We start from the raw sequence: 72,089 nt of genomic DNA, 5'->3' as shown, positions 1-72,089 counted from the left end.
AACATAGTAAAAGCCATATACAGCAAACCAGTTGCTAACATTAAACTAAATGGAGAGAAACTTGAAGCAATCCCACTAAAATCAGGGACTACACAAGGCTGCCCACTCTCTCCCTACTTATTCAACATAGTTCTTGAAGTTCTAACCAGAGAAATCATACAACAAAAGGAGGTCAAGGGGATACAGATCGGAAAAGAAGAAGTCAAAATATCACTATTTGCAGATGATATGATAGTATATTTAAGTGATCCCAAAAGTTTCACCAGAGAACTACTAAAGCTGATAAACAAAGTCAGCAAAGTGGCTGGGTATAAAATTAACTCAAATAAATCAGTAGCCTTCCTCTACACAAAAGAGAAACAAGCCGAGAAAGAAATTAGGGAAACGACACCCTTCATAATAGACCCAAATAATATAAAGTACCTTGGTGTGACTTTAACCAAGCAAGTAAAAGATCTGTACAATAAGAACTTCAAGCCTCTGAAGAAAGAAATTGAAGAAGACCTCAGAAGATGAAAAGATCTCCCATGCTCATGGATTGGCAGGATTAATATAGTAAAAATGGCCATTTTACCAAAAGCGATCTACAGATTCAATGCAATCCCCATCAAAATACCAATCCAATTCTTCAAAGAGTTAGACAGAACAATTTGCAAATTCATCTGGAATAACAAAAAACCCAGGATAACTAAAACTATTCTCAACAATAAAAGGACTTCAGGGGGAATCACTATCCCTGAACTCAAGCCATATTACAGAGCAATAGTGATAAAAACTGCATGGTATTGGTACAGAGACAGACAGATAGAACAATAGAACAGAATTGAAGACCCAGAAATGAACCCACACACCTTGGGCACTTGATTTTTGACAAAGGAGCCAAAACCATCCAATGGAAAAAAGATAGCATTTTTAGCAAATGGTGCTGGTTCAACTGGAGGGCAACATGTAGAAGAATGCAGATTGATCCATGCTTATCACCCTGTACAAAGCTTAAGTCCAAGTGGATCAAGGACCTCCACATCAAACCAGATACACTCAAACTAATAGAAGAAAAACTAGGGAAGCATCTGGAACACATGGGCACTGGAAAAAAATTCCTGAACAAAACACCAATGGCTTATGCTCTAAGATCAAGAATCGACAAATGGGATCTCATAAAACTGCAAAGCTTCTGTAAGGCAAAGGACACTGTGGTTAGGACAAAACGGCAACCAACAGATTGGGAAAAGATCTTTACCAATCCTACAACAGGTAGAGGGGCTTATATCCAAAATATACAAAGAACTCAAGAAGTTAGACTGCAGGGAGACAAATAACCCTATTAAAAAATGGGGTTCAGAGCTAAACAAAGAATTCACAGCTGAGGAATGCCGAATGGCTGAGAAACACCTAAAGAAATGTTCAACATCTTTAGTCATAAGGGAAATGCAAATCAAAACAACCCTGAGATTTCACCTCACACCAGTGAGAATGGCTAAGATCAAAAACTCAGGTGACAGCAGATGCTGGTGAGGATGTGGAGAAAGAGGAACACTCCTCCATTGTTGCTGGGATTACAGACTGGTACAACCATTCTGGAAATCAGTCTGGAGGTCCCTCAGAAAATTGGACATTGAACTACCTGAGGATCCAGCTATACCTCTCTTGGGCATATACCCAAAAGATGCCCAAACATATAAAAAAGACACATGATCCACTATGTTCATAGCATCTTTATTTATAATAGCCAGAAGCTGGAAAGAACCCAGATGCCCTTCAATAGAGGAATGGATATAGAAAATGTGGTACATCTACACAATGGAATATTACTCAGCTATAAAAAACAATGCCTTTATGCAATTCATAGGCAAATGGTTGGAACTGCAAAATATCATCCTGAGTGAGGTAAACCAATCACAGAAAAACACACATGGTATGCACTCATTGATAAGTGGCTATTAGCCCAAATGCTTGAATTACCCTAGATGCATAGAACAAATGAAACTCAAGACGGATGATCAAAATGTGAATGCTTCACTCCTTCTTTAAAAGGGGAACAAGAATACCCTTGGTAGGGAATAGAGAGGCAAAGATTAAAACAGAGACAGAAGGAAAACCCATTCAGAGCCTGCACCACATGTGGCCCATACATATACAGCCACCCAATTAGACAAGATGGATGAAGCAAAGAAGTGCAGGCCCACAGGAGCCGGATGTAGATCTCTCCTGAGAGACTCAGCCAGAATACAGCAAATACAGAGGCAAATGCCAGCAGCAAACCACTGAACTGAGAACAGGACCCCTGTTGAAGGAATCAGAGAAAGAACTGGAAGAGCTTGAAGGGGCTCGAGACGCCATATGAGCAACAATGCCAAGCAACCAGAGCTTCCAGGGACTAAGCCACTACCTAAAGACTATACATGGACTGACCCTGGACTCTGACCTCATAGGTAGCAATGAATATCCTAGTAAGATCACCAGTGGAAGGGGAAGCCCTGGGTCCTGCTAAGACTGAACCCCCAGTGAACTAGATTGTTGGGGGGAGGGCGGCAATGGGGGGAGGATGGGGAGGGGAACACCCATAAAGAAGGGGAGGGGGGGTTAGGGGGATGTTGGCCTGGAAACAGGGAAAGGGAATAACACTCGAAATGTAAATAAATACTCGAGTTAATAAAAAAATTAATTTAAAAAATGAGATACATTTACACAATGGAGTACTACTCAGCTACCAAAAACAATGACTTCATGAAATTCATAGGCAAATGGAATGAACTAGAAAATATCATCCTGAGTGAGGTAACCCAATCACAGAAAAACACACTTGGTATGCACTCATTGATAAGTGGATATTAGCCAAAAATCTCAAACTACCCAAGATGCAATCTACAGACCACAGGAAGCTCAAGAAGAAGGAGGACCAAAATTCAGCTACTCCCACTCCTTCTTAAAAGGGGGAAAATATTCATAGAAGGGAATCTGGAAGCAAAGTTTAGAGCAACAACTCAAGGAATGGCCATTCAGAGCCTGACACACATGTGGCCCATGTATATACAGCATGAAAACTAGATAAGATTGATGAAGCTAAAAAATGCATGCAGAAAGGGACTGGATATAGATCTCTACTGAGAGACACATCCAGAGCATGTCCAATACAGAGGTCAATGCTAGCAGCAAACCACTGAACTGAGAACAGGACTCCTTGGGGGGAATTAGAGGAAGAATTGAAAGAGTGGAAGGAGCTTGCAACCCCGTATGAACAACAATGCCAACCAACCAGAACTTCTGGTGTCTCAACCACTACCGAAAGACTATACATGGACTGACCCAGGGCTCCAACTGCATATGTAGCAGAGAATAGCCTTGTTCGGGCACCAGTGGAAGGGAATGCCCTTGGTCTTGCCAAGGTTGGACCCCCAGTGCAGAGGAATATGGGGGAGGGCAATAAGGGGGATGTATAAGGGGAATACCCATGTAGGGGATGGGGAGGGGAGGGAATGGAGGCTTATGGACAGGAAACCGGGAAGGGGAATAACCTTTCAAATGTAAGTAAAGGAATGTATAATAAAAAAATTTAAAAAGTTAATGTAAATAAAAAATATCCAATAAAAGGGAAAAAAGTGGACATGGGGGCTGGAGAGATGGCTCAGCAGTTAAGAGTGCCTACTGTTCTTCCAGAGGTCCTGAATTCAATTCCCAGCAATCACATGGTGGCTCACAACCATCTATAATGGGATCCGATGCCCTCTTCTGGTGTGTCTGAAGACAGCTACAGTATACTCATATATATAAAATAAATAAATCTTTTAAATAGTGGACATGGTTGTGACTAAGTTGATTTTATTTTCTTTGAGACAGGGTCCCACTATGTAGTCCTCCCTGTCTGGTCTGAAATTTGCTATGTTTAACAGGATGTTTTTCAACTCACATATATTCACCTGCTTCTCTCTCTAGAGTGCTGGGACTGAAGTCGTGCATCACCATGTCTGGCTTGTAACCATTGAGTTAACAGTAATGTGTGCAATTTCTAGCAAATCATATAAAAATCATGCAACTCTTTTTAATGGACAAGTATTTGCATCTGTTTATAAAATTTGGTCTATTAGATAAACTTCGCCTTCACTTTGGGAGACAGGGGACTATGGTTCCCTCTAGCGGCCACTGCCCAGGCTGCAGCTGAGATTCAGAAAACTTGAACGGGTGCCTTCTCCCAGTCGCCCAGCAGAGGACGCATGGTGGCCTGAGTTCTAGCCGACTGCTTTCATCTTGCAGAAAGCAGGAGACTTTGCTTCTTACTTGCTGTCACCGGGCACGCATTTTGAAAGTGAAAAGATATTTTAAAAATTCAAATGTTCGAGGTGAACAACGCCCCAACTGTTATCCTACTTCATACAACCCCAGTGCCAATTAAGCAGGAGACTGGTGAGGACCATCATACCAAGCTAAGAGCTCAGAGCCCTCTGTGTCCAACCAGGACATTAGCAGGTCAGGTGGGCGATGCCTCTGCCTGGTCAGGGTCCATTCCGTGCCTGGACTCTTCTCCTAGTTTCTTACTCTAGACTTGACATCTCTGGCTTTGTGGTAAATCTTGCATGACCATCCAGGATGTAGCTCTGAGGAGACAGGTGCTGGGCCTGGCCCCTGAGGATCTGAGGAGAACTCAAGTCCATTTCTTGAAGTTCCCCCACGCCAGCGACTTCATAAGGTGTGCACACTCTTGCTGTGATGGTATATCCATGAGGAACGGGGCTCCTGCTTCATCCACAGAGATGCCAGGGCGATCCTGGGCTCACAGCTGGACAACACCATTGTATCCTAGCTTAAGGCCTGTCCTCTGTAGGCAGCATAACGTCCTGTCGTCATGTCTTGTGAGTGGCTGCCTGAAGTGTTTTGGGGTAAGTACTGTGGCCTGAGCCACGGGGGCTACCCTGCATTCCTAAGAATAATTAGGTCCCCTTTCCTGGGAGAAACTGGAGGGTGTAACCCCCTGGTACCTGAATTCACATTTTCAGAGTCGATAGGATTGGACGATCCAATGACAATGTTTTATTTTTGCCTCTTGTGGATGGAAAGGATGCGCAGCAGCATAAACAATAAAAACAATTTAGTGACTAACAAGGATTCCAGCTGCAGGCCGAGTCCCGCTGAAGAGTCCCAAAGCCGGGTATTCCCTACCCACCCCACCCCCACCCCCTGTTAGTATATGCAACTTAGAGGTCCTCACAAGTATTCCGAAGTTGGTTTGCTACAATGTGAACTTTGTCCAACTAAAAAGGGGGAAGGGATTGTTAGGTCCCGGTCATGGCTGCTGGAAGCCAGCCCCAATCCCCAGCAGGGTTTGAGGCCACTCTGCAGTCCTAAATTGTGTTTAAGATGAAGAGGGGGCTTTTAGCTTTTGCCGGAAGTTTAGCTCTAACACATACCTGCGTTTGGAACTGAAACACAAGTTTTATGCGTTTTAATTCTTTTTTTTTTTTTAAAGCATGAGGCAGGCTTACTACCTGGATGTGCAACAGTGAACCTTGAAGCTTTACAAAGTTGAAAACACAGAGATCACAAGCCCAATACTGTGTTCCTAGGGTTTATCCCAAAGAAGTGAGTGAGTATACGGGGTCATACAAAGACCCTCGCGCGCGCGCACACACACACACACACACACACACACACACACTTTGTAGACAACATATTTATAAATGTTACAAAGGAGAAGGAATTGGAATAAACAAGTCAAAGTGTGTCCATCGCCTCTGTTCCACATAGCGGACATGGATGGGCCTGGAGTACATTCTATCCCTCGCAGAGAATTAATCGAATCAAAGGGGTGGGGGTGGGGGAGGCAAGCAAATAATATTAACATGATTCCCAGCGGGAGGCAAGCATACGGCCCTGAATCCTGTTGCAGGATGCTCAGCTTCCTTTATAAAATGAGAAATACTAATTAAAATTGCCACTTGTCAAATTAAAAACATCTGAAATTCTGATTGCTCGCTCTTGAATCTCAGAAGCAGGCGATCTTCTGCACTGCTGGTGGCAACTTGGGGTCCATGGAGGTTTGGCTGTAGGAAGATGCCAGGGCCTTGCAAGGAAGAACTGAAAAAACTTACACAAAGAGAAGCACCCAGAGAAGTGGAAAGAGCGGGATTCATTTGCAAGGATCCTTACATCAGAACAGCAAAATAGTAGAATACAAAGGAAGCCTAGACCGTGTCTTGTGGGTGATGGACAGAGGGAAGAACACTAATTTGGGCTTAAATGAACATCAATCTCATATCATTTTGCTCTTGGATGCAGGTACATGTAATTATGTAATCACAAACGAAGATGGAGACTGGAAAGATAGCTTCGTGGCTAAGAGTGGTCACTGCTCTTGCAGAAGACAAACGTGTGGTTTCCCAGCACCCACAATGAGCAGCTTACAACCTCCTGTAACTCCAGCTCCAGGGAGATGAGAAGGGAGACAGGAGAAGTCCCAGAGGTTGGCAGGCTAGCTGGCCCAGAGTACCCAGGGACGAAGTAAGAGCTCTTGTGTTTAACGCGATGAGATTGTCTTCCAACCTCCACATACGCTGTGGTACACGTGAACCCAGAGTCACAAATAGGTATATACACAGACCAATTAAAACGGCTCTAAAGGGCTGGGGATTTAGCTCAGTGGTAGAGCGCTTACCTAGGAAGTGCAAGGCCCTGGGTTCGGTCCCCAGCTTCGAAAAAAAGAACCAAAAAAAAAAAAAAGGCTCTAAAAACATAATATTAAATTAAGGGGGGAGGACAATTTCTGAAAATGGAAAACAGAAGGAAAGAATTGTAGGAGTCCATGAAGGACAGCATCGCCTTGAGACGAAGGCCGTCGGGCTAACTATCCTGTCAGCACAGCTATGACTGGACATTCTAACAAGGAGTGTTCTAAGGAACTGAAAAGCAGTGTGTGTGTGTGTGTGTGTGTGTGTGTGTGTGTGTGTGTGTGTGTGTGTGTGTGTGTGTGTGTGTGTCTGTGCTGTTTGGGGTCAGAGGACAACTTGACTTCTTCTATTCCCGGGTTCCAGGGGTCAAACTCAGGTCATTAGCCTTGGTGCCAAACACTGTTATCCACTGAGCCCTCTCAGTGGCCCTACAGGTAAGCTTCTTTATAGACTGAACTAAAGAAAATCCTGTTAACTCTTTGTCTTTATCTTCTATTTTAAAATACGTATGTGTATGAGTGTTTTGCCTGTGTCCAGCACGTACATGCAGTTCCTGTAGAGACCAGCAGAGGGCACCAGATCCCCTAAAATTGGAGTTAGGCTGACGGTTGTGTTTTCTACTAAAAGAGGCTTCCAAGACTACAGAGCGCCAAACACACTCCTTATGTATCATAATTCAATGGTTCTAAAGAGTGACAGATAAAAACAAAACAACATGGAAGTGGAGGCCAGTGAGGGCTCAACGCTGCCGATCTGGTTGGATTCCCAGGCCACGTGGTGAGAAGAGAGGATTGACTCCCACAAGTCATCCTCTGACATGTGTACCATGGCAAATGTGCACCCCAAATACAGTAGTGAATCAATAAACAAGTGCAAAACCTTTATCTGGGCTTTCTCTCATGAGTTAAAATTCAGATTAAGTGAAAGAACCAACATCAGAGAGAGACTAGCTAAAAAAGACAGATTCGTATAAACCACCCGTTGAACCCCTAATAAAATAATAGGTTCAGGCAAGCACGTCCATGAATGGCTAAGAAAGTATCGTGTTGGTTCGCTGAAACCGACATTGTGGAGTGACCATGGAGGTCAGCCTCTGGAATCAGCACAGTGTGGGAAATACAGAGCAGATGCTCTGCCTGGAGTTCAGAAAGTAACATCCAGGGAGCTTAGACCCAAGAGCCTTCACCTCTTCAGCCAGCTAGACTTCTGCTTCAACAGCTCTAGATGCAGGTCTTTAGTCTTGACTACTCAGGAGATTGACACAGAGAGGGGAGGGGGAGGGGGACGGGGAAAGGAGGGGGAGGGGAGGGAGGAGGGGAGGAGAGAGGTGAGAGGAGGGGAGAGGTGAGGGGAGGACAGGGCAGGGCAGGGCTCAGCAGGCTGGAAAGATGACTCAGCAGTTAAGAGCACTGTCTGCTCTTTCAGAGGTCCTGAGTTCAATTCCCAGCAACCACATGGTGGCTCACAACTATCTGTAATGGGATCCCGTGTCCTCTTCTGGTGTGTCTGAAGACAGTGTACTCACATATGTAAAATAAATAAATCTTTTTTTTTTTTTTAAAGAGGGCTGGGCATATACGGAAACATGACTAAGTGGTAGAGCACTTGCCTAGCCTGCAAAAGCCCCCCCCAACCCCACCCCACCCCCGTTGCCTTCACTGTAGCATAAAACAGAACAGCCAACCAAGGGAGAGAAAACACCACCCAAACGGGAAGGGAACATTTAACTTATAGCACAAAGAGGCAATCAAGCAGTCCTAGAAAGGAGTGGTCCTCACAGTTGGCAAGTCTGTCCATGTTCAGGAACCAGGGGTAAGGCATGGGTTCCCAGGCAACAGGAAAAGCAGGCACCAATGGAGCACAAAAATGGCCGCATAGAAATGCCAACAAGCGGGGTTGGGGATTTAGCTCAGTGGTAGAGCGCTTGCCAACAAGAAATGCCAACAAGCCTGACCTTGCTAGGAGCAGAGCCTTAGGACGGGTCACTGATGAGACACCAGGGTGGCTGGTAAAATAGCCAAGGGGAAGAAGCCATTCTCTGAGGTGAGCCTTCGAGGTAGGTACTGTTACACACAGCTGGGGTGGGGTGCAGTGGGATAGGAGGATATACTATGAATTGAACATCCTTAAAGAAAAAAAATGGCCTATGTGTTTATTCTTGAACCTGGCAATCCTATTTATTCTAAAGATTAATGGGTCAAAAAACAACAAAAAAACAAACAAAAAACAAAAAAAAAAACAAATAGGGGTCATGAGGTTATAAGGTTAATCCCTTGAGGGTGGTTTTTGTTGTTGTTTGGGGGAGTGTGTGTGTGTGTGTGTGTGTGTGTGTGTGTGTGTGTGTGTTGTTGTTGTTGTTGTTGTTATGGCCTGAATGTCTATGTCTCTTCCAGGTTTATATATTAAAACTCTTTACTCAAAGGGGTGGGGCTTGGGAGGGGAGCTTTGGGATATGATGAGGTCATAGAGACCCCAGGAGACCTCATGTGTTTTCTACAAGAGAAGACACAGAGTACAGAGCAGGAGCCAGGGCCACCCCAGACACATCTGCCAGTGCGTGTTCCTGGACTCCCAATCTTCACACCACCTGTATGTGAGCCACCTGGTCAGAAAGAGAAAAGGGACCAGAGCTCAAAGGACAGGGATAAAAGCTAGTCTTCCCTCAGTACCTCGAGTTCATGGATGTGACTTTGAACCATGCAAATAGTTTACATAATTATGTGAAATTATTTATAATTGTATAAAATTAGCAATTGATAAGTAGTAATAAATTAGATAATTAAGTATTTAAATTATATAATTATATGTAAATTTTTAAAAAGCAACCTCTTATAATGACACTCAAATTGACGTAAGTGAGCCTCGGTGCATATCATGGTGGCTGAACATGGTGTCTAAAGGGCTCTGCTGGTTCCAAAACTCAGTCCTTTGAGTCTCTGTAGCTACCACTTTATACAAAGAGAAAACCAAACACCGTGAAGCTGGAGAGATGCTTCAGAAGTTCAGCATGCACTGCTCTTGCAGAGAACCAACCTCAGGTCCCAGCAGCCAAGAAGGCAACTCACAACCCTTCTATAACCCCAGCTGTAAGGGAATCTGGTGCCCTTCTTCTGGAGTCTACGGATGTGTGCACACACACATAATTAAAAAGTAAAAAGCAGGAGGCCAGAGAGGTGGCTCAGGGGTTAAGAAAGAACACTTTGCAGAGGACCTGCTTTTGATTCCCAGCATCCTTGTGCTGGTTCACATTGGTCACAATGTACTTCCCCTCCCAGGGGATAGGACCTTCTCTTTTGGTTTCCACAGGCACCAGGCATGATCATCATGAGCACTCTGCACGAGCACACACGCAAGCAAAATACTCCGACGCCTAAAAGGAAACAAAATCTTTAAGCAATTAAATAAAAAATAAATCCAGGACTGGAGAGATGGCTCTTCCACAGGTCCTGAGTTCAAATCCCAGCAACCACATGGTGGCTCACGACCACCTGTAATGGGATCTGATGCCCTCTTCTGGCGTGTCTGAAGGCAGCTACAGTGTACATAAGATAAATAAATAAATAATTCTTAAAAAAAAAAAACCTAAAAACAACAACCAAAAAATACACACACTGAGCTTCCGGACCACTCTCCGCTCTTCCTCACACGTCTGACTTCACTTTTGCAGGCAGATGACCACACTCTCCTCTACCCTTGACTCCATGTTGTGCAGAGGACTCCACTCCTCCTCTGAATTGGTCATAGATGAGGCCTTTACCGTTTCTGCCTTGGTCACTCTGATACCTTTGGGGATCCTATAACAGGTTTTTGGCTTCTTAAACCTTTTCTACTGGTGATCCCTTTAACTCAAGACAACTGCCAGTCACAAAGAGGGGCCGCATGTCTTTCTGGTGGATTTCATATGGGGCAGGCCACGTTTTCCAAGTTCCTTACCTGTCACCCCTAATAGAAGACTTAGTCTCTAGGCTGCAGAGAGGGCTTAGCAGTTAAGAGTGAGCACTGGCTGCTCTTCCAGAGGACCTGGGTTCAATTCCCACCACCCACATGGCAGCTCATGACCGGCTGTAACTCCTATTCCAGGGGGATATGACACTCTCATTCAGACACACACACACACACACACACACACACACACATATATATATATATATATATATATATACATATATGTGTGTGTATATATATATATGTATATATATGTGTGTGTGTGTATGTGTGTGTGTGTATATATATATAGGCAAAATACACAGATGCACACGCACACACATACATAAAATAAAAATAAAGTTTAAAAAATAGAAAAAAAAGGGTTGGGGATTTAGCTCAGTGGTAGAGCACTTGACTAGCAAGCGCAGGGCCCTGGGTTCGGTCCCCACCTCCGAAAAAAAGAAAAAAAAATAGAAAAAAAGAAGACTTAGTCTCAAGGCTCTTATGACCAAAAGATCTGTGTGTTGCTTGAGTGTTTGAATTGTTTATTCCATCTTGCTAAATTCGTGGAAAAACCACAATTTCCTTTCTCTACCCCTAATCCTGCTGATGAGCCATGGGAGGTAGATGTCTTTGTTATAGCCAACTCTATTGTATGTCACCTCCTGATCTACCCGCAGCCCTGCCCTCCTTTTCTACTCAAGTACCATTGTGAGCCCCCTAGACCATCTAGACAGAGATGGATGAGTACACAGCCCTTCCTGTCTGAATCAGTCAAACCCCCACTGTGCCATTGTATGCCAGGAACTCTGTGGGCACTTCACACTCTCTCCATCTCCATCCTGCAAAGAACTCAATTGAGGATACTGTGGCCAGAAAATTCAATTAATTTACAAGTGTTACACTGTGCATACATAACAACACCCACATCGTGGACCCAGCATCATTCTGACCCCAGGTTACACTTTATTTGGAGCAGAGCTTTAGGTCAGTACAGATGCACATCCCGCCTGACAACCCTAAGCCCACTGTTTCCCCATCCCCCAAGCCCTAGGAACAACTGGATTAACAGACTTTCCTAACATCTGAGACTTCTCCTGGGAAGAAATAAACAGATATCTACTCAGTCCAGATAGGGATCCAAAAAAAAAAAAAAAATTAAGGAAACCACTGAAGTCAATCTTGGCAAAAAGTGAGTTTCCTTGGGTGACTTACAAGGTCATGGACAGCTCAAATGCACCCGCTGTAAAAGTAAGAGTTTTCTATGCCCATCCCAGTTTCCGAGTAATGACATGGAAACTAATACTTAATAGCTTTTGGCCTTAAACTAGGCTTGTTCCCAACTAGCTTGTAACTCAATTATCCCTTTTATACTAATCTAAGGTATGTCACGTAGTTGCTCCTATATGTCCGATTTTCTCCGTGTCTCCGTGGTGAATCTTGGCCTTTCTCTTTCCCAGAGTTCCCCTCTCTGCTGGATGTCCCTCCCACCCTTACTACCTGTTTTGCTATAGGCCATGGGCTTTTTATTTTAACCAATCAAAAGGTACCGTAGGCAGGCAAGGACCGATAGAAACATCTTCACCCAGTGTATATCAGCTTTATTTCAACAACCTGTGTCATCCATAAGCCCACCCAAGCATAGGTGACAACTCAAAAAAAGCTGCATTCGAGATCCGGGTCGCCTCCAGGAAGCCCCCAGCAAAGTTCTGTCCCCAAGCAATTATCTGCTGCTTCCATAACCTTGGGGTGGGCCTTCTAAGTCCCATGCAGTTCAGCTCTCCCAACTTGAAGATTTTATTTTACTTCTGGAATCTCATGTGCCTCCCTCCAGGAGGGGATGTTCCACTTCTGAGGGAATAGCCAAGTAGACCCTCTCAACTGAAGGGGCTTGGCTCCCTCTGGTCAGTGTTAACTCCTCACAAGAAACAGTAAACCTAGCCATACTCCTTAGCACCACCGTTCATGGACCCCTGACGTAGACTTGTTTCAGTGTCCTAACTGAAATATTACCCACAGCCCCAACCTGAAGACACCGGTATGGCTGGAGGCTCTTGAGTAACGAAGACTATCCCATTGAACACAGGAAGGCGGGGAAAATGGCGGACTTTTTGACTACTGAAATAAACAGAAGTTGACATCTCTTGACTCCTACCTTTTTCTTCTGTCTCCATAGTGATGTTTTTATTAAGAACTTGTAGTGGAGGACTCTTCCTTGAAAACTTGAATTATGTTCCCCCTCCTCCGCAATGTACTGTTGAGGTTTCACAGAGCCCCAGATCTTGAAACATTGCCTTATTTGGAAATAGGGTCAGTGGTCAATGTAATCAGTTAAGATGAGGTCACGCCAGGGAAGGGGGAGGTCCTAGTTCAACATGACTATGGTCCTTGTTCCAAGAGAGAGGACGAACACAGACACACACAGAGAGGATGGACCGACATCGCAGGACAGGGAGATGGCTTCCTTACCCATTGTTTTCCCAGCCCAGAAAACACAGCCTGCCTTAAGGGATGCCCAAGTGTGTCCTAGCGTCTTCCAAAAAGAGACCATTTGTCCCCAGGAGTCCCAGTCTCCTGTGATGCTCAAGACAGAGTGACCCAGCAAGATGTTTGCTTTGTGCTTTATTCAGGGAAGGGAGACACTGCTCATCTGGAGTAGGTGTGAGGTTCTGAATGAGTGACTTCTCCTATTGTAGTGGTAGATAAGAGACACCTACCAGAGGAAAGGTTCATCCATCCTCATGGGTGGGGCATGGTAGGAGTTGCTCACGGCTGTGGCAGCAGGAGTGAGTGGCTGCCTGACTGCATCTTGGTGGAACAGGAAACAGAGAAGTAACAGGCAGAGGAGCTGAGCTATAAACCTTAAGGACAACGTCCTAGTGACTCACTTCCTCTATCACTTCCTCTAGCTAGCCTCAACCTCCTAAAGATTCCACAAGCCCCCCCCACCAAAAAAAAAAACACCATCAAGCTGGGACTCTATGTATTCAAACATACAAGCCTGTGAGGGACATTCCACACTGAAACCCCAGCACCATCTCAGTAGTTCCTTTCCCAACATTGGTCTCTGGCCCTGTCCCTCTATACCTGTCATAACCATGTGGAAATTGCATTCCGGCATTCAGTCTCCCCCTGCCCCCTTGAGTGGGGATTGTGGGTGTGGGACCATCAGTATTGTTTGTAGATCCACCCACCTGAGGCTAGTCAGTGGCAACTGAGGAACCAGCAGGCAGCAGCCTCCATTGGTGCAGGAAAGGATGTATTCTTGGAACCGTGCAAGCCAGAGGGGAGAGAGGGAGAGCAAGGGGTCTGGTGGGGGCAGCATCCAGGTGATTTGAGAACAGGAGGAAGAGAATTTAGGAAGTAGAGGAGAAGGAAGGGGTGAAGAGGAAGGAAGAGTGTCTTAGTCAGGGTTCCTATTGCTGCAACGAAACACCACAACCAAGAAGCAAGTTGGGGAGGAAAAGGGTTTATTCAGCTTACACTTCCACATCGCTGTTTATCACTGAAGGAAGTCAAGATGGGAACTCACACAGGGCAGGAAACTGGAGTCAGGAGCTGATGCAGAGGCCATGGAGGGGTGCTGCTGACTGGTTTGCTTCCCCTGGCTTGCTTTCTTATGAAACCCAAGACTACCATATCAGGGATGGCACTACCCACCATGGGCTGGGCCCTTCCTCATCAATCACTAACTGAGAAAATACCTTTATGTCTGGGTCTTGTGGAGAGATTTCCTTACCTAAGGGTCCTTCCTCTCTGATGGCTCTAGCTTGTTTCAAGTTGACACACAAAACCAGGCAGTACCAAGATGGAGGAGAAAGGTGGAGAAACAGGAAGGTGAAGGTGCAAGGTAGGAGGAGAAGGGAGGTAAAAGAGGAGGAGACGATAGATGACGGAGATGGGGGGGGGGAGGAGAGGAGGAGAAGGGGAGGAAGGAAAAGATGGACAGGGAAGAAGAGAGGGAGATAAAGAGAAGGAAGAGGGCAATGATGGGGGGAGGGAGGGACATGGAGGAAATACACCAGCAGTAATGTCAAAGCACACACAGGAGAGCCACGCCATAGGTAACTGTTCTGTTACACATAAGCAGTGCACTGTGGACCATGGAAGGCCTTATGTTCCTAAGCCCAGTCTCAGTAATACCAAGGGTGAGCTTCTCTCATCAAGATCCTCCTGTGAGAACATATAGAGTCAGCCCGGTCCCCTGAGGGCTTCGCAATGATAGGAGAAAAGCACTCAGGGTCCCTCGTAGTTCTCCCCGCAAACTTAGGAATTAATGGAAATTTCATGACTTTCTCCCTAACACGGTCTTATTACTCCGCGAATAAAATAATGGTGTTTTCTGCTTTTTACAGTTTCAAGATTTGAAGATGTGCCAGGCTTGATAGCACCCGAGCCTGCGGCATTCAAGTGAGCCAAGGATTGATAGCTTTTGCCTTGGACACACGAACGTGTGCTGTGGCCCACCTGCCTTCAGGGGAACCAGGTTACAGGGGATAGAAAGGTAGAAAGGTAGGGTTCCAGTCTCCTCCAGGGTTACCTGTGTTCATGGTTCTTTACTCGGGTTGCCTGTTCCCTAACTCTCATTGCCCCTTCTTTCCAGGTCACATTCATAGTGATCCCTGCACAAACTGAATCGGAGAGAGAGGATAACTCCACACAGTGGACGTAATTTGTTAAAGAGTGGGGTTTCTGGGCTGCAAAGATGGCTCAGTGGTTAGAGCACTGGCAGCTCTTCCAGAGAGCCTGGGTTCAGTTCCAAGCACCTACATGCAGCTTGTAACCTTCTGTAATTACTATCCCAGGGGATCCAATACCCTCTTCTGGCCTCCTTGGGCCCAAATATATATATTCATACATGTATACATATATGCAGATAAAATATCCATGGATATATAATAAACATGTTTTAAAAAAGAATATATGAAATACCAAACAGACAGGTGTAAATTACACATGACCTTGATGTTGTTCACGGGGCAGAGTGATGAATGAAACCAGAATGAGTTAACACATTCATCAGAATTGTCATAGGTGAAAACCTTGGGCAACCGTGCATGAGGAAGGTTGTGCAGTGGCTACAAACCTCTCACCTTGTGTGAATGGCTACAGACACTCTAGAACTCTACTAAAGACCAAAGCTCCCATAACCCTGCCACCCAGCAGGGACAGCCCAAGCACACATGAGCCAGACCTGCTCACGACTGCTCACCACATGGTTGTCTGGATCACGGAACGTACAAACCGCTCCCACGTCCTTCGGCAGGAACAGAGACGAGTTTGTACGTTCTTACAGTGGAAATGCAGCGTGAATAATAAAATCGCTTCGAGGGAGGGGCCAAACTATGACCTGTGTTTGGAGAATCCCTTCCCTGGGGAGACCTAGTCCCTCCACATGCAATCCCAACAACAAAACAAAAGTATGAAGCCACCAAAGGTCACCTAGGGTGAGCTGTGGGTGTTCTTAACTTACAGTTGGGTGATGGACAGGAGTGTGTGGGTTGGCCTCAAAGCTGCCACACTGCAAAGTTCCTATTCACCAAAGAAGATGGCTTCCCATAACCAGGAAGATGAAGCCCCCTCCAGTTAACTTCTCCAAGTCCCTTCCAGACTCTAAGGTTGCCTGCAATAAGGACAACACAGCAGAGGGGTGACTGGAATCTCAGGTGAGGGTCTAATCCCCTCCCCTCGCCCTCCTGTGAGGGAACTACACAAACAATACTGGACACTCAACAAGCCCAGAGTAACAGAGGTTGACAAGCAGGTTCAGATGACTTAATAGCCTTGGTGGCTATTTTGTCAGAGGACAGAATTCTTCAACAACCAGACACCTGGCTTCATCTGATGTGCTGTGCGTGTTTTGAAAGGTTTCTAGAAGAAGCCCGCATTAGTGGTGACAGGGGGCCTTCCAAACATTTGCTTTCTGGACTTTTACAAAAAAAAAAAAAAAAAAAAAAAAAAAACCAACAACAACAAAACAAAAAAAGTCAAAAAAATAAAAAAACGGCTTGCCGGCCTCTGAACTGAAACCTGAGGCACACTTAAGGGTGAATCTCACAGTAGTCAAGAAAAAGTGGGATTCCACTAATTTATGTAAAGGTCAAATTAATCTTTAATCTTTAGCATAAACTAAGCAAGTGATTTAGGCAGGCTTTGGGCTTGGTGCTTCTGAAGCCTGGTTGTCCATCAAAATGACCTGAGAAAATTCCAACTTGCGTTTATTCATACCCCCCAATGTGTCCCCCACTCTAGTCGATTACTTATGCAGGTCTGGTGGGCAATTCTTAAGCCTCCGGTGTGCTATTAAACAGCTTAGGGCTATTTAAACCTTGGACCACTACCTTTGGTTTCCATGGAAACACTATAAATGTAAACATCCGCTTGATTGTTTCCCCTGAGAATTTAAATCTCCATATGAAAAGGTGGCAGGATGGGTAGCCTCTGTTCCTACCCACAAGGACGTGGGAGGGCTTATTATCCTTTAATGAGGTAATAAACTTTTCCTTCCCAGAAGCCACCTCTCAGGGTACACACCTGTAGCCCCTTCCATCGGACAGCACTGTGCAGCATCTGCCAAGTAGCCTTCCTGCTTTTCTGAGTTAGGACTCTGGATTGGTGATTTCTGCTGCCAACATGGTCCACTCGAGGTTCCTGGGGAGACAGGGTCACCAGTTCCTAGTGAGCAGGGGCTCACCTGAAGCAACTGTAGTCATCCCAGTTATCAAGAGGCTTTAAATACTCCTGTCTCCTTTATTTCCCTCGTACTGTATGTGAATGTCGGTTCAAATGTGTATGTGTGCTGTCAGTGTGCATGGTTAGTGTTATTTTTGGTAGCCGAATGGTTGGATAAGGATTGCTTTAATTAGTTACAGCTAGATTGCTCATAGGAAGGTTCCTCAGGACCCTCTCTGACACATCTGCGTTTGCCCTCTTCAGAGAGAAAAACGTCTCAGGCTAGTGGATGCTTAGAGGCCCAGTATGTGAGGCAGGTGTAGTATGTCTAGCTGACCCTGGTTTAAGTGTGTACCCCTTTCGGTCCCGAGAATGGATGAGCCTGCTGACACGATCCACCAGATTGGTTTGTTGGCCTTGGTCTGGTCTCATTAGTATCCTGTGGGACAAGCCAGGTGCTGTTAAGAAGTGGGTACAGCACCATGCCACCCAGAACTGCTTGGCATCCAGGAAGAGCATGAGTCACACATACTGGGCATCTGCTATTGATTGGTGATGTCTGAAAAGAGGTGGCAGTGATATGGGAGGGCCTCTGGTTTGCACACTTCCAGCTAGGGAGACTGATTCTCTTTGTTAGCTGCAGAAAACTTCTAAAACATGGTTTATTTTACTTGACGGAGTGTTTTGCTTACATGTAGATGACTGTACCACAAGAGTACCTGCAGAGGCCAAAAGAGAGAGTCCGATCCCTTGAAACATACGGAAAGCCAGGCAAAGTGGGACAGTTGTGCAAAGAATGCCAGGTGAAACCCTAGTTCCCTGGGCTTTTGCGTTGAAATTGCAGGAGAAAGGGTAGGGGTCATTTGATCAAGACACCAATGGCTGGACTGCCTTTGACCTTTAACCTCTGGTAGCTTCCTGCAGGTCCCCGGCTCAGGAGTTTATCTCCTCCCACTTCTGGAGCAGAGTGTCAATCAAGATTCTCTCTTCTGTACACTTCAGCAATCCTGACAATCTCCAACTCACAGCTGTGCACTCTCACCCTGAGTGTATGTCCCACCTCCGCACAAAGACACCACACATTAATGGATTTAGGGCCCACTTCGATACAGTTTGACCTCCTCTTCCTTGCATCATCAAAGGTGTTGCTTCCAATTAAGGTCACATTTACAGAGAGTGGGGTACTTCTGGAGGAGGGGGGCGATGGGGCAGAGTTCAACCCAGGGTGGGCTCCAATTGGCCTGAGTGACTGGATGCCTCCAGCAGAGTCTAAAGCCTGCTGCCAGCCCCTCTCCACTGCAGGTCATCTCAAGTGATTTAACTTTGCTTTAAAATTTCACGGGTCATTCACACATAGAGACTACACCTTCGTGCCTTCAGAAGGCATGTCTCCTAAGGGTTACAGGAATGGATTCCTCTTCTCTGCTGATTTAGAGACTAAAAGGGCAGGAAAAGCAAGATTTCTGCCTTAGAGAGGGAGGGAGGGAGGGAGGGAGGGAGGGAGAGAGAGAGGGAGGGAGGGACGGACAGACAGACAGAGAGACAGAGAGACAGAGTTGATGTGGAGTGTGTTAGGAGTGCCAGTGGGACTCATTGTTCAGGACTGCAGCATCCTCTTTCTCCCCGGAATTAGCAGCTTTGGGCTAAGGCAGAGGATTGGATGAGCTAAACAAAGACAAGGAAGCCGATTGGCTCCCACCACCAGAGCAACTGGTGGGAGATTTGAAAGGCGATAGCAACAGAGCCCTTTGTGATGGAGAGGCAGCCCGCTAAGTCTTTGTCTTAAGAAGGGGTAAGAACCACTTTTAGGTATTAAGTAACCACTTTCTCAAGTCCATCTGCCTGCCAGGGATTTGTCACTCTTTGTTCCTCCTCTCCTGTCTCTCTCTTCCTTCCCCTTCTTCCTTCCTCTCTTTATATATCTTCCAGTCTCTCCATCCCCTTCTCCCCTTCCTCCTCCCGCCTCCTGCCTTCCCCCTCCCTCTCTCTCCCTACCCACTTCTCTTTGTGCCCCTCGGGCCCCCCCCCCATACCATGGAGTTTAGGACCTATCTTGTAAGAGCTCCTACTGAGCCTCCCTCCACAGCCCTGAGATTGTGTATTTTTACACTTTCATTTTTAACATTCTAGTAAATTATATGACATTTTCATCCTGACCACTGCCAGGCATGTCAGTCCAGTAGAATTACATACGTTTTCGCAGCTGTGCTGCTACACACACTAGACTGACTTCCTTCCTTCCTTCCTTCTTTCCTTCCTTCCTTCCCTTTCTTCCTTCTTTCCTTCCTTCCTTCCATCTATATTTGTTTTATTTTACATGTATGATTATTTTGCCTACATGCGTGTCTGTGCTCCACCTGGATGCCTGGTACCCTCTGAGGTCAGAAGAGGATGTTGGATCTCCTGAAACTCGTTACCATTAATCCCACAGATGCAGGAGATAGACCATGGACCCAACTCATGGTCAAATTCATTAAAGAAAGAAATTAATTAAGTGAGGGTTTGGGTTTTTGTTGTTGTTGTTGTTGTTTTTTGTTTGTTTTGTTTTGTTTTTTCATGTACACAGGCTGCTTCTCCCTGAAGGTGGGGTTCAAGAGATCAACATTGGACATGGGTAAAATATGGGTTTTTATAGTTCAGGAGTAGGGGCTTGAGGGCTGGAGAGATGGCTCAGCAGTAAAGACTACTGGCTGCTCTTCCAGAGGTCCTGAGTTCAATTCCCAGCAACCACATGGTGTCTCCTGACCATCTGTAATGGGATCTGATGCCCTCCTCTGGCACACAGGTGTACAGGCAAGCAGAGAACCCAAATGAGGGACAAGTAGGTCGGGGTAGGCGGGGGTTAAGGAAGAGAACCTGAGCGCAACCTCTTGAAACAAAGACATGGTTACAAGGTGGTTACAACAAGGTGGTCAATGGTCATAACGACGTTTCAAAACAAAGACACAGTTGCCATTTCCTGAAACAGGCAGTATAGAAACATTTGTAGTTAGGGTACAGGTGGGACGTAACCCAATTTTTTTTTTATTTTTATAATCCCCCCCACCCCCCCACCCCCGAGCTGGGGACCGAACCCAGGGCCTTGCGCTTGCTAGGCAAGCGCTCTACCACTGAGCTAAATCCCCAACCCAACCCAATTCTTGAGAAACAGATTTAATCATAAGCAGGAAGGAGCCTAGTTTGTCTTTACTATGAGAGAGCCTCCTAGCCTAAGATAGAGGCAGGCTAGGTTATCATTACAGGTGGTTTGAGCCAACATGTGGGTGCTAGGAACTGGGTACTCTGCAATATCTTCTGCCCCATGAAAAACAATGTTTGGAAGGGGATCTGGGGATGGCTTGGTGGTTAAGAATACTTGTTGTTCTTGTAGAGAGGACCTGTGTAGGACGATGTCATTATGCAGGTGAAGGCAGGTGCAAGATTGGACGAGAAGGGAGGACGGGCAAGAGAAAAGTTTTAGAGAGAGGAGGAGACTGGAGGAGGCAGGAGAAGCATCAGAGGGAACATGGAGGTGGATGTTAAGATTCCTCTCTCCACATTTTCATGTTGTTATGAATGTTCTTAAGGGATGGATGTGTACAGGGCTTTGTATGTCTAGGTGGGCAATTCTATCTTATCAATTGGATCAGAGGTTATTGTGTTGTGTGTTCTTTCATGTGGTGATTTAAATTTAAGACAGTATGTGGTAGCTGGAGACACTGGGCCACCACAGAATTGGGATGTATATGTCTGGCATGGTGACAACCTGCCTTGGGAACTAGGTGGGTAGAAAGATTGTTGTCAGGCTCAGAGAAAAGTCATCAGCAGTGTGATATGGGATAGAGCAAAGTGGGTGAGACACTTTGCTGACTGAAATGAAGATATCTACCAGATATCTTGGGGCACTATGGTGACAGACCTAGCGCAGGGTAAAAGACAGCATTTTTTATACTTTTACAGCAACAAACATCAGATGTAGAAAGGATCAGGGCAGCTTACAACCATCCATAACTCCAGTTCCAGGCTATCTGACACACATTTCTGGCCTCCCATGGGCACCAGATACATAATGTGGTATACATATGTATAGGCAAAACACCATAATACATAAAAATTAAACACAATAAATCCTTAAAAAAAATTTCAGTGCTAGAAGTCAAACCTATTCTGTAACTTTTTCATTTGGCAAACTTAAGTTTGGTGCTTATTAAACTCTGACCTCTTCCCCAAGGCCCCTATCTGCACAGTCTTATGAATTCAATCCAAGGACCTCTGCCTGTAGGTGATTGTCATGTTTCCTGTAGTATGAAACCAGATTGCTTCTGGTTACATATACATGTGTTTGCTTCACGTTTTAATAGCTAATGGAAAGGTGACCTGAGCCCAGGAGCTTGTTACCTAGAACGGAGAATTGCAGCCTTGGAAAGAGTGGTCTGAAGGGACAGACCTTGAGGCCAGCATGTAGCCCTTTCTCTGGGCACAGATGCCAGCCCTATGGGACCATTGGTTTTTTGTTTTTGTTTTCACTGTCCAGCTTTAGGCAGCCTCAGATGACCAGTCAGTATCCGGGAAGCCCTCTTGAAAAGGGTGTCAATAGATACCCAACAGTTGAATTGATTCAATATATGGAGGGCTCTAAATATGTCTCCTGAGAGACCTCCCCACACTCTCTCCCTCCCATACCAATGCACAAGACCAAAGTTTATTATTCTCATTTGATAGAGGTCATCGTAGCTCAGAGAGGTTAATTAATTTCAGGAGGGTCATTGCACAGGGCTGAGATGAATCATCTCCCCACATTGGGGGTGGAGAGATGGAAACCCATTCAGGTATGGTGTAGATCACCCCTCCCCCAGATTATCAACTAGTTCTAGCAGTGTGGAGGCTGTGAAAAAGGCTGACACACATTGTATTCCAAATTTACATCATTAGATACACTCTGTCTACCTTGGAAGAGAAATTCCCTGAAGGTCCAAGTGGCCTGGTTTGGAGAAACAGGCTAACCCAGGGGCCATTCTGAATTTCAAGGTTGTGCTTGTCCACATTCCTGCCAGAGAACTGTGAAGAAGATATTTGGGGTCTCTGATGGCATCAATAAACACTATTGTCACCTGCTCCACCAATGTAAGGTGTCCTGTGGTTGATTCCTCAAAGTCCTGGAAGACAGAGGAGGCAGGAAGTTAAGGCAACTTACAAGGCTCAGAATGCTTATAGAAGTTGTAAGATTTACAAGTCTCCTCCCCAAGATTATTAAAAATGTCAAAGAACTCCTGGAGAGACCAGACTCTCTGGTGGAACTGCCTGAAAGGTTGAACATGGACTGGGCTGCAGGGGTGCAGCTTTGAAGGTGGTCACCCATGCTGAGATGGGCTTGTAGGTACATGGCTTCCTTTAGGTCACTATGCTCCTGTAAGTAGGCTCACTGTGCCGGACATGAGTGGGATCCCTTCTTTGGTCTGTCCTCAGTGCCCAATATGGGAAGCCAATATGTTTGCCTTTCCACAGGAAATGATCTAGTAGAAGACATGTACCAAACAGTCTGTGAGTGACAGGTTTACAGTCCCCTCTCAGAGTTTCCTACATCTTAACTTCAGTATCATTTACTGTTTTGTACAAAATCTATTATCAGCTTTCAAAACGTTATCACCAGCAAGAGAATCACATTATCCAACTATGAAGGAGTGTTTGATTGATATCCAATTCAGTAAAGAATCAGGGCTCCCCTCGTTGACAAACAATTATAGCTGAATGTGGGTTGATATTTTCATTTTTGTCAGCCAGCAAAATGAGAGTAAAATAACAAAGACGTCAAAACTTGGCTCGCTTTCCAGACAACTGGAGGAACTCCCTCACTGAATTAGATAATAGTTTCTAAATCCTGGAAGAACACTTCTCCCTCATTATTCAAACAGAAGCAGTTATACATGGGTATTTAAAGTTAATCTGCATGATTAGCATTCTCATTAGTTTAGACAATCAACAAAACAATAGACGGAGGACAGATTTCAAGCTATTCCTAAAGACAAGCTCCCAAGATTCCAGGGAACTAGCAGACAAGAAGGACACACTGAGTAACTGGAAGGCAGCTCTTAGCAATTCTTTGCTTTGGTTTTGTCATTGTATTAGCTTTCTCTGGGGAGTTGTGAGTAAATGTCTACCTACCCTAGATAGGGGACCTACAACAGGCCAAAGCAAGGGCTTCATCAGGTCCAGCTTTGGATAACTATTGTTCACTGGGGTCACAGGAGAATGGGTGACTGGCAGGCAACAGTGAGGGGGGAACCATGGTAGACCCATGCCAAGGTATGCCCCTGAAAAATTATACCATGCAACAGATTTAGTATTAAGGGGGTTGGAGTATTGGAGAGGAGTGAGGACCTGGGAAACTGTAGAAGGAGGTGAGTGAGCAATGGAGACACAAAGAAAGGGGCAAGGGGAGAGAGAGGGAGAGAGAGAGAGAGAGAGAGAGAGAGAGAGAGAGAGAGAGAGAGAGAACTGGGATGGGGGCGTCCTTTTATCAGGCCACACACCTGGCATACCTGGCAGGTGATGACTTAAGCAATTGCTACGTCCTTGGAGGTAGACCAGTTGGATCGACTGTATGCTAACAGGCAACATCATACAATTGCTGAACCCTTGGAGCTCAGCCTGCCATAGGCCCCATGAAGCCCAACTTGGTGAATAAGTAAGCTCATTTGGTTGATCCATAGAAGTGTGGGTGAAGGGTAATTTACAGAAACAAGGGTGACCCCCCAAACACTTGTACCACCTCGAGTCTCATGTAATCATGGATGATGGGAAAGCATCATCAACCCTCATCATCAGCCAACCTTCTACTTCCTGTATTCTCCAGCATCCCAGGATCATTGGCAGCTGAGGGCAAATTAGTATCATCCAGAATCCCAGATGAGGACCCCAGGACCCTCCTCCCAACTCTACCCACTATAGATGAGTATTAGCAGGCCCATGGCCATCATTACAGGCCACAGACGTAGTTACCCCTATGTGGTCCTGCTATTGTCCAATGTTATCTCTAAGTCTAAGATGGTGATAGCATAAGCATATTATGCTGGGGGGAGGGGGACACAAACATATTACAACACCTTAAGGCATCCTGATCATGTCAGAGACACAACTGCCAGGTCAAAGGGGATAAGAGGTAGTTTATTCTGGAGCCAGATATGAGGGACTAAGGCCCAGAAACAAAGTTTCAAGTTGCCCCAGATTCCATGTTCAAGCATGGCAACAGTTTCGTGAAGTTTCATAGGAGCAGAACAAAGAGAGTCATACATTAAGACACTTTTGAAATGCACTGGTAGAAACATCAGGTCAAAGGTTTATAGCAAAGACAAGGAAACTCAGCTATAGCTTCAGATGCTAACTGATGACACTTTTAGCCTTTTGGCCCATGGAGGGTATTAATCTGTTAACACATTTCAAAATGTTTCACCTGTCAGGCACAAGGATGCTAGGTCATACAGAGAGGTGGGCAAGGACAGCTAAAGATAACCCAAGATAAATCGGAATTAGGTTCAGAACCTGCCATACTCCAACCTTTCTGCCATCACTGATCTGCTAACCAGCTGATCAACCTTTGTAACTTGTTCTAAGAGGCATCTGCTTTGAGGGGACCTATAGTTTACAATATTTAACTACACCTTTGACACTTTGTCTTTTAATGTGGAGACAGGGTCTTACTATATAGCCCTGCCTAGCCTGGAACTTCCTATGAGACGAGGCTGGCAGTAACTGAAAGAGATCTGCCTGCCTCCGCCTCCCTTAGATTGCAAGATTTCCCCACCACGAGTCCTTTGGTTTTCATTTTTCATAATTGCTGTTTCTAAGAGAATTACATAAATTTACAAAAACTTAATCATTGGGTCTAAGGAGCCACTGTGTCACACAAGAGTAGGAAGCCTGGCGTGGCCTTGAATTAAGCAGCAGTTTTCTTTTTGTTGCTTTGAAATACAGTTGATAGCTTTAACTGTTAAATTATATAACCATTTGTTTTGAAATTAAGTCGTTAGTAAAGTCCCTCCTCATTAACTCTGAACAGCAGAACACACTGACTGGCATGGCACGCCATCCTCAACCCCCACAGCTAAGGAGCTTTGAGTGTTGAAATCAGTCAAGGTCCCACAATGAGACATCGCTTCATAGTAATTTGGAGAATTACTGTGTGCATGGTTGATGGGAAACATGCCAGTCCTCAGCAACCCAGCAGTCCCACATTCAGAAATACACCAAGAAAGGCAAAAAGAAGCAGTGGCTGGCATGCCTGTCCCTGAGATCAAGGCAGCATGATCTCAAACCCAGACATGGACACAATCCCAGGTGTTGGTAATGGGTAAAGCAAGAGGAGGACAGAAGTGTCTGTTTGTCATGAGTGTTTTATGACAGGAACGGGACCAGCATGACTGGCATGTCTGCATCTTTCTACCATCTCAGAACTTGCTGAAAAACAATGAATTCACAAGCGACTGTGCTTTAAATGGTGGCAGTTTGCTGACAATCTCTCTCTCACTTTGGTAGCTGGTCAAGATGAACACAGTTTCCTTTTCACTCTTAGTGACTTAAACTAACTCTCGACTCTCATAATGTGTAGTGAATCTATCTATCTGTCTGTCTGTCTACCTATTCATCTATCTATCTATCACTGATCTAATCTATCTCTTTATCTAATCTATCAATCATCTATATAACCTATCATCTGTCTAATCTATCAATCATCTATCTTATCTGCCTTTATCTATATTTCTATCATCTATCTTTATCATCCACCAATCATCTGTCTATCATCCATCTACCTATCATCGACCATCTGTCTATCCATCTAGCAAGTCATAGATTGGCTGCAGGAGGTTAAAGGCCACGGAGGAGTTGAAGAGAAAGGAGGGGGCTGGTAGAAATGTAGGGAGAGTCTGTGTTGCTAATGCACCCAGCCATGGGGTAGGAGATGCTGCAGAGGCAGAGAACAGGACTGGATTTAGATTAAGAAACGAGCAGATGAGTTGTCAGAGGCCCAGGTGAGTACACACGTGGTGGGCAGAGGGCAGATGACAGGTGCTGAAGCTCTCAGGACAGCTGCGAGTCTTTGCCTGGCTCCTGATGCACACAGTGAATGGTGAGGTGACCAGCCCACAGGGCTTCTGTTGTCACAGCGTTCTGGGCTCTCCTTGTGGGGTCCTAGTTAGGGAGTCACATTCTCTCCTTAGTCTGGTGCACCTATTAATTCGGGGGCTTGGTTTCCCTGGTAGGATTTCAAGATGCTTATGTGCCCCTACAGTCTCAATGCACCCCAATACATGTACAGGATGACACCCATTCTGCTCTCAGAAGCAGTCATTCTGCCACCTCAAGATGGAATTTTAAAAAATGGAATCTCTCAGGGCAAGAAATAGCCTAAAAAAATAATCTTTTGCAGAAATAGAGTGACTTAGAATAGGCCATAGCCCATTCACAGCAGTATTCAATGGAATATTAGTCAGCCTTCTAAAGATGGGGGCTTCTGACATGGGCTACCACCTGGATGACTCTTGAAGACCTCACACAGAATGAACTCGGCCTGTCACAAGAGTATGAAGCCATGAAGTTTACCAACCCCATGAAGTCAGGGGCAAATGCTGCTTTCCTATCTAGAAACTGTATAATTGGTGCAGAGTTGCAGCTGCGGAAGATGAGAACATTCTGGAAACAGCCAGTGACAGCTGCACAACGGTATAGACAGACTTGATGCCACTGAGCTGTGTTTAAACACAGCCCATGCTGTGATGTTTACCATGTGTATATTTTACCACAGTAAAACAGGAAGCAGTGCATGGAAGGAACGTGAGCAGGGTGAAGAAAAGGAAACCCTCAAACAGGAGGAAGCCAAAGAATCAGCTCGTGGAAATGACAGTGAAGTGTGTAAACCTTTAGCGAGACATAGCAAGATGAAAGGGTGGAACTGGGAGAGGGTTTGATGGGTAAAAAGCTCACCACACAAGCGTGAGGACCTGAGTTTAACTCCCAGCAAGCACCCATGTGAAAGTGGCAGGCTTGACAACAGGAGAATGTAATTCCAATGTTGAGGAGTCAGAGAAAGGAGGCTACCCAGGGCTCAGTGGCCAGGCAGTGAGAGATCCTGTGTCATAAAACAAGGTGGGAGGCAGGATGTAGTGATACATACTTTTAATCCCAGCACTTTAAGGGGGGTGTCTGAGGGCAAGCCTGGTCTACAAAGCAAGTTCTAGGATAGCCAAGGCTATCCTAAAACAAAATGATGGAGAGCAATTGAGGAAGACATTCGACATCATCCTTTGGGCTCTACAGACACATGGACACAAGTGCGCACACACACACACACACACACACACACACACACACACACGAAGAAACACAAGTGTGTTGTATTAGTATCCAATAGGACCAAGGCAAGGAAGACAGGGTGAATTTTGTTTCATGGATTGTGAGTGCAGAGCCCACCACAGAGGGAAAGAGATGGCTGAGCTTAGGGCATGGGGGTGTGGCTGGGAGTCCCCTCAACTCAGCAGAGACTAAGAATACAGGCATGGAAAGTAGCCTATCAGCTGAAAGTTCCTACTCAGTGCTTGTGTATGTGTTGTATATGTATGTGCATGTGTGTGAGAGCATGTGTGTGTATATGTGTGCATGTGTGAGAGACCTTGTGTGTGTGTGTCGTGTGTGTATGTATATGCAAGTGAGTGGGAGCATGTGTGTGTGTGTGTGTGTGAGTGTGTGCGGTGTGTGTGAGTGTGTTTGTGAGTGTGTGTGTAGACAAAAGATTAACATTCGTATCTTCTTCAATCACTCTCTATTTTATGTTTTGAGGCAGTTTCTCACTGAACCTGTATTGGTGAAGCTGACCACCACCAATACCCTTTTATGGTTGAGATCACAGGCACTTGCTATATCACCCCCGGCTTTTTACATCGGTCCCAGGTAACCAAACTCAGTTCTTCATGCTTGTGCAGCAACCTCTTCATAAGTAAGGGGTCAACTGGAAGCATCCTCATAGGCATGGTCAGACATGGCCAGTCATGTACCTCCTAGTATGTGACTAGATAGACTACAGTCCCAAAGACAGAATGAATGGAGAGAGCACATACCCATAGATGGAGAGAGTTCACACTCAAACATGGAGAGAGTTCACACCCACAGGTGGAGAGAGTACACACCCATAGATGGAGAGAATGGAGAGAGTATACACCCAAACATGGAGAGAGTGAGTTCAAATCCATAGATGAGAGTACACACCCATAGATGGAAAGAGTACACACCCATAGATGAGAGTACACACCCATAGATGGAGAGAATTCACACTCATAGATGAAGAGAGTACACACCCATAGATGGAAAGAGTTCACATGCATAGATGAAGAGAGTACACATTCATATCTCTGATATGAGAGCCAGAGTCTATCTTTTCTTGGTAGGTGCCTGTCAGGGCTGTTCTGGGTTCCTTCTATTCACCCTCCAGGGAACAGGTTGCAGGTCCCTAATTCAAAATGCTCAGGCCTAGAGGTATCTCAGATCAGAATCTTTGAGCCTTTGTATCAACTTAGTGAGACATCCAAGGATGGAACCTAAGTTTGAACACAAAGTTCACCCCTGACCTGGTACACACCTTATATATGAAGTTCATCCCTGATCCCACATACGTCCTATTTCAATGAAGTTCACTCCCGCCTCATACACATCCCAATATATGAAGCTGGAAACTGATTTCTTGAGTTTGAGGGCACCAGTCACAGGAGCTCAGGTGTGAAAATTTCTGTTTGTAACATCGTGTGGAGCAGCAAAAAGTGTCAGGTTCTGAGATTTTCACTGGGACACTTATCTTTGGGTCTGTATTCTCTCTATTCTTTCCATCTCTGGCTGCACTGAATGAAAAAATTAAGCTTTCCTGTATTTCAGCACTCAGCCCCCAGAGACCCAAATTACAGTGTGGTCTGGCCCTCCCTGACAAAGCCACCTTGGGACCACGTTCCTTGCCATAGGATCTTAGTGTTATTATTTGGGTGTGGTTGAACAGACTAGGGTTTGGCCTCCTACATACCTGGGGGTCATAAGAGACCAGATCCAGAATGCAAGGACGGACCAGAAGTGGGAGGTAGGTTGATCTCTGTTTCTCCTCCTGGGGAGCCTGCTCTAGCCCAGGAAATTGATTGGTAATGTCTGCCTGGGCAGCTAGAGGGAGTATGAAGCAGGCTAAGGAGATGCAGGTCATTGCAAAGGCACAGGAAAGGGACCAGTTGCTTATCTAAAGTTCATGGAAGAAGTGGGGCTGTAACAGACAAGAAAAGAGCCAGAAATGGTCCCTCAACTTGTCAAACTCAGGAGAGGGAGGGAGGGGGCAGACTGTGTTAACAATGACGCAAACCCAGGAATGCCCTACCTAAAGAAGCTATGGATCTGGAAGGGATGGAGAGCCCCGAGTGGCTGCTGAGGCCAGAAGTAAAGATGAGGACACAGGAAATACAAGGTGAGAGTGCTCCCTTACTCTCACTTTGTCTATTAAGATGGCTGATCTTCACTTCCACATAGGAGTCTCACCTCTGGACCTGTCTAGAAGGATAATTCTAAAAAGTTTAACTGAACATGCCCAGCACCCTTCCATGGTTGGGTCCTGGACTGAATAAAATGAGAAAATAAGCAGAGTACAGCTCTCCTCTGTCCCTGCTTCCTGACCGTGAATATAATGAGCCCGCTGCCTCATGATCTTGCCACCCTGAGCCCTCCCCCCACCCCCATGAGGCCGCACCCCCAAAGCATGGGTCAAAGCAAACAAACACAAACAAATGAAAACAACCTTCCTTTCTTAAGTTGCTTTTTGTCCGACACTTTGTTACAGCCGAAGTAACTAACATCGGTTACAGCGCAAAAGAAATTCTCTCAGAATTTTCTAGAATCCTGGGAACTTCATCTTTTACTTCCTAATATGGCTAATTAACAATAAAACAGATTTTATGTTTTTAAGTCAAAAATGTTTCAGGCGTGTCCCAGAGCTTCACAAAGAGCCCTTTCGGTGTGTGGCCTCTTCTCTGACAGACCTGGGATTGAAGTCCACACTGAGGACCGCTCAGCTCTGGCTGGGACCCAGGGCCTTGAGGGGTCATCCAGGAGCAGACCTAACATTCTGGGGCCAGCAGTGGCCCCCTTGCTGTGTCCCCTCAACATCTATATCCTTGCGCTGGTTGCGTGCCATTGTGCGCCGTAGCTTACTCCCGCTGAGGGCGGATGTGAGCACACACCTGACAATGGTGGCCTGATTGGAATTAGCTCCATTAGAGACCTCATTGTGTGTCGTGCTCTGTGCAAGATGCTCCCTGGCCCCAGCCCCCTCCTACACTTACTCTGATGTAACAGGCAGCACAAAGGCCCACAGAGGTCTGTTTCGAGAGGGACACAGCTGCCTGAGCTTCACAATTGCCTCTCTGCAGAATTCACCCTCTCTGGTTCCCACGTAGACACCCCCAGCCTCTTGCCCCACAGCAAGGCCAGGGATTGCCCATCTGCCGTTCAGCCCCCACTCTTCCTTCCGTTACCGTTTTCTGAGTACATTCGAGTCCCTGGGGACCATCCTCGTGTCCCATTTGCCCATGTCTAGTCCTTTTAGAGATTCAGTGGGCTTTCCCTATAGACAGACCCTCTCCTGTACAATGGCAGCCTGGGTCAGCCTCAGCCCAATTCTCAAGGCTCTCAAGTCTATTCACCACGTGGCCACCAGGGGGAGCAGTTTAAAAACAAAAAGCAGCGTCTGAAGTATGCTAACCTCTGAAACTGCGGAGGGACATGTTCCTCCATCCCTCTTCCAAGAAAATAATAAAAAAGGTACTTTCAACCGTAATTACCGTACAGATGAACACTCCAGAAATACAGAAGCAATCATTGCAGACTGTTTCCTAACTGTGGGCGTGAATAGAGAGAGCTGGCAGCAATCGAACCATAAACTACACCTCAGCCTTCCCAGTTCAAGGGTCCATCCCCTGTGCTGCCACACCATCTTACGTGTGAGTGGGTTCAGCCTGGTGGGGGATATTGTTCCAGGGATCTTGGACAGAGGACCCAGCCATCCTCCTTCGCAGTCACACCCATGGGTGCACGCGGAGCACACAGAGCATCGGTTCCTTGAGCAAGTCGTGGGAACAATACGCCTCTTCGGTTTTTCCCTTGCCGATTCCACATCAGCCCTGGCTGTGGGACATCCCGGGGCCCCTAGGCTTCAGCCACGTCTGCAGAGGCGAGACACCACCCATCCTATGTTGGAGATTCCCATCCTTGTGATAGACAAATATGGGAGATATTTTACTTGTACTGTGAAAGGCAAGAAGCAAAGTCCTCCGTTAGACTCAGTGGCGACATTGCTGAGTGGCTATTGCTGTGCCGCTCAGAAGCCAGAGTGAGGAAGGCAGGCACAGCAGGTCTCGCCCAGGATATCTACAGAACATTGCACCTAAAGGTCGTGTGGGACAGGAGGGGCCTCTGCTTCCCAACCTGGTAGTCATCAAGGACAACCTACCCAGCTGAACGCTGGTGGTTGCTGCACTTGGTTCCAGAAGGGTTAGGATGGGCACAGGGCCATCCAGCCCGATGCCTGTCACGCGGCCTAAGGTTTGTGTAGCTGTCGCTAGGATCTCAGAGGTTTCAAAGGGGGCCAAGCAGCTGCTGCCCCATCCTTCTTAGGAGCTCTTAACAGTAGAGGTTGGGGGGGGGGACATTCCTAAACTGTGGATAAGAAAAGGCAGATGGGAAGCTATGGATGTTGAATGAGTGAGACTTGGTTATCTTAGCCGAAGGGACAATCTTAGCTCAGGAAGCAGAGAGAAGATAATAGTGTCAGAGGCAAAGGCCTGCCTCACTGTCAGCAAAGACTGAGACCCTGGATCTAGGCAAGGAACAGAGCATAGCCCCTGGCAGTTGGATCGTAGAGGTAGAGTCTTCCCCTGAGGCTCTAAGAAGGAAGGGGCTTGACTCCTGGACGCCTGGATTTCAACCAAGGCCCCAGAGAGAAGATAACTGAGATGCTAAACCTTGTCCTCGGTAGCTATACCTGTAACAGAAGATGCATAGTTGTAAGTTATAAAAGAGGGAATATAGATTAAGAAGACACTAGAAATAGAAAACTCACCCAAAACATAAATAGAGATGAGGGAGGCTCCCGTCTGCCCTGCCCTTGCCTGGGCTCACCCAGGCCTATGGAACAGAGTTTTTTGTGGAGGCCACTGAGAGACCTCAGCTCCTTGCAACACGTTGTACTGATGACCTTGATTGAAGGGTGGATGGATGGAGTCACATCCGTGCATCCCGGTGGACTCACATCCATGAGACTGAGTTTCTGGTCGGGGTTGGGCTGAGCCCTCACCTCTGACTAACTCGCTGTTACTCTTTTCCTAACAACACCATCACTTCCAGATGGAGGCCTCTCCGGTTATTCATGAGAATCACCTGGAGAGGTTAAAATTTAGATTCCCAGGCTACACAGGGGTCAGAAGGTCATAGATTCCCTGCCATTGACTTGACCTTCCTCTGACACAAGGAGGGGCCCGTGACCAAGTTTGAGAGAGGCAGGCACCATTGCCTACTGAGCCTATGTCCCCATTTTTTCAGGACTTAATCCCCAAGTTCTTTAAGGGAACCTTCTTTTCGGATGCATGTCTCAGGGTACGAGCCAGGCCAGACAGAGTCAATACTAGGACCCATGGGGACTTCTTCCTTATAAACTACTGTGAAGCCAGCCAACCCAAGGGCTGCTTTTAAAACTCTTAACTTCATTTAAGGGGGAAAAAAGAGTTCTGTTGTTGCTGTTGAATTAAAAACATACAACAGAAGGCAGCTGTATCATTAACCAGCACCAGATGCGCAGGTCTCTTCACGGCTGCTTGTTCCTGGCAAAACCATCCCTCACTCCTCTTCCCTGTCCCCCATGAGGGAGAAATGATGCAGACAAAGGGGGCTGCCTCAGCCTTCCACGGAGGAGAGCATGGGCTTCCTTAAAACACAGCACCTGCCATGCTGAGGCTGCCCTGAGTCCCTGGGCCTAGTAGGGCCACCAGTCACCATCCCAGATGGCCATTTTCACAGCTATGTCCTTACTCTCTCTGTTTCAGTCGGTACAAGGAGCCCAGGGCCTAGTAAGGGCCCCAGACCCTCCCTCCCTCCTCTCTATCCCCAGGTGCAGGGCCTAATACTGGGACCAGAGGCCCTGGGTGATGGAAGGCAGGCAGGCCAGTGATGCTTCTTGGAATTTTCTTTCTGAGCTCTCTCCAGTGTTGTCTACTCCCAGCTTCGAGGCTATTGTTTCTGAGGTCTGAGAAGATGACTCCTCTCCTACCGCTGAAGTTTATCGCTGTGTTAGGCTTTATGTGAATTGTCTTTCAAACTTGACTGTGTGTGCACACAGGTGTCAAGCCAATATTTAACACTGTCTGGATATTTGATGGTATTGGAGACTCAACATTAGTATTTTAACCATGTGAATGACAACCCAGGCAGTCCCCTTACCCGTAAGGGTTCTCCTGACGTTATGGTTAACTTCGATTGACAACTTGGCAGGATTTAGAGTCACCTAGGACCATAACTGTACGGCGTCTGGAAAGCCACATTACCTCACTCGGGTCTGCATGGATGATCTGTCTACACAGCTATGTGAATCCATAGATAAACAGATAGATAGATGGCAAGGAACAAGAGACAGGGTGGATGATCCTAGCAAAAGAGCTACTCCTAGAGGAGTTCCCCTTCTCTACATACATGTGTACATGTGTGTAACACACACACACACACACACAGACAGAGACAGAGACGAGAGAGAGAGAGACAGAGAGAGAGAGAGAGAGAGAGAGAGAGACTTATGCTAAGTAGCCCAGGCTTTACCATGTTCAAGGTTTTTCTTGAATCCCTTTTCTTCCTTTCTCCACCTTCCCAGTGTTGTGGCACGCACATACCAGCACACCCAGCTCACATCTTTTATCTTCTTCTTCCTACCCCTCTTACAGTCCTAGGGATTGAGCTTGGGGCCTCGTGAATGCTAGACAGTAAGTGCTCTACCACTGAAGCTTCCCCTTCCAACAACCGTTCTACGAGGGGAGGTTAACAAGGCTTCATCTACAGAGGGTCTTGTTTGAGTGATCACGGCTGCTCTGATGCATGGACATGTTCAACTCAGTGAAGCAGCCACACGACACTTAGCTCTACTACTCCTTGTCGTGGGACCCTGGAGAAGGCTTCTTCCTCCCCTGGCCTCAGTCTCCCTATCTGTGTAATGGGTGTGATAACTGGGCCAATGCAAAAAGCCAAAGTATGAGAGCACTGAAGGACCCGAGGAAAGATGCTGGATGTGAGCAGATGCTTCATAGAGGTAGGATGGCCCAATGGTTGGCCATGTGAGGACTGAGGTAAGCCTGCCCACAGGGCTGCCATTCAGCAAGCGCCTTGGTTTAGAACTCTATTCTTTCACTTACTTTTTTTCCCCATGAAGTTGGGGAATGATGGACACACTACTCCCCAGCCACGGGCAGTCTGGGTACCAGTTTTTAGGCCAAGAGCCCATGGGGTGTTGCAGAGCCTGGAACCGCAAAGGTGAGCTGCAAAGGAAGGGCTGCAGGCCATTACTCTTATTGGTGCCACGACGCCTTTCTGCGCAGTGGTGCTGCGCTGCCTTCCCGGCTCTGTGTGGTGTAGCAGAGCGTGACTCACCCCTGTTTTCATTCACAAGTTCAGGCACCCACTTTAAATAGACTTCACTTGGGATCTACCCTGGGATAATTACTTAATGTGCCATTTAATCGGAGATCTAATTAACGCAGGCGTTCTCTGACAGCCATCATGGGGTACAGAGAGCAGGTAGGCGCAAGGCTGTCACCTGGATCAGGGAGGTGTCTGAGGCCTGGGAGCAATCACGGAGTAGCAGAATAAGGCTACAGAGTACTAGCACCCTCATCCTTTGACTTCCGAGGTGATGAAGGAACAAGGGGTGCAGGCTCTGGAGGCCTGACCCTTGCCGCTGACCAGGAAGGGTAGTGACTATTTGTATTGGGTGGGAACGCTGATGGCCGGGCTCTGAGGAGTGGCAATGAGGAGAGGAAAATGTTGTAGGAACCGGTAAATAATGCTTGGGTCACACCAGGGGAAGTGTGCTGGAAGTAGACCCTGGCAGCAGGCTTGTTGGCGCCATACTAGCCAGAGCATCGATTCTACACTCAACCAAATCTCACATGACCACTGCATCTACCGTGAGCCACAGAACTCCAGTGTCCATTCCACTGAGCAGCTATCAGTCATGAAGGGGTCTCTGCAAAGGTCCTGTCGGCCCCAGGAGGAGACAGTTATCTGCTGTCTTCAGTTACCCCACCTCCATTCTCCAGGAACCAACAAAGAACCAAATTACAGGAGAGCCCGGCATGTTGGAGTTTTCCAAAGCAAACGTCACCCAAATGTCCAGCGAGATGAGGACGATGCTGAGGTCCTGCTGCAGTTGCCAAAAGTGCAGACGGCCACCGAGTGCAAAACCAAGTTTACAGTAAGTAAGTCAGTAACCACACTTTGCGGGGAGGGCTGGGTGTTTAAGGGAAGGGATTCCTCGGGCCAGAGCCTGAGAAGAGGTCAGTGGTCAGCCTCCATTGTGACATTTCTAACCCCACTGTCCAAAATTCCCAAGGAATGGCAGTTGGGGCCAGAAGTGGAGGAACCAGACCTAAGATCCACAAAAAACAAGCGTCCTATGGCTGTGTTGACTTTTTCAAACAGCCCTGCTCTAGGTAGGGTCATTCACTATATTACATTTAATATAACATAATTTATAGGGCCACTCACTTTATTATATTTAATATTATTTTATTTGTATTAGATTTATATTACATTTAGGAGCTCTGAAGACCCAGAGAATGTTCCAGAGGCAATGCTTCTGTCTGGCCCCAGAGGGTGCTATTGCCTCACAAATGAGATGTCGTCCCTCCGCAGAGCCTAGAAGTTTCCATGTACAGAGAATCTTCTTCCAGAGTTCCTTGGCTGGTCCCCCTTCCCCCAGAGGAAGTCTTTTCAAACCTCGTAGCTGGAGCAAAGAGCAAGACCTCTGTTGCTTATCACTGTATCTCCAGTCTGTTACAATGTGTCAGAGAGTATCACCACGTATCAAAGCCCTGCCCTCTGCTCTACGGGCTACATATCTTTCCTCTGACATCCTCTACTGTGTGGAGTGGACATTCTGTCCCTATGCTGTAGGGCCTTATAGAAGCAGGACACTTGCATGGGGTCCCAGTGTCCCCAACAGGGCCTGGGGCTGCATGATAATACCCTTACATCATTTGGAGACTTCGTGACCCTAAATTTCAGCTGATCTCTCTTGTGTCCAGGAAAACGCATGTCTGTAAGGCATTTCCGGTTCCTTCAGGCCCTGCTGCAGGGTCCTTGGGCCTCTGGGCTCCCTTGGAGGTATCTGGCAGCCAGCAAGCCCTTGGAAAAGATCCTATTCAGAAATGAGCTCTGGACAGATGTTCTGGGGTTTTGAGCCATATTTTTTTTATGAGCCAAGAAGGACCCTTTTCCTCATTTTTAAGGAAGGGAAGAAGGCAATGAGTGGGAAAACTGGGCTTAGGGTGTGTGTTTTACACTGTAATGTGCAGAGGAGGCCAAGGTCGGGGTCCCTTTACAGATTCAGCCGAGCCAGCAATGTTGAAGGCCATACAGGGTCAGGCAGGGGATACAGGACTGAAGGGAAAACCGTTTTCTCCTCACATTTATGCACAGAAGGGAGAAGGAAGCGGAGGAGAAGAAGAGGGGGGCCTAGAAGATAGACAAGACAGCCATGGGCACCACCGTCCTCTGCCTGCCTTACAACAGCTCCCAAACTGTGTAAACGATCTGCACCCAGCCTTCACAGGAAAAGGGGAAGAGCAATAAAGGAAGACATTGTACATGCTCCCTTGGCCTCTGTGTACATATACATGCGTGTGTGGAGAGATAAACACACTTCACACACACTCACACCCATAACACACACACTCATAACACACACACTCACACACCCAACGCACGCAAAAATAAGAAATAAAATAAAGAGCGTTGTTAGCAAAACGTGCTAACTGAACAAGCCCCAACTGAAATAAACTGAGCATGTTGGGATCTTAGGGGGCAGAGTGTAACCCCCTCAGGATAAAGGTTTTCTAAATCACCTGGTGTCTAGCCAGTTGTGCTCACTTAACATAAACCATGTCTGGTCTTCAAGATGCTCATGACCAGCATCCCTGGGCTTGAGAAGGTAAAATGGCCACTGAAAGCTTTTCAACGTGGTAGGTGTTCCACGCTTCCAAAGGGCTTTGTCCAGCGTGCTTCCATGAGGCAAAGACTTCCCTGTATCTGTTCACTAACCCACAGAAGCTTTTCTTCGTGGACCCTCTTGTAACTGCTGAGAGAGGGTCAGAGAAGGGAGGGTGCATTAGTGGTCCCTATTCCTCCTGGCTGGCAGTGACTTGGATGGGCACGTGCCTCCCACCTGCCCCCACCAACGACTGCCTCAGACTTCGTGTACAGCCACTGATGTTAAGACTATGTTCTCTCCTGGGTGAGCTTGGAAACCCCTACTATATAATCAGCTTCCTCCTGCTTTTGTGGGGGTAGGGGACCTGTCAAACACAGTTGAGCATCGTGGTTTGAATGAAAATGGTTTCCATAGGCTCATGGAGTAGTAATATTTGGAGGTAAGGCCTTGTTGGAGTAGGTGTGGCCTTGTTGGAGTAGGTGTGGCCTTGTTGGAGTAGGTGTGGCCTTGTTGGAGTAGGTGTGGCCTTGTTAGAGGAAGTGTGTCACAGGGTGTGGTCTTTGAGGTTTCAGAAGCCCAAGCCAGGACCAGTGTCACTCTTTCTTTTAGCTGCCTGCTGATCCGGATGTGGAACTCTCAGCGCCACATCTGCCTGCATAGCACCATGCTTCTCAGCATGACAATAATGGACTAAACCTTTGAAGCTTTAAACCAGCCCCATTGAATGTTTTCCTTTCTAAGAGTTGCCACAGTCATGGAGTCTATTCACAGCAACAGAACCCTAACTAAGACAAACATTTAGGAATATCAACCCAATGGTTCACAACTACGGTGATTGTGAAACACTCAGAGGCGTTTTGAGTTGTTACAGTGAGCAGTGGGTAGGATTGTTCCTGATATCTAGTAGGTAAAAGCTGGAGGTGTTGTGACATAACCCCCAGTGACAGCCCATCGCAGCAAAATGACCATGACAAACGCCACTGCTAGACTGACTGACTGATTAACAGTGCCCAGAACTCTCAGTCTTCAGTTGTTGCAAATGTGACCACAAAAGACAAGTTTGTCCTGAGTCTGGCAAGGGAGGGGATCAACGACCATCTACAGTAGTGGTGCTACATGGTGATAAGAACAGGGTACACATCTATACTCATCTGGTGCCTGTGCAGAATGACACCCACAGCCCAAACTTCCATCCCAGCCTTCTGGGTGGATCCAGTCCTAGCGCTGGATGATTCTTTGTCCAGCCAGAACTCAGCACTTGGTCCTGCTCCTGCAGTCTGTGAGAGCAGCCTGCTCTAAGCCTGTGAGACCTACACAGTTGCTGCCTGGAAAGTTCCTTTCTCTTCTCCTGACTCATTTCCCCTTCTCCTCCTCCTCTTCTTCCTCCTATGCCCCCTCTCGTCTTCTTCTTTCCCACTAGTGTACCACTCTCTGTTTCTGCTCAGTGTTTAATTTTGTGTCCCCTAGGTGGGTCATGCTCTCCCTCCTGTCCCCTGCTCTGTCCGTGGGGCTCAGATTAACCCTTACTCTTCTGAGCCTACCTTCCTTGATCATCTTGAACCAACCAAGTCTCCCAGCCCAGTGGGCCTGACCTAACCCCTTTTGCTCATTCTAGCCTTGTCACATTTTAGTATATGTGCTTCTCTCAGGGACAGGTGTCCCTCTTCGTATACAGTGAACCTCATAAGACGATTACCACAGGGCCCAATCTCCCAGAGCCTGGCAGAGATGGGTCATCAAAGAGACACCTTGGTAGCACAGGGGTGGTTGCAGCAGTGCCACGTCCTCTCTGGAGCTGCTGGTCTTGGCGTCTTCTGCTTGTGCCTGCTTTCTGTCAAACAGCACCCCGTCTTGTTCTTCTAGCCAGGGCCATCTGGAAAGACTCTCTCAGCTTTGAGCATGGGGCAGGGATTTCCTGGTCCATGTGTCTGTGCCCAGCATGCCGCATCTGTAAACAAGAGTGTGTTGTGGGTCAACGGCTGAGTAGGTCAGTGAGTGACCGAGTAAGGAAGAGCTCGATTTGGGTGGACGCTCCCTGGGGACTCTGTGTCTCCACAGTTCCTTGTAATCACAGTACACTCATAAACAGAGCTAATTCACTCGATCAACCAGGATACCGGGGACGACAGAAGGCTTAGCTGGACCTCTGAAAATAAAGCCAGGAAATTGGAGATCCTTGTTCGACACAGACATTTGAGCTCCTTGGCCTGCCATTTCTTGGAAGCATTTTGAGGGCCAGAAGATAAATCTGTTCCAGGAGTCAGCACTAATTTCCCCAACGTGAGTGTGTCCCATCCTGTAGGAGGTGAAGTCAAGCATTCCACTCACCCCGTCCCAGCTCAGCGTTCTTCTTCAATTTGGTCTGAACACGATTGTGTTCCAGGGAGAGGCTGGTGATCCAAATGTTTCCAAGCCAAGAGAATCTAGAGAGAGAAGAGGGGGGGAGGAGAAGATTAATGTATTCAGCCAAGAAGGTGTGATAGGCAACCTTTCAGGTTCCCATAAACCTTTATTTGTGATGATTTGAGGGTGAAAGACCTCCTGTAGGCTCATATGTTGTAACACTTGGTCACCAGCTGGTGGCGCTGTTTAGGGAGGGTGTTAAACCCTTCGACTATGGGGTCCCTGTAAGGGGGACCTTGAAACTGGTCCAAACTCATAGCTTCCTGGTCAACCACGATACAAACAAGCCACACTGTGAGCTTCAACCACCAGGGATGGAGTCACCCCAGCAGCCACGTCTTTCCAGCCATGATTGACGATAGCCCCTGAACTATGAACCCTGATCAGCCCTTTCTTGGTCAAGCTGCTCCTGTCCTGTGTCATGTCACAGCTACGGGGAAGGTCATGAGTGAACAGGAAAGAGGGAGGAACTTCTGCGAGCCCTTAGCTCCAGAGCTCCGATAGCTCTACAACCTCTAGCCAGTTCTCGTTTCAGTCTCTACCAAACTGCTCACTGTGGAAATGTGTGAATTTTACACGCAAAGAGTTCTTGGCTTTTCTGCTTTACTTGTTTCTACTTGTTTTACAACAAAAAGCCGCTCGAATAGAAACCATGAGGGGAGGGAATGGCCCAGTGGGTAAAGTAGTCTAACCACAAGATTGAGTGTGGGTTCTCAGCCATGTGAATAGAAGGGTGTGACAGCGCACTGTGGAACCACAGCAGTGGTGAGGCAGACACAGGCAGATCCCAGGAGCTCGTGGTCATCCAGTCTTGGTGAACTACAGGATAAGTGAGAGACTCTGACTCAAAAAATAAAGTGGGGAGCAACTGAGAAGGACACTCAGCATTGGCCCTCTGACTTCCATGTCCACATGTGCATGCACATGGGCACACACAAACGAACACACACACACACACACACACACACACATGTCACAATAGCTTCTTCAGCTTATAACAGAATTTTCAAGAGAAGTGGCAAAAAGTGGTGGTCCCTGGACACTTGTGGAGAGGTCTCTTACTGATCACAGTGGTGCACACTGTCCCTCCAGTGTGCTTCCTCTAGTTACTGCCTTACTCGAAGCCTGGAGCCCAGCATCGTGAGCCCTTGCTCTCCAGGCTGTGAGCCGATGTTCCCAAGACTGCTGTCTCTACCGTTAGAGTTGGTTCTGCAGGGGCCACTGCTGCTCACTGGCTCTCGTTGCCAGGGAAAACACACAAGAGCATCTTCACCCTCCTCTGCAATCTACGGGACAGGAGGAATCACTTCAGACCCTCCTCCGTCTCTCACTCAGGATACCGCATCCTCTTCTCTGCTTCCTCTTCACGTTCCTTAGATTTCCCACATGGGAACCCCAGGAATGTTGCCCTTTAGTCTTCTCTTCTCCACATGACTAGAAAAACTCTTCCTCTGGATAGGTGTCTGATCCAACACTTATCCCTGCACCCCAGAACACTCATCAGTTCCTCCAGCATCGCTGGGTCTTCCAGAAGGCTCCCAAACCTTTCTCTGATGTAGGTAGAACACTGAATTATAATTATTCTCCCACAAAGTTGTCAGCTCTGTGACAGTCAACGGAGTTTCACACAGACGCACCCCAATGCTCAGAAAGGACACAGTACCCAGTAGGCTTTCAACAGGCATTGGCTTCTAAATGAACAGGTAGAACTTTGCCTGGGATATAAACCTGCCTACCTAGACACATCCACACCCTTCTGGAGTATTACAAATAAAATAAAACTTATGCCATTGATGTAACCTTTTGGTGAATGCACATAGTACTGCTGCGTGTGTACGCACACATGCACGATCTTTGGTGGATGCCAGAACTCAGTGTCAAGCGTCTTTCTCAGTCACTCTCCACTTTGTTTGCTTGTTTGTTTTCGAGGCACAGACTCTCGCTGGATCCAGAATTCACCTATTGCCTGTTCTTCAAGCCTCAGAGACGCTCATATCTGGACTTCCCAGTTCTGGGATTGCATATACAATTTGGGAATTTGAACTCGGGTCCTCATGCTTGTCACTTTACTGACTGAGCCCATCTTCCTAGTCCTCAGTAATACTTTCCTTTTACTTTTTAAGATTTATTTCTGCTTTATATGCATGGATGTTTTGCCTGCATGTATGTATATCACTTGAATGCCTGACACCCCTAGAAGTCAGAAGAGAGAGTCTGATCCCCTGGAACTAAGGTTACAGACAGTTGTGAACGGGTATGTGTATGGGTGCTGCGAATTGGACCTGAGTCCTGGCATTTGGGTCCTCTGGAAGAGCAGCCAGTGTTCTTAACTACTTCAAGTGACACAATTTTTAATGGGGGTGTCTTTTGCAATTTGTTCCAGGGGTGTCCTGGGAAGTTCTACAGCAGTCCCATGACATCACAGGCAGAAGCCCCCTTAGAAAGAAGGGGACAGACTTGTTTCTGTTGTAATTCTAGTTTTCCTTTTCAACAAAACATCAGTGTCAACAGAGCAAATGAGAAGCACTTGTAAAGCAGTTGGCACGTGCCAGGCACTGCTCTCAGTACCAGCCCACTGGCCGATGTGACAGCTTTCTTCATTCTATGGGGAGGTATCTGAGGCACAGAGAGGTTAAGTACCTTGATCTAGGTCATACAGCCAGTCCTTGTGTTAGTTATCTGCTTTGCATTGCGCTCACTTTGGCATTTGCGCTCAACCCCCAATGCTCTGCAAATCCAGCACAGCAGAAGTGATCATCTCCCTGGCATGGCTAAGAGAAACAGGGGTCAGAAAGGCCCCAGCCTTGAACCAGATCACACCACTCTCCAGTGGTGGACCTGGGACTCCCAACCAGGGGGTTCTGGCAGCCTTGCCACTCTTATCCAGGGGACACCTGCACTCCCCCCCCCCAAAAAAGGATGGGAACCCTCTCCTCTGCTTCCTTTGCCAGTTCCTTGGACTTCCTGCTCAGGGTGACTCCAGGAATGGAATCCCCTTCTTCAGCGTTTTCCACGTGATCACAGCCTTTTCCTGCCCAACCTTCAGCGCTCAGGGACATGGTAGGGTTTGGGGCAGAGTGAGATTCACCCCAACCTTCCAAATGCAGCACCACCACCAAAAGAAAGCCTTGTCTGTCTGTCTGTCTGTCTGTCTGTCTGTCTGTGTGTGTACAAATGTCTGCCTGTCTGATGCTTTATCAATTTCATCTGTAAGACATTGCTGGCCCCAGACCATTTGAAAGCATTTTAAAAGTCTCTAGGGAATAAGAGACATGTTTTCAGTTGGTGAAGTGCTTGCCTCATGAGCACAAGGACTTGAGTTTGGATCCCTAGCACCCACACAAAAAAATTCCAGAGCTGGGGAGGCCCAGATAGACCAGTTTCTGGAGCTCCCTGGCCAGCTCGCTTGGCTGAATTGGTGAGCCCCAGGGGTCAGTAAAAGATCCTGTCTGAAAAAGCCACTGAGGGAAGGAACTAACCTGGGCCTTTGGATCTATACACAGGAAAGTGTGGCGCTCTCTCTCTCTCTCTCTCTCTCTCTCTCTCTCTCTCTCTCTCTCTCTCTCACACACACACACACACACACACACACACACACACAGAGGAATCAGTCAGTCAATTAAAAGCATCCACTATGTCATTCAACCTTCTACTTTCACTCAATTAAGCTGACTGGAAGGCAGGGAAGGGAAAGGACAGGCCCTCAGCAGATCCTAAAGAGTTAAGAGGATTCTGACTCTGAGAACTTGACCTCCAAGGCACAGAGTTGGATCAGTGCCAACCCATGCCCCCAAGGTTCTTCTCCACCCCTAACCCCCTTGAGGCCAGCTCTTAATTGGACTTTTAGGATAAGACGCTGAGACACGGCTTGACTCCTGTTTATATCGCTGAGGATAGACTTCAATTACGCCTATTACTTTTATTATAAGCATCGCCATATTCATTACCACGCATTCTAAAAATAATAGGGCTGCTTTGTGCTCTGTGCATGGGGGCGACTTCATTTCCGCTGGGGTCAGAGGTCAGGGTTCAGAGGACAGGGCTTAGTGGGAATACATTTGTATGGGTGTGGGGGAGTGGGGGGGGGTTCAGAAAGAGGAGTGGTGGCAGCTGGAGGACAGTCTGGAGCTCTCAGAGCCCAAGGTGACAATGAGCCTCCTCGAGTCTACAGAATATTCAATTAAAGAGCTCCAAGGAGAAGACAGATAGAGACCAAACGGGGGCACTTTTGAACGGGCCCTAACTTCAACTCATTTTCTCCGGCTTCGGTGGGCTTTCAAGCAGAAAGTAATCTGGAGATGGGGTGAGAGAGGGCAGGATTGCTCCTCCAGCCTTGGGAGACTTCACTCTTGTATCCTAGACATGAGGCTTCCTGGTACTGAGCGGTTCTGTACCAGCTAAGTTCCCTGAGCCGTCAAACGGTCCTCCGGGCCCCTCTCTCCCGGCAAACAGTCCTTCGGGCCCCTCTCTCGATTCCCTTCATTTTTTAGCTCATCTTCCCTGGGATTTACGGGAGGGTTTTGGGTGCAGCCCTCTGAAATGACGGCGGCAACTCTGTGATCTCTGTTGACAGTCAGAAAACACTACAGTTCTCAACATTTGGCGGAGGCACAAAAGGAAAATAAATCAATATTGCCAGGGAGACTGTCATTTCTGAGGCAGACTTAATTATGAATTATTAAGAATGGTTCAGTTGAATTAAAAGAATTAGGAGGGCTCCTCTGTTTAATGTGGGCGTCAGCGATGCGTGCTAAGTAGCAACTAGGTTCATTACCAAAAGTTAGATTCATTAGGTTATATAATTTGCAAGTTTCTATTCTTAATTTCTCCTAGCCAAATCCAATTATTTTCTTGAAATAGCATAATTAGTGGCGGTGGGGGGGTAGAGAGGGAGGGCACATTAACATGACTGAAAATAACGCATTTTTTCTTTCCATTTGGTTAAAGAACCTTTTGAATGTATTTCTGGCTCGTGGTGTGGAATAGCACTTGGGTGTGCACAGACCCCAGGTCCCCACATCTATCCCTGAGCTCTCCTGCCTGCACACTCCCCTACCTACCTGAGTTCTATCAGCAACAGGTAGTAGGGAAGTAGCCGTCTCACCTGAGCACTTGGAGAAACCTGAGATTTTTGCACTGACCTCTTTGTGGCCCATTTGAAGTTCCCCAGAACATCTCGTCCATGCACCGTCCCTTCTTTCCTTTCAGGAGGAGGCAGTCAAGGCTCCTCGGGAGCTCCCTAGCCGCCATGTTTTAGAAAGTCACCACTCTTAAATGCAGAGAAGGATGTTTGGTGGTGGGCAGCTGGGTGCGAAGAGAAAGAGTGCAGAACCTTCCGGAAATGATTTCAAATCAGAGTCTCTAATAGGCAATTATATAACCTGTTTGTCTCCTGGATGCTTCCGTGGCTCTCTGTATTTCTTATTATTGTGCATGAATGATCATCTGGCTCAGGTAAGATGCGGCTTATTCCTACCAAGCAGAGAGGAGAGCTGATAATTAGCCAGTTGATTTCAGCCACGTGAACAACCAAGCCCGGATGCCCCAGCCTGGAAAAGAAGGAAGGGGCATGGAAAGAAAGAGATATGGAGATGGGATGGGGGAGGGAGGGAGAGAAAAAGGATCCCCCCAGGACTCAACTATTCCTGTGTTCCGTCTGCCAGAGTTGGGGGATGAAAGTATGTGTGACTTTGACACAACTTCAGCACTTTCGAATCAGGCACATTCACAGTGGTGACTCCATTTTTCATATCAGGGGCTCTGGATGTCCGTCAAGGGCTTTCATGATTCAGGGAGTATAAGCCGGGCAGTGATGGCGCATGCCTTTCAAACTCAACATTTGGGAGGCAGAGGCAGGCAAATCCTGAGTTTGAGGGCAGTCAGGTCTACAGAGCAAGTTCCAGGATGGCTAAGGCAACACGGAGAAACCCTGTCTTGAGGCGGGATTGTGGGACAAAGAAAATGGTTTCAGGGAGTATATTTATTCACCCTGAGATGTCTTCATGCTACAGGTTTTATGTGCCTCAATAGTTTGGGCTCAGCTTCTGAATAACAGTTTCCTTGGAATGGAGGTTCCACAAAGAACCTACCTGGGAACCCCAAGTGTGTGGGTACCCACAGCATTACCTAGATATGTGGACCCACTTCTGCATAGCACAGGGTGGGAAGCACTGTCAAGCCAGTACCACAGAGTTGGAAACATACATCAAGATGAATCAAACGGAAGTCCCTCCTCCTCCAAAGACAAAGTGAACTCACGTTTCCTGTGAATAATATTCTCCCAGGGCCATGTTTTTATCATTATTATTATTATTATTATTATTATTAATTTGAGAATCCTTTAAGCACTTGCTGTTGGTCCTCTATGACCCTGTAATCTGCCATAGTCCGGTTCAGCTGGGTGCTCCCCACCTCTGAGGGAGAACTTGAGCTCTGTTCTACCCTATTCCTCAAATTAGAGCAGACCTGAAAATAATTCATGTACAGTAAGAGGTGAAACTGCCACAAAATATGTGAGCGAAAGAGATGGGGAGATGGATTTAATTGTTTGATGCACTGAGAGGGATGCCTGGAAGTGATTTAATTGTCCGCTCCTTCTTGCCAGATGGCACTGTGGTCAGTAGGACAAAGTGTGGGCCGCAGGGTGATATCTGTACCCTCCTATTGAGCCTCTCATACTGCTCAGCTCCACTCGCCCTTCTCCTCTGCTTTTCAAAACTGGGTCCCGTGGGAATCCAGGGGAGCAGATTGGCACTGAGCGGGTGATGGGGTGCTCGCGCGAGCGAGACCTCCTGCCTCCCGTTATTTATTTCTGTGCTCACTTTCCCCATTTGCCAAAGAGCGTGGTGAATCAGCAGCACTTCATCCTCATTAAGCACATGCAGACATATGTGAGCTGAGACGCAGGGTAGAGACAGGCCCAAAGAAGAAACGTAACCTTAAGAGGAGAAGGGGCAAGGGTATTCGTTGTCGTCTAAATTCTGTGATAGAATCATCTAGATCCTTCTTGCCTAGTAGTTGAGAAAGAATGAGCATGCGTCATGGGAATCTTCTTTAACCCGTATCTAGAAGGACGTTTGCTATGTCCACGCTCTCTTATCGGGAAGACCATCGGCCTGGACAGCAATTCTGAGCTCTGGGGTGACCGGCTGACCTACACTTTTGCATTCCTGGGCTTGCTGCCTTCCAGAAAAGGACACAAAGGTCCCTTCAGAGCCCGTGTGACTGTGAGCTACCCCATCTGCAGGGTTGTTCTCCCTCCATAGCGTAACCTTCCTGAGAGCAAGAGTCTGGATGAAGCCGAGTCCCAGATGGGTTCCCACCTACAGTTTCACACACGGATCTGCCCCCGGGGCCAAGATCAGCAGCCAACAAGTCCATGCCCTCTGATGACAAATCTCCAGAAAGTACATGTGAAATAAACTCTCTCCCTCTGGGACCTTGCCTTTGCCAACCCACCATGTGAACTGCAGTCCAATTGCCCCCCTTTTTTTCCCTGAGGGTGATGACGACAAACTCTTATGCTTCCCTCCATTCTCACAGTGGTGCTGGGATGGTATTTCCATTTTATAGGTGAGGAGAGTGGGGCTCAGAAGTTTAATGAAGTCACCCTAAATTCACAACTGGTGACAGGGAGAGCTGAGATACTGAATCACAGACTTCGAAGTCCCAATATCTTACCTACCACCCTATCCAGTACCAATCTCAACTTGGCTATGTTTCCAGCCTGCGTCCGTGGAGGGACAAACCAACTTATATTCAGTCCACTATGAAGGTCCCTGAGGATGGACAGGCCAAAGCCAGGCTTCTCTTACATGCTCTGGCACTGAAGTCAGTGTTCCTAGACCCCGAGAGACTAAGGAAGCTCCCCTGAGCACGGCCTTTCTTTAGAGTCCAGCAAGAGACTAATTCTTCCCAGCTTCTCAGGTGGCCTTTACTGTGTAGAAAAAAAAGAAATTTCATCTAATTAGAGAAGTGTTGCGTGTGTAGGGCAAATGTCTTAAATGGGATCTTTGGTGGAGAACTCCGCATGAGGCAAAGGGCACGGGTTGTGGGACTTTATCTGTCGAGACCACTTCAATATAAAGGTTTAGCAAGGCACATCGATGAATCAGGCGACTGAGTGTCTCTTTCCATCCAGTGTTGAGGCAGCCAAATGTTCCTGCACAGCCTCGTGCCGCACGGAAATATTTCTAATTAACACAGCCCCCTTTGAGATGGACCGCTTCAGAAGGCTTTGTTAATGAGGCGACTTTGCACTGTGTTCCGTGCTGGCTGAAACCTTTGAGCTCTCGTTTATCAAGGCACGGCTAACTGGGGATAGAACCAGATGGCTCCATTTCTTCCTGGGGAGGAGACATCCGCAGTTAGTGGAGGGCCCTCAATCAATACCGGAAGGGGTCAGAATATACTTTTTACTCGGGGGGAAAAAGAAAATGAGATGAAATAGCCAGAACGAGGCAGGCTCAGATGTAAATCGAATGCTTCCTCGTCTGCCAGTGATCAGAGGATCACGGAGCCGGTAGGACCACGTGGTAGAAGCGGTAGGTGTGGGCACCCGCCGTCTGGGTGCCGACAGCTCTCACGTGCATACCAGTGTGATAATTGTTGTTCGCTGGTGGGAGCCACTTCGCCTGGAGATAGCTGCGGGGCTGTATCTTCTCCCCGCAGGCATGAAGAACACTGAGATGCTGTGAATGAGTGGGCAGAGTGAGTGTCTGGGGTGGGAGTGGGATGGAGTCTCCGGTCCCTAGGCCCCCAGGGTAGAGCAGCTTGGAGGAGGAGGATGCTGGGCACCCTGGAGGATGGTTTGAGAGCCACTTCCCTAACTTCATCTACGCTTCCTTCTCCTGCTCTCCTGGCCCCGTTGCTGCCTCCTCAGAGCACCCAACGTGAAGCCACAAGTATGGAGGTCCCAACTCCAACTCCCCTTAGAGTACGGACAAATCCTCAGACTGCCTCGGAAACTTAGCAGACTCTTCCTGTTTGCTGAGTTCCCGGCACGCTCTTGATCTCAGGAGCACTGGATACAGTGGGCATTAGAAAGGTCTAGAAAGGCCCCGGTGTTGGCAACCCTGCCCTCACCCCACATGAACCAACAGGACTGGCAAAGCCACAGCGAGGATATGGGCTCACAGGTGTTGTGGGAAGCTGCATGGGGTGAGAGGGCAGCGACACAAGAGGTAACGCAACAGGGTTTTGGCTCAGTCAGGGCAGGGAGTGAGGTAGGGAGATGGGTGCTCTCTGAGGCCTACTCTCTATGAACTGTATTTCAGAGCTTTCAGGCTGTAGCAACTGAAATCCGACCTGAGGGAGACACGAAGCAGGCAGCCTGGAGCTCACAACTTGGTGCACCCCTTTAGTTTACAACTCTATTTAACTTTACTCTGAGCTGCTCCTTGGTAGAAACATCTCCCAGGCCTGGAGGAAAGTCTCCTACTTCAAGTCTTCAGCCCCTATGCTCTCCCTGCACAGAATCCTCTGTTGAGTGGTTAACAACACAAAGACAATTCAGTCCCCGAGTGAAATCACTAGGTAGCTCCTTTTGGGAATCTACTGCTCTGTCTGTCTGTCTGTCTGTCTGTCTGTCTGTCTGTCTGTGTCTCTCTCTCTCCGTTTCTCTATCTTTCTGTCTGTCAGTCTCTGCCTGTCTCTCTTTGTGTGTCTATCTTTCTGTCTCTGTCAGTCTCTGTCTCTTTGTGTGTTTGTTTGTCTATCTTTCTGTCTCTGTCAGTCTCTGTCTGTCTGTCTCTGCCTGTCTTTGTCTCTCTCTGTCTCCTCTCTCTCCCCACCCCAGTGTGTGTGTATGTGTGCGTGTCTGTGTGTCTGTGTGTCTGTGTGTGTAGGCCAGAGATCAACTTTGGGTGTTACTCCACAGGATAGCTCTCCACCTTGCTTTTTGGAAGCAGAGTCTCTTGCTGGGGCCTGGGACTCACTGATTAGACTGATTGGCTCCAGAGATTCTCCTTGCCCCCACAATCCCCAACATGGATGACACCATATCCACTTTTTACCTATGTAAAGAGACTCTAGAGATCTCTTGGGTCTTCATGGGCATAGACTTTATGGGCAGAGACATCTCTACCCATTTCTATTACATGTAAAGACATTACAAACTTGACACTGGTGGCTACCGAGTGTTTGGTATGTGGCAAACGTGGCAAAGGAGGGAGTTTCCCATTTATTCTTTTATTCATTTAAATGCAGAATAACTATTTGGGCTGGTGGCTACTGTTAGGTGGCCCAGTTTTAGAAGCACATGATCGTCTGTCAAATGGGCTTAAACCTCTTTTCCAGTTGCTTATCAGCTTCGTTTCTTTATGTAGAACATGGAGATGACCCAGACCCTGTGTGTATGTATGAGAGCATGTACTTATGTGTGCTTGAGTGTTCTTGCATGTGCACACAGAAGCCACAGTCAATGTTGGTTACCTTCCTTAAATACTTTCTACCTTTTGAGGGAAGGGACTCACTTGAGTCTGAAGCTTGCCAGTTGGCTAAACTCACTGGCTAGCAAGTCCCCAGAATTGCCTGCCCTCACCCCCTGGCCCCTGCCTTCCAGCTGCTAGGGTTACAGGCTCACGCTGCCACACCAGTCTTTTTATCTGGGTGCTGGAAATTCTAACGCAAGTCTCCAAGCCTGTTGGAGACTTGTCCAAGCAAGTCTCACAAGCCTTCAGGCACTGCACTGCCTGAGCCATGTCCCCAGACTCCAGCCTCTTCTCTGTCACCAGCACTCCCATGACACTGAGGCCCAGGAGTCTACAGTGGACACAGCAACACAGTTACTGCACTGGTTGACAAGGACTCTGGGTTCTGAGCTTGGGTGTACAAGTGGGCAAGGAAGCATTTTCACGGCATAGATATCAAGGGGGTATCCAAGTGACCATAATAATAGCACCAGAGAGGGGGGGGGAGGCAGAGACAGACACAGAGAGACAGAGAAAGACACACACAAAGAAACAGAAACAGAGAGACAGAGACAGAGAGAAAATCCACTTTTCCAAAAGCATATTCCCTCACTTCCATTGTAACCATCACTACGATCTACACCCAGGGCATCTTAGTTTTATTTCCTGTTGCTGTAATAAAACACCTGAGAAAATCACTTCAAGGAGGAAGACTTTATTACTTGTCTAGTACGTCCAGTTTAAGGTCAATCACTGCAAGGAAATTGAATGGTAGGAACTTGGAACAACTAGTCATATCACTGCCATAGTCAAGAGCGGAGAAGGTGAACTAATACATATGTACTTGAGCTCAACTCACTTTCTCACTCTTATACACTTAGCAATCCTCTTCCTAGGGAATGGCGCCACCCATGGTGTGTGTATCTCCCCACTTCAATAAACACAAGGCAAGTGTCCAGACATGCCCACAGGCAACTTGATCTAGATAACTCCTCGTTGAGGTCCCTTCTTAGGTGACTTTACAGTGTGCCAAGTTGGCCAAAAGAACCAATACTTGTGGCGATCATTTTCTTACTTCAGGGAGGAAGCAAATGAATTACTGCTAGGTAGAGGCTAGCAGATTCTCTCTGGGCCTCATGAATCTCTGCTGCTGTCTTGCTGTAGCCCCAGAACTCTGAAGAGATGAAAGCCCTCGTCTGACCATCTGGGACAAACTCAAATAGCTCCAGATACTCCCCAGGCAGGTCCTCCCTCATAGGATGGACGAGTTAGCTGGGCATGGGCAAGGATCAGAATCAGATTTTAAACTCACTCTTGTTCTGCTCAAAAAGTTGGTTCCACTTTCTGGATCTCTTACTCCTGGGTAGATACACAACTTCATCCCTTGCACTCTTGGACATAAGCACTAGTCCCCTTTCCTAACCTGGCCCAGACTGAAGTTGTCCTTTACTGTCTTGGGGTTAGCTTTGTCTAAGTTTCACAGGATTGTCTTCATTGTAAGTTTGTTCCCACTTTGGGAGCTCTAAAGTAAGTGTCCCGTCCTTGCTCTCTGGGAAGACATTTTTGTGGTTTCTGAAATCTGGATCCAATACGTTGGAAAAACTATGGCTCCTGGGGCCTCTCCTTCTCTCTGGCTGCAACCGATGCTTTCATTTGAGAAAGGCATGGGCTGTAGGCTGGCCTAACATTCTTCAGCCCCGGACTTGCTTTTCCAGAATGTATCTGTAGGCAGGACTTAAAAACCACAGTTTGATGTGGAAAAGATTTGGTAGGTCTCCTACTCTCTCTCTCTCTCTCTCTCTCTCTCTCCTCTCCCTCTCCCTCTCCCTCTCCCCCCCCTAGTTTTTTTCTGACCTGTTGCTTTCAAGTCTACTGTTTGAAGGGAGAAGGGTGGGCATTATGTCTTCCCTTCCTTCTCCACAGACCTCCCTTGAAATCAGTGTATTACAACCCAGGCTGGTTGACAGACAATAGGAAAGGCTAGGGCGGGGAGGCGGGGAGCTTTCCCTTGGAACTTTGCTGAGGTGGCTCTGCTGGAACCGCTGATGAAAAAGGTCCAAAAGGAAAGATGTGCAACAGCTTGCACATGGTGCACAAACATTTACCTTCTCAGATGCCGGAACTAACGGCAGAAAAATCATCTGGAACAGGAAGGCAATTAAAACCCCATTCCAGAATGGAGAGGCAGAGGCTCTGCCCTGCTCTACCCTTGAAGATGATGAAGAATAATGTACCGCCCTGTGAAGGCTGTGTGGGGATCAGAGCTGAGGGCGAGAGGGGGAGGGACCCTCCATAGAAACTATGTAAATGGCTTGGTGCATAGGGCTTCAAACGTGTCGTCGTTGTCGTCGTCGGAGAGGAGCAAAGGAAAGAATAATTCAGAGCCTTTCGCTGGTAACCTTTTCAGTGCGGGGAAGTAAGAACCCTCGTGCTTGTATTTAAGAAGGGAATTAATTCACTTCAACGCTCCTTGACTTGTAAATCTGGCTTGAAGGTTAGGCAAGGGAACGAGTCCCTGGGGCTTTCACCAAACCATGATTAAAGTTGGAGAGAAGATGGATCGGCTGTGTTTGTGTTCACACAGCAGAAGGTCCCTTGAAAGGCAAAGACAATCACCCCTCTGGCTTTCCTCGGATGTCCTGGGTTCCCAGGAGTGAAGTGTCACCCCCGCCAGACACACACACCTGTGCGTGCACAGAAAGAGTGGAAAATAATTCCCACCTATAAATATGCTCCAGAAAAAGTGCCCCAGACCAGTATTGGAGCAGTCCTGTTTAAAAATAAATTATGTATTTTAAAAACTCCTTAGTAGCTTAACATTGAGGAGTTTGCCACTGGCTTAAACATAACAGTTCTGTCATTGTGCACCAAAAAGACATTCAGAAGGCCAGAACCAAGTCTTTCCAGTGTTCTGCTGCAGACAAGCAGCAGAAAGCCTGTAAGACGGGACTGTGAAGAAGAGGGGGGAGGGAGAGAGGAAGGAGGAAAGAGTGGGAAGAGGAAGGGAGAGGGGAAGGGGGGAGGGAGAGGAAGGGGGAGGCAGGAAGTCCAGAAAGAAGAAAGGAAGGAGTGAAAGGGGCCTGGATATTTGTCTGTCTGCTTGCTGGAATCCATTTTCTCCTTTGTACTGTTCGAGGAGGACATTGTGTCCCCCTCTCCATTCTCACCACCACACGCCAAGAAACACTGACTGTGAGTCACAACCATAGCGTGTGTGGTGTGTGTGTGTGTGTGTGTGTGTGTGTGTGTGTGTGTGTGTGTGTGTGTGTCCCAGGAGTCTACACTGAGTTCCCGCTGACGATGAGCAAACCAGGAGGAACCAGCTTGCCTCTCCTCATTCTGGCTCCTTCCCCAGTTTGTTAAGGATGCTTCACAAGCACACGTGGGTCCCTTGCTTGGTGGGGACAAGGCTCATTGTCATCTCACCTCCCTTGTATCATTCTCCATCCTGTCCTGGTGTTTCTTGGTATGATCTTCCTGACCAAGAACTTGTACATGATTCCCCAGGGTCAATCTTGGCTCCTGGGAGAGCTCATCGTGAGAGACAAGATGGCAGCAAATGACCTACCAGCTCTGATCAGCCCACCAAGCAACTAAAATAGCCTATTTCTTCATGGTAGCTGGGCTACATTCTTCCAGGCAGGACTCTTCTATGTGTTTTGGCCCTGTGACCTGCGGCTGTGTCCTCTGCCCATGGGCGACACTATAACAAATATGTCTGCCAGGAAAGATGAACATAGTAAGGGCTTGGAAACACAGAAGGGAGAGCATTCTACACCCTGAGATATGAAAAGGAGTCAGGCAGAGAGATACAGGAACCTGGGAAGAAGCAGAAGAAGTCATCCCCTGGAAATCTCAAAGGAACATAAGGGTGGGAACAGCTCGGGATGCAGGGGAAGGAGGGTGGTGGAGGAGAGAGAGTAGCTCTCCTGACTTAGAAAAGATCTGCCAATAACCACTGTGGGGGCGGTGGCATTCAGGCCTGTTAAACCTGCCATTTCTCTCTCTGCGGGAAAGACAAACGAAATTGTTTGCGTGATTATCTCTGAAAAGGAAAATTGAGAGCAGAACTTGACAACCAGAAAGCTGGGCACCAGCCCCAAACACGTGAGGCCCTCCCTGCCAGTGAGGCCTTGTGAGCTGTGCCTTTGTCTCCTCACGTGGGTTCCTGGTCTGCAGGTCGGCTGTTAGAGATTGACCACAGCAGTGGCAGTTTAAGTGCTTGTAGGTGTGTGAGAAAAGGGCTCCAGTTTAGGGAAACCAAGCAGTTTTCATTTCTTTTCCTTAAACCAGGCTGTGCACCTCCTAGGGCAACTTCTGCAGGCTGTTATAATTAGGCAGAGCGTAGAGAAAATGGCAACCTTTTCCTCTTTCTGGTTCTCCACAGGACTCCATCTCCTTCTATCTCCCAGTACCCATGTTCCCACAGAAGTTTCAAATGTACCCCTCTACCTCTCTGAAAGCTGAGGCTAATTTCTTCCTCTGGCAAGCCCCTCAGGAAACTACATTTACCAGTGCTGAAGCAAATGGAAACACACGTTTTTGTTTAATTGTCTTACAATTTGCAAAGATTGCCCAACTGCCTGCCAAAGGCCACTATGGCCCCAGCTAGCTTAAGCCATCCTAAGTGAACAGGCACAGTTCAACAGGAAGCTCAAAGCTGACTGTCTGGTGTCTGGTCTACCTTGTCATCCACTCTCCCCGCCACGGGTATACCGTTAGATGTCAGAACAAATTACAGCCAGCAACCATTGGGCGAAGCTGCCTTTTCAGTTTAATTACCGAGCTCAGAAGACTGACCCCCCCTTGTCGAGTTATTAAGATGTTGTTCCAGATAATGAATCATTTGAGAAATTCCAATTTCCTGTTGAGCTCCCTCTGAACAAAGTGTTTTCCAAGGCAGTAACTAAACTGGTATGGATCCTACCCAATAGGACTTGGTGTGATCAAGCTAGTCAAGCCCCAAAGCCTACTCTGTCAACTGAGATAAGTTACCATGCTGGGGATGGATTGATTATTCATGCCAGACCATGGAGGAGCTAAGTATGGTGTCCTACGCTCATAAACTCAGCTTTTGGAAGGTAGAAGCAGAGGGTAGCAAGTCCTGGGTAGCCTGAACTACGGGTTGATACCTTATCTCAAAGGGAAAAAAAATAATGAGTAAAGGAGGCTCAACATGTGCCACCCGGGGCTGGAGAGAAAGCTCAGAGGTTAAGAGCACTGGACAGACTTCCTTCTGGAGAATCTGGGTTCAATTCCCAGCAAGCACATGGTGGCTGTGACTGTCATTAACTCCAGTTTCAGGGAATCAGACACTCTCTTCTGGCCTCCTCAGGCACCACGCATGCATGCCGTGCACAAATACACGTGCAGGCAAAACACTCATACATATAAAATTAAAACTAAGACAAAATACCTCATTACCCAACACAACTCATCGGGGAAGAGGGAAACGAGGGAGTCACGGCTACAGGGCCTGGGAATTGGGGTTTGTGGGTCTGCCCAATGTCGAAAGAGGAGTAATTTCTCAGCGGATACATGGCAGACTTTCTATCTCAGAGCACGGCATCTGTTTAGTGTGGGGCCCACACTTCCACCGTAACCTCCCTTCCCCCCCTCTTCTTAAGCCCTTGATCAAAGGAAGTCTATCTGGACATAGCAAATATTATTAACGTTATCAGTGCAGCCGTCACTGGGCACTCCGTCTCCATTTTCACGCGAATGAAGTTAGCGTGTGAAAATCCAATTAGGAGAGAGAAACAAGATGTACTTTGGAGGTGCGTCCACAACAGCCCATCTCAGCCTTGAATAATCACCCCTTCCGGAGTGTGCTTGAATAGTTTACCAGAATGTACTCACTTACACAGAAAGCAGGAGTGACGGTCAAAGAGCTGGACCCGATGCAAGGCCCTAGGGAGATGGGGTACATCCCCTCCCTTCTTACTGCCAATGTCTGGGTAAGCCGGCGAAAAGAGGGAGACGGAAATGAACAAAACTGACCGTCAGTAGACACCGTCTTCAAGAAGAAACTTGGAAATCCCTCACATATAATTTCAGAAAATGTGAAATTTCCCCCTGTTGGGGGGGAAGGGGTTGAAGGAAGTTTACCACTAGAGAAGCCTAGCGTTCTTTCTGCTGAGCCCCTCTCTGACTCTTTCTCTCACCCTCGGAATCTCCCTTTCCAGGTGCTCTCTCTCTGTGCCTCTGTCTCTCTCTGTTTCCCTGTCTCCCTCTGTGTCTCTTTCTCTGTCTTTCTGTCTATCTCTCTTTCTCTCTCTGCTTCTGCCTCTGCTCCTGTCTCTGCCTCTGCCTCTCTCTCTCTCTCTCTCTCTCTCTCTCTCTCTCTCTCCCTCTTTCTCTCTCTCTCTCCTCCTTAGCACCTCTTGGACTCTTACTGGAACCTCTCCCTACCCAATCCTCCCCACCTAGTAGTAGTTCACAGTAACCAACACTGTAGACATTTTATAGAAAACCATGGAGTAGAGCTAACCCAAGGATGACAAGGACCCTCTTATACCCAGTGACTGGGTAGCACAGGAGGGGCCTGGAGGTCATTCCCTCCTGATTCACACTGCTTGGCTAAGGTGAGAATCTGGCTACCTAAAATAGAGTAGAGAAGCACACCAACTAATGGCCTCTCAGCAGGAAAATCCTTCTCCCTGCAGAGAGGTGCCAAAGCTTACCAACACATCTTTCCATCTGATGCCTACAGTCCCTCGGTCCCTTCTGTTTTTCTTGCTTGCTATGTCGATTGTTACCACTGAGCCAGAGAGCAGTACTTCTAGACCTGGAGCCACCGTTGTCCATACTGGGCTCATTGTGTGCACTGTGGGCTCAGAAACATCACGACTCTCATCTTCTAGACTCCAACAACACTCCATCCCTTCGTTGGGACAACCAGAAATGTCCCTAGATGTTGTCCAGTGTCCCAAAGGTGAGAAGTAGGACAAAATATCCCCAAATGGGTTCCAGTGGCTACAAAGGCAGCTACAAACATGGGCTGTTCACGTCATGGGTGAGCGCCTGACGTGAGGTATGTTTTTATGCTTCCTTTTGCTCTCCATCCCGAGGAGCCATTATGGAAGTGTCTCCATTAGAGTCCCCAGCTACAAAGAGGTCCAAACCCTGATAAGCTATGAGTGAGGTCACAGGTTCACAGGGCTGGCTGGTGACGTTCATTGGAAATGACAAAGCTGTACACACAGCACAGCCTTTAGCAGCCTTGTGCCACTGGCTGGAGTGGCTGGCCTATGGAAATCCCTAGACCCTCTAGCACTTCCTTGGGTGCATCAGGATGTCTCCTATTTGAGCAGACCCAAGCAAGATCAGGTTGTTATTAAGGGGGAGAAACCTGCCTGAGCTGGGACCCAGTCTTGGCAGATCCGCATACCCACAAGTCTCATTTCTATATACCTAAATGGGGACGTTGCTACTATGCTCAAATCTCTCCCACAGGGCTCTTTTTAGATTATTGATATGGAGGCACCTTGGAAAATAAAATCCAGCACGATGCAGCCAGGTGAGGTGGTGCATGCCCGCAATCTCCAACATCAAGCGGCAGAGGGCCAATCCAAGTTTGAGGGCAGCCAGGGTGAGCTCCAGGCCAGCCATAGATACATACCACGATCACACCGCAAGATCTTGTTTAAAAAAAAAAAAAAAACAAACAAAAACCTTGGTGTCAGCAAAAGGCCTTAATTCTTCATCTGGTCTCATCCTGCACAGGCCTGGAAGGATCCCAGGCCCAGGATGGCATTTCCTGTTTAATTGGTGGGACCTCTGCTTCAGACAGCCTTTAGACAGCTTAATGGTCTATTAGTAAAGAAGGTGTCTTACGGCAGAGGCCAGTTTATCATTTGCCACTGCTGATAAGGAACAGAAGGGTGCCTCTGGCCACACAGCCCCAGCACGTCTTCGGGGCTGGTTTTTAAATGGTTTTAATGCTTGGGACTAATTGGCCTGGTTTAGGAGCAGAAGTTAAGCTTTCCATTTATTTAAATAATGCAATTTCTATGAAAACAAGTTCACTCTGTCCCTTTGAACAAAAGAAGGCAAACTCAGGAAAGGTCAAATACATGAGAAGAAGATTGTTTCCTCCTGGGCAGGCTGTAGGCCTCCTGGCTTCGTTCTGCAACAGAGCAGGGACCTCAAGCTGCCATGTTCTCCACAGCCCTGGAGCATGGACCACTCTTCGTAGCTGGTCTCTGGCAGGAGTTTCTGGTTTTGTTGGGCTGGCAATGGGCATCGATCCGCAGGTGACTGGAGCTAATGCTGCCTGGTCAGGGTGTGTGGTGAGCATCAAAACAACCAGTCCCCCCTAAGCTGTGAACTGTGGGTATCACTAGTCTAGGATACATTGGATTATAAACCTCAGTGTGGGCCTTTCAAATGCTCACATCAGCTTGGCCCCAAAATTACAGCTACTCATGCTGGTGCGTCTGGCCACTTCAAGGCCAGGTCCTGCGGCTAAAAAGAGGACTCCACACTTAAGAGGACCTACTGCTCTTGCAGAGGACCCAGGCTCTGTTCCCAGCACCCACACTTGGTGGTTCAAAACCATCTGTAACTGTAGCTCTAGGAGATTTCACATTCTTTACTCTTCATGACAACCCACATATATATGGCTAACACACACACAGACAGACATACAGACAGACAGACAGACAGACAGACAGACAGACAGACAGACAGACACCCACCCCCAGTGGGCACTGGCTGTGTTACTCTTCTGTTGCCATGATGAGGAATCTAAACCAAGGCCATTTACAGAAGGAAGGGTTTCTCAGGGCTCACAGTTCCAGCCTAACAGCTGGGGACAAGAACAGAGTTCAGGGAGAGAACAGAATGGAAGTTTGGTGAGGTTTTTACTCACAAAGCCTCCCTCCCAACATGCTTTCTCCTGAAGGCTACACTCCCTAAACCAGCACCACACGCTTCTCAAAAAAAAAATTTCATCTCTGAACTCTTGTCTTGGGGCCTGCTTCTTTGTGAAACCAAACCAGAACACTTGGTGTGATTTTTCCAAAAACCTTCAAAACATTGTTTATGATCTCTCTCTCCTCTCTCTGTCTCTCTGTCTCTCTGTCTCTCTCTCTCTCTCTCTCCCCCCTCTCTTTCTCCCCCCTCCTCCCTCTCTCTGTCTCCCTCCTCTCCCCCTCTCTACTCTTCCTCCTCTCTCTCCTCTCTGTCCTCTCTCTGTGTGTGTGTGTGTGTATGTGTGTGTGTGCACACACATACACACACACGCGCATTCGTGAATTCTGATCTGCAGGCGTTCATAGCAGGTGATCTATCCACTGGGCTGTCTCTCCCCAGGTCCCTTCAAAAGCATTTCCAAAAGGAACAAAGCAATAAACCCTTTCTTTTCTGCCCTGGGGATTGCATACCAGCCAAGCTACCCTTGACAGCACTGAACTTGCTCTGTAGACAAGACTGCCCTTGAACTCTGGGTCCTCCCCAGTCTCTGGGATAACAGGTGCTCAGCAGCAGGCCTTGCCTCATGCTGTATTTTAACAGGGGATTCTTTACCCACAGCTCTCCAACCTCCCAAATGGATACTGTATCCGCAAGTGTCCTGGGCCTGCTTTGCAACATGGTAGCTCTTAATTATAACCAGATTCCTTTGGCAGGGATTTAAAGTCTGACTTTGTCACTGTCCCCACCACTCTCTCCTGTGTTCTCCAGGTTATCCTCATTATCAATTACCAGTGAGTTGCTTGATGGTTTTCTTAAGTTATCCAGGTACTCGACTATTTTTCAAGCTCCGTAAAAGATGGCAACAGACAGATCAAAAGGGTCACGTGTTTCCGCTAAAAAAAAAAGTGGAATGGAGAGGAGAAGAGAGCATTCCTTTTGTTCTTTGAACAGCAAGCAAGCTAAGCTTGTTGAAAAGCAAAGAGATAGCTCTCTGCAGCTGAGAGGGAATGCAGACACCGTGCTGCTGCTTACAATATTCCTACATAGATAACGCAAGGACAAAATCAGTCCCCTAAGCTCTAATACCCCAAACTCCGGTTCTGTTGAGCTGAGTTTCCCATATAGCTAATAGCTGGGGTTCCACCTTCCACATCCAAGGGTAAACACAGTAAGCAGGCAGCAGGTGTCTTGAGAGTTACCACATAGACTGCGAGACCCCTTTTATACATGAGCTTGAGTGTGGATGAGAGAGAGTCTTCCCAAGTCTCTCCTTCCATGAGGCTCGGGCTGGGAGACAGGAATGCCTACATGGAGTCTGTCCTATTTGTGGACACCAGGAAGGACCTCAAAGGCCTGAGCATCCAGGATTCTCCTTGTTCTGTGGCGTGAGGGTGAAATGCTCTCCAGTGGCTCTTAGCGGTGTGAGCTACCACCTTACAGGAAACTTCCTAAAGATGTGCAAGTGTGTGTTGTTAGGGATCTACATCCAAACACTTGTTTCCCATCACCCAATGATGGGAGCTGCTGCTGTAGTGTACGCAGAGAGAAGTCACCCTCCTTCAGACTGGAACCTGAGGAGTGCCACCTCCCGTGAACTCACTACCACACTTCCTGCTTTTATAGTGACACAGATGACAGATTTAAGGAGTCCTGGAAGTGTCCCTTCCCATGGAGTCAGCCCCCACCCAGCCCTGGTTTTCTATCATATCTATGGGGGGTCCTGGGAGCTCGTTCCTCAGTGTCCCCACAATATCACATGAACGTGGCTGTGTCTCTTTCAATGAGGGTCAGTGATGGGCAGGACCTGAGACAGTGATGGGTGAGTGATGGGCGGGGCCTGAGACAGTCATGGAGGAGTCCCAGACATTGAATTCATGATGGATTTGATGAGATGCAGGCGACAGAACACTCCACAGGCCCTCAGGCTGTTTCCAAGTCTGCGTGCAGTTTACTCCGTGCTATAGTCCAGGTCTGCCACCTGTGCAGGATAACTGTTTGTTTGTTTCCCAGTGCTCCTGTCCTTCTGATAATCGTCTAGGAGGAGAACACTGGATGGAAAGACAAGAGCCCTTTCTGGCCTCCCAAGTCTTCAACACAGAACTCTTTATTAAAGTCTATTTTACTATAGGATGAAAACCAGACGTAAAGGTAGCAACAAGGGTGGGAATGATGGCTCAGTCAGTAAAGAACTTACCATGCAAAAATGAGGACCCTGGTCTGATCTCTAGAACAAATCCCACCTAAAATCCAGGCCCAGTGTCGCATGTGTGCAATCCCAGCACTGGAAGGACAGAGACACAGATCCTTGGGGAGCCATTGAAGAAGACACCTAGTGTTGACCTCCTTACACACAAGAACACATGTATATACACAAATAATAAATAGAAGAGAGGGAGGGAGAGAGAGAGAGCCCACTCATACATAGTCTACCATCCCGCAACTCACTGGAATGCGGCATTTTCAATTTGCACATTTTCTTTCTTATGCTAATTATGTTTTTTAATGAACAGAAGACTGTGCTCAGTGTGTGGTACAGTGTGTGAGCTTTTAAAGCCATGCCAGGGAATCAGTTTCACAACCTGGGGTTCACTTCTCTGTCTAGAATATCCTGGACTGTCATTCTTCCAGCTTATCACCTCGAATCTCAGCTTCAAATGAGCCACTTCCAAAAATCCAATCCTCTGTTGGGGAACTAAAACACCTCATGACAAATCTTAAAAAAACACCACATACACACACACACACACACACACACACACACACACACACACATTCTCAATGATGAGCAGGAAAGTTTGTATTGGGTAATAAGATAGAGTCTCCCCAACTCTGGATTGGACTTGATTCTCAAGAAGCTTCAGAGTCTCCCACTTCCTACCCTGTCCCCAACCTCAAGGCCATGGCTCTCTCCATATGACCAGATAGGCTGTTGTCTACATACAGACCTCTCTTCCTTTATGTTTCCTGTCCTGACACTACTAGTGGTCATCCCACATTAGCATCAGAGCGATAGAAGACTCCAGAAACCCAATCCTCTCTGCAGTAAAAGCCTGAAAATTGCATTTTGATACAATTAGGAAGATAGCATTTTAAATACAATCCCATCAATTCAGCTAAATGCTCTCAAACTATAAGATCCACTCTCTGAAACAAAGGAATACGTCTCCCCAATCAATATAATTACGTTTGTAAATGAAGATTGTAGAGTGCTCTGTCCACGAGGCATGGTTACTTGTTTCCAAATGCTTGATTAGGTCATTAATCTCCTTCCCTTCCTCAGCCATGTACTTCAGGAAGCTACTTTATATCAAGTTCACATTCATGAAACAATTAAGATAATTTAAGATAATAAATCTCCTGGAAAGGCAGCATTCGGACCTCTGAAAGCATTGCCTAAGAGACCTGAGGACCTCAGTGCAGAAATGGACCTCCAGGATGGGGCTGTGCCACCCATTACTAGCACTTAGATCTGCTTCAGTGTTGGGTGTTTCTGTCATGGCAAAGGGACCTCTGAAGCACATCTCACTTGCGCTCTACCCTTTCAGAGTATTCTAGATCCTTCTGAGCCTCAATAAGATGGAAAAGAAGTTTGGGAAGTAAAAAAGAAAATCATTCTGAGATAAAAGACTGTCACGACATGTGCCTTTTCTGTTGATCGAAAGGGCTTGCCTCTGGAACAGTATTGATTCTGAGGACAATGAAAAAGGTTTTCCGGAAGGACCTAAGTGTCTAATGCCTTACTGAGGGTTCCATCATATGTTAAAAAATAAAAAAAAATCATCAATCAAGACTTGTGAACGGCCCAAGTGTTTTATCTTCAGTAAAATGCCAGTTAAATTAGGGGGAAAAAAGGAATACACAAGTCACGGTTCTGAGAAAGGGGCCAGATGGGAGTGATACAGTGGAACCCTCCTGGAAGGAATACACTGAAGAGACACAAGCCCCTCCTTTGGCTGTTGGACTATTAAGACAATGGAGCCCAAGAAATTGGAATCGCCCAGGATTTTCATGCTTGGGAAGGCTGAAACTCATGACAGCCAGGAGAGATCTTGTCTCCTGGACAAGATTTCACACGGTTCTGACATCTTACAGGAGATAGTAAAAGACAATGGCCAGTCGGTGATGGGCGGGACCTGAGACAGTGATGGGTCAGAGATGGGCGGGACCTGAGACAGTGATGGGTCAGAGATGGGCGGGACCTGAGACAGTGATGGGTCAGAGATGGGCGGGACCTGAGACAGTGATGGGTCAGAGATGGGCGGGACCTGAGACACTGATGGGTTAGTGGTGCAGAGGGCCACAGCTAGAACAGGACTGCAAAGCGGTGTGGGCCTCATGCCTTTTCCTATTTAAACTTAAATTTCATGTCAGGACTCAAAAGATGAATTTAGGGGTCACTAGGACTCTATTCATCTTCCCAAAGTAGTTGTACTGAATAAATCACATTTTTTTTTCTGTTTCTTACTAGGTGTTTAATTGGTCTGTAGGGAATGGGTGGCAGAACCTGGCTTGTTTGGGATGTCAGGAGCCAGACTCTGACTCTAGCCCCAGTAACAGGAAGAAATGGAAAACGAATCCCAGAGGCACAGATCACATGTAGTACTGTAGTCACACTGGCCTACAAATGGCACAGTTAGGTTCTGTGAAATTGTGGGCTTCTGTTCAACAGTCAGCCATTCAAGGAGAGGCATCGGCATCAACAGTGACTTCTTCCAAGGCAGGATTGCTCAGTGGTTAGGAGTACTTGCTGTTCTGGTACAGGACTCAAAATATGATTCCCAGCACCCACACGGTTACCTCAGTTCCAGAGACCCTGATGTTCTCCTGACCTTCTCGGGCATATATATATATATATATATATATATATATATATGTTTTTTTTTAAGAATGTGTTCTTTCAAACAGGGAGTCCTGTACTTGTCCACGAAGTCACAGGGTCCTTCATTCTCCCTCTGTCCCCAAAGCCAAGAAAGGACTTGCTATAGTTCCTAGCCCCCCTTCCCCATTTAATTTCAGTCTAATGTAATTGCTCCTTGCTATGGTCGTAGGTTGCTGCAATTTGTATCCTATTAATTGCAAATTAACCCTCTTATTGAGCCATCTCTTGCCTTTCAAGGGCCCGTGAGGGTGTCTGTCTTTCTGTAGCCTGGGGATTGAGTAGAGCAGGAGACTCTGGCCTGTGCTCACTGGATTTCTAACTTTGGCTTCCTCGACTCAGCCTCCAGCTTTTGAGAAGCAGGTAAAGCTTTCTCCAATGCAACTTTGGAGTCCTCCTGAGATGGGCTGCTGACATCATTCTTGGCCAGAGTTGCCTTTCCAGGAGGATAAGTCTTTGGATATCTCCCAAATGGTCCGCCACGTGGTTCAGAGGCCTCTGAATGAAGCAGCTCCGTGTGTTGGGATGCAGAAACCCAGGTGCTGCTGGCAGCTTCAGTACCTGGGCACAGAACAACATGACCACGCCTAACTCTGGAGCCCTCCGGCATTCAGGGGAGGATTTGACTGGCATGCCCATGTCCCCCATGTCCACACTAAAGATGAGTACCAGGAGATGGTTCTAGCAATCAGTCTGCAGCCACGGGCCCTGCCCGGACATTTACCCCTCACCTGACTGCCTCCTACCACCCTCTCTGAGTATCCAGCACCGGGGTGAGTGAGGGCCACACCTCTCAGAAATGAAGTCTCAGGAAAGGGCAAAGCCGTTGTCTGACTGCAGCCCGAGGCCATCTCTAGATGATGGGCTCCTTCTAGCATCCCCATGGCTGTAGCCCACAAAGCCTTTGACTATCCTGAAGCACACCAGACTGCCTCCAACCTTCCAGCTTTTCCTGGAACTGATTCAGTTAATTCAAGGCCCTAATCAGTGCCTTCTCAGGGGAACAAAAATCAAATTACAGTCCCTCTGCCTGGGGCCCAACGAGCCCTGCTTTTAGGGAGGTGGGGGGAGCACAACAGATGATCCCTTCCCTGGGGGGATTTCTGAAGCAGTCAGCATGGGAGCCTCACCCCAGGACCAGTGGTTAGGGCCTTGAGATCTTGGCCGAAGCAAACCCCCAGAACTGGCACCCCTCTCCCCGCAGGACATATTTCACGGTAGAACATTCTGAAAAGACTTCAGTAGTCTTGCCTCTAATTATTCGTGATTTTATACACACATCCACAGGCACCACAAATTACTGTAATTTGTCCTCTGTTTTCTTATGTTTTAGCCTGCATTTGGAGGCACATCTGTTTTGCTTAGTTAGCTGTGATGACTTAAACTTTATGACGAGGAAGTGCCTCAGAGCTTCCCACTCGAAGTAATAGAACCTTCTAGAATGTAATCAAACATCTACTCATTCTACTCGGGCTGTTTTATGTTGGTCTTTTATAGACTAGACACTTGGAGGTTTTAAGGGAAGTAGGCATGCCTGGCACGAGGTCCTGAGGGACCAGTGGGGACGCCCCAGCAAGAAGGCCAGCCAGCCACCCCAGGACAGAATGAAACACAGTTTCGAGGAACTTAGCCTGGGTTTCTACTCCAGGCCAACACAGGGTAGCTAGCTGGGGTGCCCGTGCCCAACTCCAGCTAGCGAGCTTCCTGTCCCCACCAAAGCCACTTTACGTGCTTAGTTCCCTCAGGCCGGGACAAACCGCATTGACAGAAAATAAATGTCAAAGCGAGAAAGAACGGATACATCTGCCTTTTCTCACCGAAGCAGCTAATAGGAATTATAAAAACAATCTAACAGTTTAATAATTAGATCCAGGGCACATGCGGTCTTCGTTATGACAGCAAACACTTTTTAGTAACATGAGGGAAAACATGAAACTTAAAATAATTCTCGATAATTTAATTGAGGACGTGCTTTCCCTTGAGAGTTGCCCTGCCCTGCCAGGGAGGGACAGATGAGAGGAGCAGATAACTCAGAAGCAGGTGCCGACGCCCGTCCGCAAACCCAGCACCACACTGTCCACAGGAGACAGGAGCGCAAGCCCTGTCTGTTATTCTCCTGTTGTTTTGAGGAGGAGAAATACACACTGGTACCCAAATGTGTTAATTTCACAAACCCAGTGGTGGCTGAGCAGGTCAGAACCCATAAACATTTTCCATTATCCCACTGCGTGCGGACTTGGTTTCTTTCACTTCAGCTCTTTTGAGGTCGTTGGACCGTCCATTAATTCTGAGGTCCCATGAAGCGAAATTAGTTTAATTTAGCTCAAATTTAAATTGGAAAACGTGCCCCGTGGTAAGGGCAGGAGAGGCTGTGAAAAGGCCAGCCCTACTCCAGGAATGCCTTTGTCCCCTCTTGCCTGTCTCCTACCTCAGAGCAAGCCACTGCTGCATCCTTCCCTCCCTCTTTTCCCTTCTTTCTCCCTGCCTCACATACCATTCTCCACCAGCAGGAGGCGCTCTTTCTTATATATTTGGATGTGAGCCTAGCCTTTAACGGCTGAGCCATCTCTCCAGCCTAGGAGGCACTCTTTCTTAATTGGACTGCAGACTGGCCTTCAGTTTAGCTTTGCCCTTGACCCTGTCTCTCACACCCGAGTCTTCCATCCCCTGCTCTTTCTCTCTTGAGATACAGGATCTGTTGTTGCTCTGTCTCTCTGATGGAGTGTCCCCAACTTCTGAGCATTTGTAGCAGTTGTCCCCTTGTCGGCTGGCCCAGTGCTACCCAACCCCTACAGCAGCTTCTCCTAACTGCCCAGATGGAGCACTGGCTAACAGCCCTACAGCATCCTGGGCTGTTTGAGCTGAAGATCCTCACCCCTGCCCGGGTGACCCTTGTGTCTCTTCATGTTCCTTCCAACCTTGTTCCTTCCAACCCTTTCCCTCTAGAGTGACCACACCTCCATGGACAGGAGCTGTAACCCAGAATTAGTCAGGGCCAAAGGACCCTGTGGGCTAGTGGACAGAGCTATTCAGGTCACGTTCAGGAGAAGGGGTGAAGTTGGCAAGGTAACGGTGCTAAGAGGAAATCATTAAACCCCTGGCTCTTAGTGGGGCTGTAGTGTGCGAAAGATGCAGTCATTCCCCTGTCCTATCCCCACCTGACCCTCCACCTTTTCCCCAATTTTCTTCCAACCTGCCTTCCCTGCACATTGCCTCCATTGGCCAAACCCAACAGGAAGCCCCACAAGAGAAGCTGTGAAAAGAACCAAATGGGGCTTCCAGATGGAGGGCTGTGGGAAGGTAAGGGTGGGCATCAGATTCTACAGAGACACCACCCACAGTTCCACCGACCAGGTGAGGAAAACAGAAACCTTGGATGGTTGGGGGCACCTGGTTGTCATCCCAACACTTGGGAGGTAGAGGCAGGAGAATGAGAAATTCTAAGTTAGCTTTTGTTACATGGCAGGTGTGGGGCCACCTTGGGCTACTTGAGACCCTGTTGCAAACAAAACCAGTATCCTGGGTTCGTTGCTTGCAGTGAACATGGTCTGGGGACTTGGTCCAGATATTGCCAAATCTTTGTCACATCTCTACGCAGAGGACATTGGGGTTACCCTGCCCTCAGGACCCTGTTGAAGGAGTTGAGATCCCTGGGCAGGCATATACTGAGGAGCTGACTGTGCAAACTGGGGTCTGAGAGGCCTCTTGCAGATCAGAATCGGAATCAGATACTTGGGCTGGGAGAAGAGTTGGCTCCAAAGAGCCAGAACCAAGAACACTAAAGCTGCAGATTCTTGGGAGAGTCCCTCATCCGGGCCCCCTGATTGCAGTTTTTGCCTGCCAAGGGAAAGAGGCCCTTCCTGCCCCTCTGCAGTCAGTTGCTCACTCTGTCTCCTCTCTCTAGGCCTCACAGAAGCTGGCAGCCAACATGGACACATCTGCCTAATCATACATCACGTCCAAGGTCATCTGACTTGCAGGAAATACGAGGACAAAGGCTACCCCCTCCCCAAGCCCTAGCCTGCCACAGCCCCCCCACCCACCCACAGATGAGCAGGCAGAGGCTCCTGAGGTATCTGACCTCTCAAGGTCACCGAGTTCATTGCTACAGAGCCTGGCCAAGAGCAGGGGTCATCAAGGCCTGCCAAGTCTCAAAGACTGTACTGTGTATATTTTCCAGACAGAGAAGAAGAGATTCAGGTTTTTCCACCCTGACAAAGTGCTGTGGGTTATTTGCAAGAAGTCTGGGAAATTCCACAAGTCTGTTTTCAAAGGACACCCACTTGGCTACCCAGCACCTTGAATAATAATCCCCCTTTTAGGTGCGAAAGGAGACACATCTCGCTGACCTGTGCATATTCTATATACTCAGTATAGGAGGCAGGAAAAGCTGGAGAAAGAGCAAACCTCAAACTCACCATCCATCATCCACTGTCCACAGGCATTCAACATACTTCAAAGATGGAGTTTGCTCTCCCCACGTCACCTGCCTAAACCTCACACCTGGCGTGGGTTGCATCCACCAACTCCTGCATCTGTTTTGCATTACTTTAATCCCGGTAGTTTCTTTCGGCCTCAAACGCCCACCCCCTTCCTATAATGTGTCTTGGCTCCTGAAAGTGGCCTCCAAGGTCAAATCAAAATTCCAGTTCAGGGACATAAATCGTCCACGTGATGTTGAGACCCACGGCTGGTTATTTTTCCTGGAATTGTAGCAGGACTTATTGACACGCTGGAAAGTTCTGGTTGCAGAGTTGGACTGAGCTCCTGAACTCGCCTGCTGGTCGCTTCTGTCTGTGTTGACACGTAGAAAGCAGGCCTTGATAGAGAAAGCTGACACTGGGATTATGTGAACTTTTTGTGCCTGGAAACTTCTCAGAAAGATACAGGAAATGTATCTTTGAGATACATTTATAATCTTGAGATACAATGTAAGTCCTGAGAAACACAGTATCAGAACGCCTAAAACCAAAGTTCTTCTGTCAAATAATTTAGATTAAAACAGACAACAGCATATGAAATGTTGCCAAGGGCTTGACTGGATCATCTTAAACATGCAATGAAAGTGTCAATCTAAGGGTCCCCTGTGCGCTCCCTCACCGCATCACTAGAACTTGTTTTGCTCTAGTATGGAATAATTTCTAGGAAAAGCATTTTAAACACAGAACTGGGTTCAAAGATTAATAAAACAAATCCCCATGTGTCCTCAGGTAAAACTGAGTCCTTGGTTTCTACTGAGGAAAAAAAATCAGAGAGAGCCCGTGTGAGGCGGTTTTCTTTTCAAGATTCTTTTTATTAATTTAAAATTGTGTGTGTGTGTGTGTGTGTGTGTGTGTGTGTGTGTGTGTCTGTGTGTCTGTGTCTGTGTAGATGCCCAAGTGGTTGGAGATGCCCAAGGAGTTCAGAGAGGGTGTGAGGTCCCTGGAAGCTGGAGTTGTAGGTAGTTGTGAGCCATTCGTTGTGGGTGTGAAGAACCTAAGTCACCTGAAACCTGACACTATTGATAGTTCTTCACAGCCTTCCAATGATCATCGTTATCAAGTATATTTGGCTAAATTAGTAGAACTTCTGAATCAAGGATACTGTGTGTGATCTGTTCCCCACCTCTGGACCCTTGTTCAGAGTGAGCCTTCAAGTCATCATCTTTCCCTAGGTAAATGTTATCAGAGGTGACACGGACAAAAACTCAGCTCTCTTCTACTACCTGCAGTAACCTTGGGAGGTCACTTAATCTTGAGTCGGCTAAAACCGAATCTGTGATTTCTACCCAGAAAACAAATTTTACAGAGAGCCAGTGTGGGGGAGAGTTGACTTTTTCTTTCTTTCTTTTTCTTTTCAAGAGTTGTTTTTATTATTTTAAAAAATTGTGTACGTGCTCAGGTCCTCTGCAGTCTATGCTCCCCAACTGCTGAGCTGCCTTTCTAGTCATAGCTGGGGCTTTTAATATAAATTTGAAGCCACGAGGGCTAAGAGAAAGGTTTAATGGAAGGAAGATCCACCCAGGAGCGGGATGCAGGCCTCTCTGAGAGGCCCTCAGCATTGTCTTGTATAGGGTTTTGGTGAGTTGGAAGTTGTTATCTTTGAAGGTGACTAAAGCTCCTTATGAGCTCACGGGGTGTTCTTGAGGGTGGCGGCTGGCTAGGACTGCAGCTGATAAGGTCAGTGTAGATCAGAGGACGCAGAGAAGCCATCTCTGCACTGTAACAAAGTCTTGTTTGAGATTCCCAGAAAATGTCTGGGGGTAGGAAGGTGGCTCAAGGTCATATAGATTCAGGCCTTGAGACTAGATCATCGCTGTTTTAACATAGAATATCTCTGCATGGAAGGAACGCTGTGTTGGCAGCCTTCACAGCAAATGATAGCATTGCTGGAATTCTTGCTTCTCAGCTGCCAAGGGATTTCATGTGGACTCTAGGGTGATGGGGTTCCTCTCCCTTCTCATATCCCCACAGTGTCTCCGTCTTTCTGTCCTGCTGCCCACAGGGTAGACACAAATGTTTGTTCTTTCAGTGTCCTGAGAGTCAACATCTGGGCCCTGGGGACCACACGGTCTCTGTCATAGCCGTAGTGTTGTTCTCAAAGTTCCTGTGAGCAAATGGGCATGGACTGGTGACAACCAGACTTTTTGGGAGATAGTTTGCCAACTCCTTCTGTAGAATTTGCAGTGTGTGTGTGTGTGTGTGTGTGTGTGTGTGTGTGCGCGCGCGCGCGCGCGCGCGCGCGCGCGCGCGCGCGCGCGCGTGTGCCCCTTTTAGTTTATTTCATTCATTTGAACAGCTAAGAAGAATTCTTATATCTCAATTTACTTGGAAAGACATATCTTGGTGAGCCTTCACATTACTATCAACATTTTTAAAGATCTTTGGCGTGTCCAGACATGTTAGATGAACTTGGCACAGATATATTGGGTCTAAACCCACAGATTCTGGGTGGTCCATGGAGATTCAAATTTGGGGAGGATCTGACGGCAACAGAATGTGTGTGAGCCAACCAAGGCTCCACTCTTGTCTTTGTCTTGAAAACTTGGGCAAGTACCCCAGCTAAGTTTTCATTGTGTCTGGCCTATAATCCGAGACTACATATTAATATACCTACACGGTCTTGGCAGGTGGGGCATACTTAAGTGAGTCGGGACCCTAAATGGGGGGTAAGCATGAGCTGAATGGACCAAAAAACACACACCCTACTCAGGTGTACACAGTAGTAAGTGCCCTACCTGAAGACATAGCCACTGTGATTGGTCGAGTTCTCTGGCTTCTCAAGGGACATTGTTTATCTGAATTGAGTGTGTGTGTGTGTGTGTGTGTGTGTGTGTGTGTGTGTTTCTGAGACAGAAAGGAATAGGGTCTCTCTAGACCCTGGGTCTTCATCCTTTAGCCTGCCCAGTACTAGAGTTACAGGCATTCGACCTTGCGATATTTCTTCCAATTTCTGAATGTAAACAATTTGGCGGAAGGTAGTACAAAGAAGATTTCAGAGACTTCATTGACGTGCATGGGGCAGATATGATCCCAGTTTTCAACCTCCAGAGAGGACCAGTGAGAGGTTACAATGCAGACAGTACAGAGGGGATTGTTAGGCTCCTACCCTGATCTCTTGGGAAGGTCAACCAGCCTTTGTGATGGGCTCCCATGGTTTGTCCCTGACAGCTGGGCAAGGGGGCCCAGTGGTGCTGACCTGTTTACCGAGACAGAGGAAGAATTTATGATCTTTGACCAAGAAACCTCTGGAAAACAGTACAAGGAACAGTTCTTCCCTCTACCATGGCCCCATCTGCTTCATTTGAGAGCGTGTGCACCATTCCATATGTTACTAGCTTCCCTATCCCTCTGCTAAGCCCATAGGCCTCCTCCCGGGGGCACACAGAGTACATGACTAGCTAGGGGTTCTTAGCTTTCTTGTATTGTGTTAAGTTCATTAAATCCTGAACTTTCCCCCAACCTCCAATAAATCATCTTTTCTCGTCTCCCACTTCTATTCTTCATGGAGAG

At 47.4% G+C, this 72,089-nt stretch overlaps 1 long non-coding RNA gene across 2 annotated transcripts; it reads right to left on the bottom strand.

Moving 5' to 3' along the window:
- Positions 1-36,050: 36,050 nt before the first annotated feature.
- Positions 36,051-46,153, bottom strand: LOC134486509 (uncharacterized). 2 transcript variants are annotated; one of them, XR_010065557.1, is made up of 3 exons: positions 45,039-45,472; positions 39,823-39,917; positions 36,051-39,442 (listed from the first exon to the last, which is right to left on the bottom strand). It is a non-coding gene; the product is annotated as an uncharacterized LOC134486509 (long non-coding RNA). The 2 variants fall into 2 exon arrangements; XR_010065556.1 differs by having other exon boundaries at positions 36,051-39,917; positions 45,039-46,153.
- Positions 46,154-72,089: the final 25,936 nt, after the last annotated feature.

Source organism: Rattus norvegicus, chromosome 3 (genome assembly GCF_036323735.1).
Source record: "Rattus norvegicus strain BN/NHsdMcwi chromosome 3, GRCr8, whole genome shotgun sequence".
Classification (NCBI taxonomy): Eukaryota; Metazoa; Chordata; class Mammalia; order Rodentia; family Muridae; genus Rattus; species Rattus norvegicus.
The sequence above is the reverse complement of the archived record's forward strand: the minus strand, read 5'-3'. Positions and strand labels throughout refer to the sequence as shown.